General features: G+C 49.9%; 1 protein-coding gene and 1 non-coding gene across 2 annotated transcripts; one reads left to right on the top strand and one right to left on the bottom strand.

Annotated features, from left to right (window-relative positions):
- Positions 1 to 12,940: 12,940 nt before the first annotated feature.
- On the bottom strand, positions 12,941 to 54,945 carry LOC116204231. The gene is made up of 4 exons (XM_031536313.1): positions 54,635 to 54,945; positions 14,629 to 18,251; positions 13,147 to 13,323; positions 12,941 to 13,083 (listed from the first exon to the last, which is right to left on the bottom strand). The coding sequence occupies exons 1-4, from the start codon at positions 54,943 to 54,945 to the stop codon at positions 12,941 to 12,943; spliced, it is 4,254 nt and encodes a 1,417-aa protein (XP_031392173.1).
- LOC116206483 lies at positions 17,628 to 17,734 on the top strand. The gene has a single exon (XR_004156713.1). It is a non-coding gene; the product is annotated as a small nucleolar RNA R71 (small nucleolar RNA).
- Positions 54,946 to 71,806: the final 16,861 nt, after the last annotated feature.

The following is a 71,806-nucleotide window of genomic DNA, read 5'->3' as shown; positions in this document are numbered from 1 at the left end:
GCTGGTGAAGGGCGCGGGTGGCGCTGGATGACGAGCACGGGCGTGCGCGGGTGACGGGCACGGAGGTGCTGGTGAAGGGCGCGGGTGGCGCTGGATGACGAGCAGGGCGTGCGCGGGTGACGGGCGGGCGTGCTGGTGATGGGCGCGGGTGGCGCTGGATGACGAGCACGGGCGTGCGCGGGTGACGGGCGCGGGTGTGCTGGTGATGGGCGCGGGTGGCGCTGGATGACGAGCACCGGCGTGCGCGGGTGACGGGCGCGGGTGTGCTGGTGATGGGCGCGGGTGGCGCTGGATGACGAGCACGGGCGTGCGCGGGTGACCGGCGCGGGTGTACTGGTGATGGGCGCGGGTGGCGCTGGATGACGAGCACAGGGATGCGCGGGTGACGGGCGCGGGTGGCGCTGGATGATGAGCACGGGAGTGCGCGGGTGACGGGCACGGGTGTGCTGGTGAAGGGCGCGGGTGGCGCTGGATGAGGAGCACGGGAGTGCGCGGGTGGCGGGCACGGTTGTGCTGGTGAAGGGCGCGGGTGGCGCTGGATGACGAGCACGGGCGTGCTCGGGTGACGGGCGCGGGTGTGCTGGAAATGGCTGAAGCTTGCTGCGGTTTGCTATGGAGTTTGAGAGCTTTTGAAGAGTGAGAAATGCTAGAGAGAGAGTGTTTTTAAGGTGTCCCCTTAAGTTAATGACATTTGGACAATATATAGAAAAGCTTAAATGCAAGATTAGTGAAGAAAAGTGCAATTAGGGCCATGGATTAGTGGAATCCGAATTTCTTAAGGAAATATCAAGCTCAATCCTCATCCATTGCATTAATGGAGAAGAGATAAGAGCATTGATGGCTTGGATGGGAAGTTGGAGTGTTGAATTGAAACACTTAGATATTTTGCAAAAGGAAGACAAATGCAAGTTGTCTTCTTGGCTTGAAGAAGAAGATGACAAGAGACATGGAGGGCAATGGGCATGGGTGAGGCGGCAATGAGTTGGCCGTGGGTCCCACGGTTCGCGAGGTAAGTTCGGGCCAAAGTTCGGGTCTCGATTGGTCGCGCATTCGAAGTTCGTGGTTCGAATTGAACGTCGAATTGTCGATATACGCGAGAAAACGGAGTTAATGAGCCCGAGATTGACATTTTTTATGGAGAAATGTCCCGGATGTGTGCGAGGCTCGGAATCCGGTTTTGCTCATTGCAAGTGACCAGGGCGAAGTTGTCCGCTTCTGACAGCATATCCCGTGTCTGCATCTCATGTTGGTCATTTTGGCATAAGTTGTCAAACCACGTGAACAATCATCCCTTAAGCCGGTAATGCTAACGTGGGGCCGGAGACGTCCTAGGAGGCCGAGACTGGTTTTCTGAAGATGACTTCTGAGTTGCTTGGGCACTCCGGAGATTACTGTAATCTCTGTTTGTCAAGATTAGACCTCCAAGGACTTGAAGAGTGTATCTGAGACCTCTAAAGCACTGTTTGAGAGATCTAGATGAGTTATGTGAATTATTCCGACGACTCCACATTGAGCCTTGAGAAGGCTAGCATTGTGTAACGTAAGCATTCGGCGTCAAATTTCCCCAAAGAGGACCTCCGGATATGGATTTCCACTGAAAATGGTCATTTCCGCTCTTCGGAGGTTACTCGGGAAATCGCGAAGGGTTTTGCTGTCTGTTTTGCCCAATTGTGAATGTCTGCTAGAGTTTTCTGGGCAATGCGGTATGAACTTCATTTGCCGTAATTCCATCAGACCATTCTCCGGCTATGCTCTTCTGAAGAGGGGTATGCTTGTTTTGCCGTTCGGAAGTCATTTGAAGTATCTGTGTGACTTCCAAGAGACAATCTGAAGCATTGTTCATGCTCTGTGTGCTGATGGGGCATGGCCGCGTCTGATATTTGGAATTAACTTTTCTCCAGGAAACCGGCATTTTTGGACTTCCACTGAAAAGTTGTCTGTATACAGAAAGTTGTTCTGTATAGAACAGATGATTTGCAAAATGCCTTTGGGGACACTTTTCATCTATTTGGCACTGGTGTGGATTTTTGGAGTCTAATATTCACTATCTTCCGATGACCGAGCGAACTATCGGAAAATAGTGCCGTCCGTGTAATACACTGAAAACGCCGGTTTTGGACATTGTTGAGTTCTTTGGTCGCTCTGCTCCCCTTTGGTGACCCCTAGAGTCCTTCTGTCATGTCCATGGGCCATTTGCTCAATTTTGCCAACTTGAGGATGAACAGTGATTTCTTGCTCTGCCGAGCCGTTTTCTGTATTCTGCTCAAGTCGTGGCTTGGGTCATTGCTAATATCATTGTTTGGAATGGTGAGCCAAAATGGGGTGCTGACAGCTTGCCCCTCTTTGACTGCTTGCTCGAGTAGAGGATGCAATCAAAGATTTCAAAAGCACCCCAGTTTGATAGCAATGATCAAAATGGAATTTCCTATATGGCCCTCTCCTTTTTGTTTTGGATATGTAGGATGTTGTACCTAATAAGAGGGAATATGGTGAGATGTGCACAATAAACATGTAGAGTTCGGAACAAAGCTGAAACAGGCAATTAAAGTCGGGACTGACCCGACGGGGACTGACCCCAATGCAAGAAAAGTAATCGGGACTGACCCGAAGGGGACTGACCCCCAATGCAGGAAAAGTAATCGGGACTGACCCGAAGGGGACTGACCCCAATGCAGGAAAAGTAATCGGGACTGACCCGAAGGGGACTGACCCCAATGCAGGAAAAGTAATCGGGACTGACCCGAAGGGGACTGACCCCAATGTAGGAAAAGTAATCGGGACTGACCCCAATGCAGGAAAAGTAATCGGGATTGACCCGAAGGGGACTGACCCCAATGCAAGAAAGGTAGTCGGGACTGACCCGAAGGGGTTTGCAATATGCACGGGGCGCATACCGAATGAACTGCATGGTTCAAAGGCGCCTACCCGGTGGACTTGCGATGTGCACGAGCGCTTGCTCGGCTGGTTTGCAATATGCACGGGGCGCATACCGAATGAACTGCATAGTTCAAAGGCGCCTACCCGGTGGACTTGCGATGTGCACTGCAATCCTGAGAGGGTGCACGCTAATGAAAGTGCATTGCAGAAATAAATGTGCACTGCGGTCCTGAGAGGGTGCACGCTAATGAAAATGCATTGCGGAAATAAATGTGCACTGCGGTCCTGAGAGGGTGCACGCTAATGAAAGTGCATTGCAGAAATAAATGTGCACTGCGGTCTTGAGAGGGTGCACGCTAATGAAAGTGCATTGCGGAAATAAATGTGCACTGCGGTCCTGAGAGGGTGCACGCTAATGAAAGTGCATTGCAGAAATAAATGTGCACTGCGGTCCTGAGAGGGTGCACGCTAATGAAAGTGCATTGCAGAAATAAATGTGTGAGAAGTAAATGCAAACACTGGGGAGTGGTGTGAGGTGTGGAAGGAATCATTGTGTTCCTTCCCTCGTTGATTTCGTCCATGTTGCAATCGATGTGGTGGCAAAATGCTTCGTTATTTGCCAACTGATTGCGATGCAACTGAGTGCCTGGAGTGCTGCTCTGAAGATTCTCCTCTTGGGTTGAGATTGTCATCCGTCACATGAAGTAGAGATGAATCGATCTTGGGGAGATATCTTCCAAGGAGCGTTGATTTGTCGGAGGCAAGCGTTGATGCTGGGACGAAGTCATTTCACTGAAGCCTTACCTCTGTGGCAGTGATGTGTTTGATCTGCCGAAAGCCGGGCTCGCCGCTAGGCGGTTACCTATTGGGCTGCCGGAAACCGACTTTGCTGCTGAGGAATGATTGTGCTTTGTCGGAGGCCAGCTCTGCTGCTTGGGCGGTCATGCTTTGACCTGCAAGAAGTTCGCCAAAAGTCGGCGTCTTGTATTGCGAGACTCGAGCTCTAAGACAGAGCGCCTACGTATCCCGTGGAACTAGGAATCAGAGTCTGTCGTAGTTCATGCTGTTTGCAGTACCTGTGATCCTGACATTACTAATAAATTATGTTAGAAATACTAACAAGTAATGGACACAGGTAAGCATGAAAATGTTGTTGCGACACGCAGATCTTCAGTTTTGGGTCACCTAAACAACCCATGAAGATTTTTGCTTTGACAGTATAAGTAGGTCCCGTTCTCGGAGGCCTAGATGCGAGGCCTCCAGGGGCTCCCGTTAGCTATGTATTGGGCATATCGAGACTTCCCCGACGATGCCCTAGCAATTCTATCTTTTGTTCGACGCGCCCGTCGGCTTTGAACCCTTCTCAATAGGGTACAGTAGGGCGCTGCATTTGCAACCCGCTTGGGGATTTCTATTCAGATTTGGTCAGACTCGGTCTGACCATTTCCAAAGCGTTGTGACTAGACTCTTGGAGAGGAATGTCTGGGATTTTGGCTCTGTGATAGCCTGTTGAAGGGTGGCTGTGACCCATTCGGAGTTATGCAAAGACAAAGTGAAAAGAGAAAGCTTGGGAAGCATGTTGCCCGCAGGCTAAAAGGATACACGGGTTCACGCCTGCAATGAGATGTACCCCCATTTTTCTTCGTCCTTCTGTTGTGTAGGTTGTACTGAACTGCTTGGACGGCATATTCAGTTACCCACTGTGCTTGAGGAAGGTTCCCTCTTGGACGGTTGAGTGGTATTGGAGAGCCGATCGGGGATTGTTGGAATAGATAAACTGGCCACTTCCCTTGGGGATCTCTTGTCCACACGATGTGTGAGAGACTAGGGGCAATTTTATTTATCTCTCGTTTTGCTCTCCTTTTGCTACGATCACCCACCTCGGGGCCGCACCTCTCAACCTAAAGGGGAAGAGCTCTCCTTTTGCCACGACCGCCCCAAAGGGTTTTCGGTCGTGCCTCTCTTTTACCCTAGCTTTTGCCTAGGTCGCCCCAAAAAGGGGTTTTCGACCTAGCGGGCTCGATTCTTTTATCTCTCGAGTTTGCAAGGGCGAAGGGTTCGAAGGATTCAACCTCCAAATGCATTGTTTTCTGTCTCCGTCGAGGAGTTGTGTCTGCTGCTCCCCTTTTGTCGGGGTTTGTTGATTTCTTAGAATTGGCGGCGTCGGAGTTTTAAATCTCGGCGGTGCCTTGTTTTGTTCATTGGCAGGTTTTTCCTGCATCTTTTCTCTCTCTCTTCATTGGCGGGTTTTTCCCGCTTCTTTTCGCTCTGTTTTTTTTTTTTTTCTTGCAGCTGGGGTTTGTTTTGTGCCCCGTGTCTTTGTTTGAAACTCCTCGACTTTGTATCGCCGAGGCCACTTTGGTGTGCTTCGCCTCGTGGAGACTTGTTGTGTGTTGCTAGCCCTATTTTGTGAGGACCGGCTTTCTTGGAAGTTTGACTCCCGTGCACTCGAAAGTTGAACTTCGTGTCATTTTCCCTTGCAATCTCTTCAGGTGAATTCCCCTATTGTCTAGAAGGAAAATACAAATTTGCCCTAGGGAACCAGTGGTCGGAGTTGTCTTGATGCTTGTTGCGAAGGAGGCCTGGACTTAACGCAAATGACCAGGAGCGTTCCAACGTCACTTGCTGGAGTGACCCACGATGGCGACCTCGGGGCGAACTTCAACCAGGGAGGCCCAGTGTACGTCGCTTGCCGAGGTTGTGTTGGCGCGAACTTCAACCGGGGATGCCCCAGTGTACGTCGCTTGGAAAAGTTGTGCTAGTGCGAACTTCAACCGGGGATGCCCCAGTGTACGTCACTTGGAAATGCTTTTCGTGGGTGGATGATGTCCGAGGTGGTCTCGGTGCAAGCGTTGAACGCGAATGCCCCGGTCTTTTGTCATCGATGTGACTCGTGGTGGGCGGTTTCTGCAACTGTCGCCCCTGGCCGTCTCATGTCGTCAATGTCAACTGAAATCGTTGCGTTGATGGCATAAGGCTCGCTCAGTTGTTTTTGTCTTTAGCTTTGTAGGGGGTATCTCCGTGCCGAGCCCCTTCCCTGTCAAAGTATAAGGGAGAAGGCTCGAGAGGAGTTCTCAGAAAGGCGTGAGCCTGTGCATCATTCTTCGCCTGTGACCGACGTGTCCCTGTAAAAGATGACAAAGAAGATAGTGTGTTAGGCGATTGTGCGGTGGAGTATGCGGTAAGAAATATGGGGTGGACCCATGGGAAAATCCCTTTTGTCTCGCACACGACCCATGGGGTGTCGCGTGTGGATGACATTTGTTTCCGGGAATGTAGTCATCATCACTCTGGAGTGGTTAGACCATGACTGAAGTCACATAAGCATGTTTTCCCTAATTGCGAGTAGGCATGCGCAGCCGTCCTAGGGAAGGCTCGAGAAGCCGAGTCCCACGAGGACAGGTAAGTCGAACAGGTCCAACAGAACCGATAGGGCGTCTTCGAGACTGTCCTAATGCTCCATTGAAGGATTTGTTCATGTCGGGAGCCTATTTGTGGGAATGCATTTGAATGAAAGCAACAGAGAGTTTAAAGAAAACTGCGCGTGTTGCCCCAGTGTTTAGTCGGTGATCACAACGGAGGTGGATGAGATCCATTCTTTGATCGGAGGCATGACCGTGCTAGTCTGCGATGGAGAGTTTGGTCATGCTCTGTTTGTGGAGCTGTCACTTTCTGTCTTTGTAGTGGAAAGATTAGACTTGCTCCTTGAAGTATCGCTTGGATGAATTTGTATCCAAGTCGATTTTGGATTTCAGATGAGCCTGAAAGCAGTAAATGCGAGGCGTCAAAACCTGAAAGCAGTAAATGCGGGGCCGAAGCCCAAAAGCAGTAAATGCTGGGCCGAGGCCCGAAAGCAGTAAATGCAGAACTGAGGTCCGATGCAGTAAATGCATGCTCGATAGGAAAATGCAAGAGATGTAAGAGCAAAGGTCAATGCTGAGGAATAGCGCAAGGCGCTGCAATGCAGTGACGCCGATTTGCTTGCGGTATTGCTCTATGGAGCAGGGATGGGGACTTAGTGTTGAAATCCCAAGGAGCTGGATGGATGGGAGACGTTTGTTGTCTCAATTGTGGTCGCTTAGTATTCAGGCTGTCTTCTTGTTGAGAATTTCCTGCAATGGGAAAAGAAAACAATGAAGGAGCATGAACCGTTCAGCATTTCAATGCAAGAGTGTAGGGAAGCGAACTGGCCTGGTAGGTCTCGTGCAAGCACATCGAGAGACATGCATTGATACGTTGAGCAGGCATGTATGAGTTGGTGTGAACATGCTTGGACATGTGTAAGGCGCGCTCGATCGCTGGTAGATGCGCTGGGTCACGCGGAGGGACGTGCGTCCGATCACGCAGTGACACTCTCTGTTAGGAAGAAGTTAGTGTTGGTTAACTTCGCCTAGGAAGGTTGATCGGCCCTCGGGCCACAGTTCGTCTTGCTGTGGAGGAAGGGTGAAGGCCGCGAGTGGCCTGCCGCTAAAGTGGGCACGACTCGCCTATCGTGCGGGGTGGGTGGTCGGGCTGGACGGCCTCTGGTCATAGCACGTCTCGCCATGGAGAGGTGAAGACCGCAAGTGGTCTACCCGCGAAGGTCAGCACAACTTGTCTATCGTGCGGAAATGCGTTGTAGCCGCAAGAGAATAAATATATCAAATGTATTCAATGCATGGGTTTTGAAAGCTAATGCTGTCGTTCGCATTGATTCAAAGAGTTTAAAATACAATGCAGTTTGGAAAATAAATCCTTAAGTCGATCTTCCATCCCGCTCGGGGCACAAGTGAACATTGCCACGGAAAACACCAATTCCAGGCGAAAGCCTAGTGGAGATATTTATCCTAAGATGGGTGGGGACCTCCATGGGTCCTCTTCTTGGACCTCTCCAAGGTAGCGTTCGCACGTGCCAACTCCTGATCACGTCTCTGTAACTCGGTGCGTGCTTGGACGAGCTCCCTTTGAAGCTGGCGCTGATCGATGAGTTGCTCATCTTTCTCAGCGACCTCCCAACGAAGGCGGTCCCTCTCAGACCTGAGGCTAGTGAGTTCCGCTTGGACGGCGATGCTCGAAGTTGAGGGTGCCCCATATGGTGTGCTATCCTCAAGTTGTGGAGAGTCGGTGGAATCTTCGTGTACTAACGAACTCCGTCGGTAGAAACGGAGGATGTACTCTTCCGTAGCCCGAAAATCCCGTTCATCCTGAGTAGGGTGTTCGGGAAAGTAAGGTAGCTCTGTGACCGCAGTGCGCCATGCGGATAGGACCTGTTGGATATCACTTTGGCAATCTACGGACGTCTGATCCTCCCGCCAAGTGTGTTCGAACCTAGTCCGTGCCATGTCCTCGGGGACTGTCTGTAGGCTACCAAACTGCCTCATTACTCGCAACGGGAAGTAAGTGGTGGACCCCGCATGGCTCAAAAGTGGGATTCCGTTAAAATCATGGCATCTAAGGGCCATGGGTCCGGGTGGCATCCACGCGGCACGCCACTTAAAGCCCTTGGGTGATATTTCACGAAAAATTTTGATCCACTCGGAAACCTTGCGTTCTTCCACGTGCACTAAAGGTAGTAACCGGAAAATGATCGACTCCGAGTGGTTGAAAAACAGAACTGGGGGCACGAGGCCAAAGGGGCTTGCGTGGCTCTGTAGCCAAATTTGCAAAAGGATTGGGGACCCCCTCAACCTTCGATCAGCTGTTCGCGTAACGCGGTCGAGCGACCGAATGGTCTCAGCCACTAGGGCTACCTCGTACCCGCGACCTCCGACCACTTGGAGGATGACGCTAGCCAAAGCTGCATTGATGCGATCGACTGCGCTAGGGAATAAAAGGGTTCCAAAAATAAGGAGCAAAACTGCATGACATAAGTTTGCTTGAAAAATGTCCCCTCGAACCTCGCGTGCTTGTGATTTGATAAAGCAGAGAAGTTTCGTGGTTACTATCTCAGTGCCTCCGGAGTATGCAAGTTCGGCATGCAGTTGAGATCTGTGCACCCTGAATAGGCGCGAGACTAAGACCAATCGAGTAGTACGGAGGTTAGGCTCCACAATGCCGTGGGAAATAGCAGTCCTACCAATGAGGGTCCGATACTCCTCAATGATAGGCGTAAGCTCTGTACCCTGAATGTTGAAGACCGCATGGGTTGGATCCCAGAACGTCACAGCTGCTCCTAGGAAATTCCAATCTACTCGGCGTGTGGAGAGCATGGGCACATCTCCGACGAAGGAAGTGATATAGTTTCGGTCAATTTGACGCAGGCTGGTCCATATGTGACTGATCTGCTCAAGCGGTGGCGTTATTCTGTCGAGGCGTAGAAAGGAAGCCGAATGCGACATCCCTTACCAAGATGTAAAGAAGATCAGCTTAGGACTCATCAATGCGAATGACACCCTAATTTTGAAAACTGTATGATGCGTGAGTGCGAAAAATAAATGCCCACGGCTTAATAAAATTACAAGGTACATGTACACCGCTCTTGAAATGGAAAAGACTCAAGTGGCTCACAGGCCGACTCGATAGACTGTTGCCGGAGTCGGGTAGAAGGCTTGCATGGAAGCATAGCATGATGCATGGTTCAGTGCTACAGGGACCGTGCTACCTAGGGATGGGGGCCCCCGACTCAAGGGTGTCAATTCCTTGAAATCGGGCGGGATTCTTTTCAAGGCCTAAGCGACAGTCGAACCGCGCGCCGTACCCCTACTTCGAACCCCTATCTAACCTAGCTTCCTAGATTGCCGCTCGTGGGATTTCAAGCGTGGTACCTAAATCCACTAGAATGATGCAATGCAAGTGCAGAAAAGTAAATATGCGTAAAATAGATAAGCGAGAAAGTTGCAGAAAGCGGTAAATGAACATGCAAGCAAGCAAACGGGATCGAGCCTAAACCCACTAAGTATGTCCCCAGCGGAGTCGCCAAGCTGTACGGACCCGAATGTTGACTCTCGTCGGGGCCCGCATTGCGCGCTTTTGGATCGCGCGGCTTGGTCGGAACGTCCACCTTCCCGCGGGGGCGCGCGTCGGACACGCGTGAGAGAAGGAGTCGCCACTTATCATTTTACGACCCGGAGGTCGAGGGCGGATAAGTTACCCAGGTCTAGGGGTATGGAACACCTAGTTTGTTGTTAAGGCATTGGTATGTGTGATCCCTTTGCAAATATATATAAAAATAAGCTCAAATTCTACCAGCAAGTGTACTGGGTCAGATCAAGTAATATAGTGATGAATAGAGTGTCGATCCCACAAGGATTAATTAAGTACTAAACCTATATTAGATTCTATTATTATCTAAGCAATCAAATTAAGAGAATTAACTAATTAACTACTAATCAACCTAAATCGTCACAAAGAGCAGAAAGAGAATTGTACGAAAATATATCAATTGAAAGTGGGAAAAACAGAATCCACCCTAGTTTCACTAATCAGATTGCCATCATGTTATATAGACTGATAGCTATGTGATTATTCAAGTGAGTTTATCAAGCCTTTAAAATTAAAGTCTTAAACCTCTAATTAATCAATCAGCTCCCGCATCTCTAATTAATAGTGGACTCTAAATTATAATCATACACCTTCCAGTGCTATGATTGTCTAATGCCCTAAATTAATTATCCCTAATGTCTTAGCGAATAACTAACTAGAAACATTGCATTAATCCCTGGATAATCTCTAATTAAACTAATTAACGCAGCTATCGCATTTAACTAATTAGTCTAATCAAGAATTCCTAACAAACACTATATCAACTCCCGTATCAATAGTGTTTCTAACAATTATAACCAATTAAGAATTAAAATTGAAATTATAGGAATTGCAATCATGAATCATCAACACATCTATTAATCCTATAACATGGCGACAATCATCATATTAGCTACCTAGGGTTTCATCATATTCCCACAAAAGAAGCTTAGAATATCATGGAATTGAAAACACAATTATAATTCCAAGGAGTCATTGCAATAGAATTCATATTCAGCAGTAAACTCAAGATATTGAATCCTAAAACAAAAACCCAACAATTCCTTTAAGGAATTATCTCTTCCACAATTCTTCGCTTCAAATCAATTGATCCAGGTGACGGCTCCAGACAAGACCCTCTCCAAAAACTCTCTAGGTTAAAAGAATGGTGAAAGATGGCTCCCCCCCTAGGGTTTCCTAATCTTGTTATGAGGAGTATTTATATCCACAACAAAAAAAAGATTTCCGAAAGATATATGCTGGCTCCAAATTGCGCAAAACTCCTCAATATTGCTCGTAATTCCATCTAAGTCCTCAAAGACCTACAATATCAAATTACACATAATTAAGCACCGACTTCTTATAATTTCTATAAAATTAATAATAATTTAACATGAATTGCACAATAAAATATGAGTATAATATGCCCTTATCAACTTCCCCACACTTGAACTTTTGCTTGTCCTCAAGCAAAATAAATAAGACCAAGGAAAGAAATCTATCAGAGAGAGTACAAATTTTCATATTCACTGATTTAAGCATTTGATATCTCATAATTTATTACTCGTTATTTTGTGGTGCCCACTGCTCAAACCAAACTGGAAACATGTGATCAGAGTACTACAGTTGAAATTAACCAGCTAATCTAGAGAAAGCAAATTTTAATCCAAGCGTTTAGCCTAAGATTTCTATTTCAAAAGTAAATACTCAGTCCTATAAGGAAAAATACACATTTAAACTTCATAGCTGTTAGCAGGCATATAATCCCTCTAATTTTCCCTCTAAGCAAGTCAACAAGGTAGTGAAAGCATATGGTATCTGCTTCGTCCCTAGGTTTTCTTCCTTTTTATTACAAGTCTTAATTTATTTTTTTGTTTTTGCATTCAATTTTTCCTTTCTGTTTAAGAAGCAAATTTTTTTTTTTTTTCAAGTCCAATTTTTGTTTGAACTTGTGCCTTTCCGCTCTTCTCGTTATAGTGAGTTCATTGAGTCGGCACATCCCGGGCTCATCACCCAAGTGACCGGGTTTTAAAGGGACCCCTACGAACTCTTCCTCACTCTAACATTCAAGTTAGGATACTCATAACTCAATTCTTGAGTCATTGGAGTAAAGGCTATGCTTGCTTTTTTTTTTTTGAATGCTCACTAACACTTTTCAGACTTCTTTTATAGGAATCACTAAGTACAAAGCTTCTTCTACCTCTTTCACTAAATGTTAAAGTGCTATTAGAATAATTAAAAAGAGGATATACTAACTAACTTTGCTTAGAAGTAGACCTGTTTATTTTTCACTTAAGGACTTGACCGACTCTTAAACTTCAAACTCTAGGGCTAAAAACTAGGTAAATTTGATTTCTAAAGATTTGACTAATTAATTTTAACTAAGTACAAAAATCACAACAGTGGTGAGTAGGGCGCCTAAGTGAGTCAATTTTTTTCAAACAATTCCTGAACAAATGCTATCAACAGTATTCTTCGTACAATCTCTAGATTTCAATAATTAAAAAAAATTAAAAAAAAAAAAAAGAATTTGGCCTAACAATTGCCAGATAACTTAAGGACAATTATAATTCAAGGTGACAGGGAAGTATAACTATTTATCAACAAAGACAGGCATCAGATGTCATGAGTAACAAATTAAATCACAGAATTCAGACATCAACACTATACTCAATTTTATACTCCATCTGTTTAGTATCTCCCTTCCCCACACTTAGATTAAACAGTGTCCTCACTGTTCCTAATGTAGCTCTAGTAAAACGAAAATAAAAATAAAGAACATAAGAGAAAAAGAGATACTAGTACTTCCCCGGTTTCGAAAAATTAAGTTGAAGCAATTGGAGTTCCAACTGGTATAGCAATAGAGAGAGTCAGCAGTTGTTATCCACCCTGGCTTCAAAAACAAAAAGAAAACAACAAAAAGAACAAAAATAGCAGATAATCCATCTTAACTAAAACAATCAAATAGCAAATATCCCAAGTCTACCCAATGAGTGGGTGCTTGATAAAGTACAAACCAACAGCAAATCAAAATAAAACAAATGAAGCAAAAGAATTGAGAGCCAACAGGGACTTTAGCTCTCAGACATGGGCTGCCTCCCATGAAGCACTTAGTTTATAGTCGCTAGTTCGACTTTTCCAATTCTTCAACCGAATTTGCTAGATCCACCGTAGTGGCATCACCATCAATATTTTCCCCTTCAAAGTAATGCTTGAGAAGATGATCGTTTACTTTAAAAGTGCGGTCTTCTTCTGACTTCAGCTCAACTGCACCATAGGGAAAAACATTAGAAATAACAAATGGTCCAGACCATCGAGATTTTAACTTACCTGGGAACAACTTCAAGCGAGAGTTGTATAATAGGACTTTCTGACCAGGCAAAAACTCTCGCTTTAGGATGTTCCTATCATGCCATCGCTTGGCTCGCTCCTTGTATATCCTAGCATTTTCATATGCTTCCTCTCTCATCTCAGCCATCTGATTCAATTGGAGCAATCTCTTTTCACCTGCAGCTTGTAAATCAAAGTTAAGGTATTTTATGGCCCAATATGCTTTGTGCTCAAGCTCTACTGGTAGGTGACATGATTTACCATAAACAATCTTGTATGGGGACATTCCTATGGGGGTTTTGAAAGCTGTCCTGTAAGCCCACAATGCATCATCAAGTTTTAAAGACCAATCTTTCCTAGATGCATTGACTGTTTTCTCTAAGATACGCTTTATTTCCCTATTGGACACCTCAACCTGTCCACAAGTCTGTGGATGATAAGGGGTGGCAATTTTATGAGTAACTCCATATTTTGATAATAATTTTTCAAATTGCCGATTGCAAAAATGTGATCCCCCATCACTTATAATGGCTCTAGGTACCCCAAATCTTGAAAAGATGTTCTTTTTCAAAAATCTGATTACAACTCTGGCATCATTACTTTGTAGAGCAACTGCTTCTACCCATTTTGAAACATAATCAACAGCCACAAGAATATATTTATTTGAAAAAGAAGAGGGAAAAGGACCCATAAAGTCTATTCCCCACACATCAAAAAGCTCAATTACAAGAATGCTATTTTGTGGTACTTCATGTCTCCTAGAAATATTGCCAGTTCTTTGGCATGGAGCACAAGACATAATGTAATTCCTGCAATCATGAAATACTCTAGGCCAATAAAATCCACAAGATAAGATCTTAGTTGCAGTTCTTTCCACACCAAAGTGGCCTCCTGCTTCCTTAGAATGACAGTGTTGTATTATGCTAAGTTGTTCAGTTTCAGGCACACAGCGTCTAATTACTTGGTCAGCACAATATTTAAACAGATATGGTTCATCCCAAAAATAGTATTTCACATCATGCAAAAATTTCTTTTTCTGTTGAGATGACAAACCATATGGTGTGATGTTGCTAACCATGTAATTGACTATATCAGCATACCAAGGTAATCCTTGGATTTCTGCTACATGCAATTGTTCATCAGGGAACTTTTCATTAATGGGTGAATCTAAACAATCAGATTCCAAACGGGATAAGTGATCAGCCACTACATTTTCAGTTCCCTTTGTGTCTCTAATTTCCAGGTCAAATTCTTGTAGCAGTAGAATCCAACGAATTAGCCTAGGTTTAGCATCAGCTTTGGCAAACAAATATTTCAGGGCAGCATGGTCTGTGTATACTATGATCTTAGAACCTATCAGATAAGGCCGAAACTTGTCACATGCAAATATGACTGCTAAAAGCTCCTTTTCAGTTGTGGCATAGTTCTTTTGGGCCTCATTTAAAGTTCTACTAGCATAGTATATTGCATGAAATACCTTACCTCTCCTTTGCCCAAGTACTGCTCCTACAGCATAGTCGCTGGCATCACACATCAGCTCAAACGGAAGCTCCCAATTAGGTGCAACGATCACTGGTGCAGAAGTGAGTTTCTCCTTCAATAAATTGAATGCCTGCAAACAATTGTCATTAAAAACAAAAGCAGAATCTTTTTCAAGTAAATTACAAAGAGGTCTAGAGATTTTAGAAAAGTCCTTGATAAATCTCCTGTAGAAGCCAGCATGTCCTAAGAAGCTCCTTACTCCTTTTGTTGAAGTGGGTGGTGGCAACTTCTCTATTATCTCCACTTTTGCTCGATCAACTTCAATCCCTTTCTTTGACACCTTGTGACCTAAGACTATACCCTCTCTTACCATAAAATGACATTTCTCCCAGTTCAGAAGCAGATTAGTCTCCTTACATCTTTTAAGCACACAGCCTAAATTTGTCAGACAAGATTCAAATGACTTCCCAAAAACAGAGAAATCATCCATAAATATTTCAATAAAATTCTCTAACATGTCAGAAAATATAGACATCATGCACCTCTGGAAAGTGGCAGGTGCATTACAGAGACCGAAAGGCATTCTCCTAAAGGCAAAAGTGCCATAAGGACAAGTAAATGTGGTTTTCTCCTGGTCCTCGGGTGCTATATGAATCTGATTGTAACCAGAATAACCATCTAGAAAACAATAATAATCATGCCCTGCAAGTTTTTCTAGCATCTGATCAATGAAGGGGAGGGGGAAATGGTCTTTACGGGTAGCATCATTTAGTTTCCTGTAATCTATACAAACTCTCCACCCAGTCACAGTACGAGTCGGGATTAATTTATTGACCTCATTTTTAACCACAGTCATACCACCCTTTTTGGGCACTACTTGAACAGGACTAACCCATTTACTATCTGAGATAGGATAGATAATACCTGCATCCAACAGTTTAAGCACTTCTTTCTTCACTACCTCTTTGAGAGTTGGGTTAAGTCGCCTCTGTGGTTGCACTATGGGTTTGCACTCAGCTTCCAACATTATCCTGTGAGTGCAAATCAAAGGGCTGATCCCTTTGATATCTGCAATAGTCCATCCTATTGCCTCCTTGTGCTCTCTCAGCACGCTTAGGAGCTGTTGCTCCTGATCACCTGTCAAGGAAGAAGAGATAATTATTGGCAAAGTGTCATCTATTCCAAGATAGGCATATTTTAAATGGCTAGGCAATGGTTTAAGTTCTAGCACCGGGGACTGTGTCAAAGATGATACTGGTTTTGTCGCACTAGTGCCCAGCTCCTCATAGTAGCGAGCCTTGATTTCTGATACCTTCTCCACAGATTCTTCCTCATGCTCATCATCATCACTCCAATCGTCCAGATCCCTAAGGACTGATTCCATTGTATCCACACCTGCTTTTTCCTCCACAGACTCAGAGATAAGCTCATCAATAATATCAATGGTGTAACATGATTTGCCATCATCAAATTTCTTTATGGCGTCATAAACATTAAAAGTTATTTGTTCATTCATAACTCTTAAAGTGAGCTTACCTTGTTCCACATCTATTAATGCTTTACCTGTCGCAAGGAACGGTCTGCCAAGGATCATGGGCACCTCTCTGTCCTCCTCCATCTCCAAGACTATGAAGTCGACTGGAAATATGAATTTGTCTACCTTCACCAGGACATTCTCAACAATACCCTTTGGATATTTGATACTCCTGTCAGCAAGTTGCAAGGTAATATGAGTTTTCTTGCATTCTCCAAGTCCAAGTTTCCTGAAAATAGACAGAGGCATTAAATTTATACTTGCACCTGAATCGATAAGAACGTTCTCAAAATGAAAATTCCCTATAGTACAAGGAACAGTGAAACTCCCCTGATCTCTTTGTTTGCGTGGTAAGTTAGGCAAGTCCTTTTGGAGAATCATAGAACACTCTCCTGTAAGCATCACAGGCTCACTCCCATCAAACTTCCTCTTTTTAGTGAGCAGATCCTTCATGAATCTAGCATATGAAGGCATCTGCTGGAGTGCTTCTGCAAATGGAATGTTGATTTGCAGCTTTTTAAAAACATCTAGGAATTTAGCAAATTGGGCGTCCAACTGTTGTTGCTTCAATCTTCCTGGAAAAGGGACAGGAGGAACATACGGTTTCACCCCTAGTGACTTCCGCCTTGGTTCCTCCACCTTTTGCTTACCTTTGTCTTTCTCCGGACTCTCCTCCTGAGTTTGAGCTTTTCTATTGACTATTTCCAATTCCTTGCCACTCCTCAGCATTATAGCATTGACACCCTTGGGGTTCTCTTCAGTATTGCTGGGTAAAGACCCTGATGGTCTATTACTCAATTGCTGAGAAATCTGACTAATCTGACCCTCTAGGTTTCGAATAGTGGCTTGTTGATTCTGTAGCATGGTGTCAGTCTTTTGCATATAGCTCAACATGAGCTCTTCCATTCTCGACTGACTTTGCTGAGGTGGAGCATTCTGAGCAGGGCCTTGCTTTTGGAATCCAGGTGGCGGTTTAAGTGCATTATTCTCATTCCTCCATGAGAAATTAGGATGATTACGCCACCCGGGATTGTAAGTGTTCGAATAAGGCCCTTGATTACTCCGTTGGAAGTTGTTGACAAAGTTCACTTGCTCTCCATTGGGTGAAGCCGAGGGATTTCCAGACATGCATTCAAGAGTCGAATGTGGTCCTGAACACAACTCACAAAAAGCAACCTGATTAGTATTAAAAGAATGTGCTGAGGTGAGTTTACTTACCTGGGTAGTGAGAGCTGAAATCTGGGTTGTCAAATTAGCAATAGTGTCCATGTCATTGACTGATGCCACTCTTGATTTACTTCTTTCATTCTGCCAATTATGTGCACTGGAGGCCATCTCTTCTATCAAAGCACTTGCTTCATCATAATTCTTACCCATCAGTGCGCCTCCTGCTGCAGCATCTACTAGAGACCTCAATGTATCATCCAGGCTAAGATAGAAGACCTCAATTAGGAGATTATCTGGCAATCCGTGATGTGGGCACTTTCTGATTGCCTCCTTGAATCTCTCCCATGCCTCATAAAGTGATTCACCATTGAACTTGGTGAAGTTAGTGATTTCGTTCCTCAATCTTGCAGTCCTAGCTGGTGGGAAAAATCTCCTAAGAAACTTAGATGAAAGGTCGGCCCAGGTGGTGATGGACTCTTGTGGCAGTGAATTGAACCAGGCTCTCGCTTTATCCCTAAGCGAGAAAGGAAAAAGCTGTAATCTAATAACATCATCAGTGACATTATTCATCTTTACCGTGTTACAGTATTGGAGGAATCCTGCAATATGCTCATCAGGACTCTCGTTGGGATATCCTCCAAACTGATTTGATTGAACCATCTGGATGAGTGCTGGCTTCAGTTCAAAGTTATTAGCTGGAATAGTGGGCCTTCTGATCGCAGAACCCATAATAGTAGGTACTGCATAGTCTCGAAGTGCTCTGGCAGCACCCTGTATTTGGCGGTTGATGTCATCATCTGCCATCTCAACTACCTGCAATTCTTCCCTTCTTCTGTTCTCTCTTCTCAACCGATGCAAGGTGCGCTCTATCTCAGGATCTAATGGTAGAAGTTCAGCACTTCTACTCCTGCGCATAGAATACCTGCAAAGAGAACAAGAAATAAACACACAGTAAAGTGCGCCTAAATTAACAATAGAACTAAAGGTGGTCTAATATTAAGTTAATCCCCGGCAACGGCGCCAAAAACTTGATCCCTTTGCAAATATATATAAAAATAAGCTCAAATTCTACCAGCAAGTGTACTGGGTCAGATCAAGTAATATAGTGATGAATAGAGTGTCGATCCCACAAGGATTAATTAAGTACTAAACCTATATTAGATTCTATTATTATCTAAGCAATCAAATTAAGAGAATTAACTAATTAACTACTAATCAACCTAAATCGTCACAAAGAGCAGAAAGAGAATTGTACGAAAATATATCAATTGAAAGTGGGAAAAACAGAATCCACCCTAGTTTCACTAATCAGATTGCCATCATGTTATATAGACTGATAGCTATGTGATTATTCAAGTGAGTTTATCAAGCCTTTAAAATTAAAGTCTTAAACCTCTAATTAATCAATCAGCTCCCGCATCTCTAATTAATAGTGGACTCTAAATTATAATCATACACCTTCCAGTGCTATGATTGTCTAATGCCCTAAATTAATTATCCCTAATGTCTTAGCGAATAACTAACTAGAAACATTGCATTAATCCCTGGATAATCTCTAATTAAACTAATTAACGCAGCTATCGCATTTAACTAATTAGTCTAATCAAGAATTCCTAACAAACACTATATCAACTCCCGTATCAATAGTGTTTCTAACAATTATAACCAATTAAGAATTAAAATTGAAATTATAGGAATTGCAATCATGACTCATCAACACATCTATTAATCCTATAACATGGCGACAATCATCATATTAGCTACCTAGGGTTTCATCATATTCCCACAAAAGAAGCTTAGAATATCATGGAATTGAAAACACAATTATAATTCCAAGGAGTCATTGCAATAGAATTCATATTCAGCAGTAAACTCAAGATATTGAATCCTAAAACAAAAACCCAACAATTCCTTTAAGGAATTATCTCTTCCACAATTCTTCGCTTCAAATCAATTGATCCAGGTGACGGCTCCAGACAAGACCCTCTCCAAAAACTCTCTAGGTTAAAAGAATGGTGAAAGATGGCTCCCCCCCTAGGGTTTCCTAATCTTGTTATGAGGAGTATTTATATCCACAACAAAAAAAAGATTTCCGAAAGATATATGCTGGCTCCAAATTGCGCAAAACTCCTCAATATTGCTCGTAATTCCATCTAAGTCCTCAAAGACCTACAATATCAAATTACACATAATTAAGCACCGACTTCTTATAATTTCTATAAAATTAATAATAATTTAACATGAATTGCAGAATAAAATATGAGTATAATATGCCCTTATCAATGTGCGGAACCGGAAAGTCCGTGTTCGGGGGTTCATGTTACGTGCGGGCCTATATCCCGCACGCCCTTTCGGTACTCTGGTTTGCTAGGCTTGCATGTTTTATTATTTACCGCGTGAATTAAGCTGCACTTGGCTCGCACGTTTTAACACCGGAGATTCGATGAACCAAACAATGTCGGTTGAGAAGCCGGGAGAGAAGTAAATCTATATGTCAGGGAATTGGTTCACAATCTTGCGTTACAGTTCATCGAACCATGGAGGTTGAATCCCTGCGTGAACCAGAACCGCGAGATCTTGGATTTACTTGTGTCTGGGCAAGCATTAGACCGATTCGATTAATTCGACTCTCGGACCGTTCGCTCACCGACGGGAATTCTTACAGAATAAATGCACCAAATAGAATCCTTACAATGCTCTCAAAACAATAAATACAAATTACAAAAGGGTCGAATTCCAGTCGTTTTGCGTTCGGTTATTATTCCACTCTAACTCACCGTGAGTTTAGGGAAAAGACCGAAGAACTGAAATTCAATGGACGCTCTCACTGAATAGGGCGTTGGACCCTGTGACTGTTGATTAGGGTGTTGGACCCTGTGCTCGATGATTAGGGCGTTGAACCCTAATATTATTCGGCCTAGGGATCAGGCTCGACCCGCATGGCAAACAGGTGCGGAAAGATAACACGCAACATGTTAATAACAAACAAAGTGTTTGTTATTGTCGTGTTTACGTGAATTAACAGATTATTAACCCAGGGGTGTTTTTGCAAGCAAATGCCATATGCTAAACAATCAAACATGTGCCAACGTTTTAGCATTCGGCTTTGTTTTGAGAACTTGACAAAGAGAGTCAAATCTCAAGTGTGTGGATCGCTTTTACAGTTGTTCTGTATTGTGACACTGAATTACCACTGAATTAACCAAACTTGTGTTTTGACTCTAGATTTGGAATCTAGAATTCCTCCTAACCATTATCTAGTGTTTGGTTAGGTCGAGTGAAAGGTTAATCAGCATTTCACAGGTTTTTTGACAAGGATCAACTGTTCTAGTTACCCGAGTCTATGTTAGGATAGCAGAAACTCATCAGTTAGATAAGAAAAGGCTATGCAGATGAACCTGCACCTGAACAGGTAGCCCGTTCTTATCCCGTACTGTAGTGTTTCTGTTATGCTAACCCTAAGGATGTCGCTGGATTGTGAAAAGACAATTTTGCCCTCTATTTGAAAATTGTTTTTAGAAAAGGGGAAAGATCGCAGTGCGGGCCACCTCGGCCTGTAGCCGGTGTCGACCGATTCCCTGGATCATCCAGGGTTGTGCAAGAACCCCAAAAAAGCCAAAGAACCGGTCGATCTGCCCGGAAGTGATCTAGAAAGATCTTCTGTATCTTGACCTGAGTTACCTAGAATCAGGTAAAAACTCAAGTTGAGACACAGAAAGCCCTTTCCAGACGTCCATGCTACATCGGACCGCGCGTTTCGGGTTTTGAAATTGATAAGTTTGAAAAGGGCACCAACGTCCTTTGACGACTCGTCGACGCGAGTTATCAATTAATGTCCAATTCGGGTAAACTTTATCAGTGTGAAGTGAGTTTAATCGTGTGAGCGTCCCGATTAACCAGTTTGTGGCATTAATGCTTAAGGGTTGTGCCGAATGCATTAATTGTGAAAACGATTCGCGACTCGACGACCAAGACGATTCCATAAGGATCGAGGATAATTTGGTCTAATGACCGAAACTATCCTCATAACCAAATGGACCCGAATGAGTCATCGATACTCGAATCCATGCATGCTTCGTTTGAAAAAGTCTTTACATGATATTTTAATGGGAATCGTAAAGACATTGAAGTAAAACTTCACATCATCCGATCAACAAATTAAACTTGAGATAAGGAACTCATTCTTGACCCAAGGAAGGCCAAGAAGCCCTCGGCTTCATCTTGTGAAGGGTGGCCGAAGGTTCTCATGGCTCTATCCGAGTCACGAATGATTTCCTAATCGTGGTTTAATTATTTCTCTCATGCTCAAACATCAACCGTGATAAATAGCACTCCTTTTTAACAAAAGCCGGCGTTATCACGATTTGTTTAGCTCATTTAAACATACAAACATTCACAAACGTGTTAACTAAGGAAAAGGATAAAATAACACCGGCTTCATGCATGCAATAATGATAAAACAAACTCGGAAATTAACTTGAATAGGCTAAGGAGACCGATCTTAACCCGAAAAGAGCAATTTAAGTCTCAACCCTCTCCTTTAGAGAGTTGGCCGAGAATTAATGTGCCATAATCGGGTTGGGATAGTCTTCTTTATGATGATCCAAGCTCTTTTCCGACATGGTAGCAAGTCATAAGGTAGTGTACATGCATAATATAACATAAAATTGCATAAAAATTAAATCTTGCAAATGAAACATGCATGAAACACCATAATACTCCATAGCCATGCAAAAATATAAAAAGTCCTAACTCCTCTAAGTCAGAAGTGTTTTACCTAGCCTCGGAATACGAGGAAAGAGTCGGGGAAGTGTTTGAGAGTCGGGTGACTCGGTGGAACCCTTAAAAGGGTATTCGGGCGCAAGGGTGGACGTGCACGGGAGTTGGTGGGCACTGACAAGCGCTGGTGTTGGGCAAGGACGTGCGCGGGTGACGGGCGCGGGCGTGCGCGGATGGCGGGCATGGACGGGAGCGGGTGACGGGCGCGGGCGTGCGCGGATGACGGGCGCGGGTGGCGTTGGATGATGAGCCCGGGAGTGCGCGGGTGACGGGCACGGGTGTGCTGGTGATGGGCGCGGGTGGCGCTGGATGACGAGCACAGGGGTGCGCGGGTGACGGGCACGGGTGTGCTGGTGAAGGGCGCGGGTGGCGCTGGATGACGAGCACGGGCGTGCGCGGGTGACGGGCGCGGGTGTGCTGGGGATGGGCGCGGGTGGCGCTGGATGACGAGCACAGGGATGCGCGGGTGACAGGCGCGGGTGGCGCTGGATGATGAGCACGGGAGTGCGCGGGTGACGGGCACGGGTGTGCTGGTGAAGGGCGCGGGTGGCGCTGGATGAGGAGCACGGGAGTGCGCGGGTGGCGGGCACGGTTGTGCTGGTGAAGGGCGCGGGTGGCGCTGGATGACGAGCACGGGCGTGCGCGGGTGACGGGCGCGGGTGTGCTGGTGATGGGCGCGGGTGGCGCTGGATGACGAGCACGGGCGTGCGCGGGTGACGGGCGCGGGTGTGCTGGTGATGGGCGCCGGTGGCGCTGGATGACGAGCACGGGCGTGCGCGGGTGACGGGCGCGGGTGTGCTGGTGATGGGCGCGGGTGGCGCTGGATGACGAGCACGGGCGTGCGCGGGTGACGGGCGCGGGTGTGCTGGTGATGGGCGCGGTGGCGCTGGATGACGAGCACGGGCGTGCGCGGGTGACGGGCGCGGGTGTGCTGGTGATGGGCGCGGGTGGCGCTGGATGACGAGCACGGGCGTGCGCGGGTGACGGGCGCGGGTGTGCTGGTGATGGGCGCGGGTGGCGCTGGATGACGAGCACGGGCGTGCGAGGGTGACGGGCGCGGGTGTGCTGGTGATGGGCGCGGGTGGCGCTGGATGACGAGCACGGGCGTGCGCGGGTGACGGGCGCGGGTGTGCTGGTGATGGGCGCGGGTGGCGCTGGATGACGAGCACGGGCGTGCGAGGGTGACGGGCGCGGGTGTGCTGGTGATGGGCGCGGGTGGCGCTGGATGACGAGCACGGGCGTGCGCGGGTGACGGGCGCGGGTGTGCTGGTGATGGGCGCGGGTGGCGCTGGATGACGAGCACGGGCGTGCGCGGGTGACGGGCCCGGGTGTGCTGGTGATGGGCGCGGGTGGCGCTGGTGACGCTCGGTGACGGACGGTGGTGACGCCCGAGGGTTGCGCTCGGTGACGCTCGGTGAGGGACGCTGGTGACGCCCGAGGGTTGCACTCGGTGACGCTCGGTGACGGACGCTGGTGACGCCCGAGGGTTGCGCTCGGTGACGCTCGGTGACGGACGCTGGTGACGCTCGAGGGTTGCGCTCGGTGACGGATGCTGGTCACCCGAGAGCTCCAACTAGTCCCGAGATGCGGGATGGGACCTTCAAGAGTCGGGTTGGACCGTTGATGGGTCGGTTTTGAGCTGTTTTCCGTTGAACAGACCCGAATGGCATCAAACAGACCCGGCTGAAATATTGGACAGACCCGACTGGCACAAGTCGGGTCGGACATCGCCACGGAGGCTCCCGATGGAATTTTGAGGCAAGGTCAGTGGCTCCGGACTCCTAACTGACCCCCGGAGGTGACTGTGGTGGTCGTTTGGTCCCAGAGTTATCGGGTCGACCCGTACAGCCCTGCAAAGAGCACGGAAAACAGAGTACGTCTGGAAATTCGGACCCGTCTGGCACCAGTCGGGTCGGACGTCGCCACGGAGGCTCCCGATGGAATTTTGAGGTAAGGTCAGTGGCTCCCGACTCCTAACTGACCCCCGGAGGGGACTGTGGTGGTCGTTTGGTCCCAGAGTTATCGGGTCGACCCGTACAGCCCTGCAAAGTTCACGGAAAACAGAGTACGTCTGGAAATTCGGACCCGTCTGGCACCAGTCGGGTCGGACGTTGCTACGGAGGTTCCCGATGGAATTGTTGAGCAAGGCCAACGGCTCCCGACTGCTAACTCACCTCTGGAGGTGGCTGTGTTGGTCGTTTTCCGAAAAGAGTCTCGGATCGACCCGATCGGCAAGAAAACCGCACAAACAGTCAGAAATTTCGACCCGACTGGGCAGTCGGGCTGTTTCTTCTTCCTGGGGTTAAACCGACGGGTTTTTCTTGGATTTCTTGACTTCTTGACACCCTAGGGTTGTGTGGGGAGGTGTGTGATGAGTTTTGGTAGCTCAAACCGACTTGCAAAGGCTTGAAACCCGGTTTGACATTTTTTACCCGAGAAGGACCAAATCTGTCCAGATTTTGTTCAAGGCTGGTTCTATGGCTTAGAGGCTTCAAACATAAAATCTAAGTTCAGAAATGGATAGAGGGGCTCGAAAACATGTGGGATATGAAGTTTGGTAAAGTTTGGATTCAAGCCGGGATGGATTCCGACTTAAGACTTTGCCCGGTTTTGCTTGGTTTTGCTTGCTGGAAATGGCTGAAGCTTGCTGCGGTTTGCTATGGAGTTTGAGAGCTTTTGAAGAGTGAGAAATGCTAGAGAGAGAGTGTTTTTAAGGTGTCCCCTTAAGTTAATGACATTTGGACAATATATAGAAAAGCTTAAATGCAAGATTAGTGAAGAAAAGTGCAATTAGGGCCATGGATTAGTGGAATCCGAATTTCTTAAGGAAATATCAAGCTCAATCCTCATCCATTGCATTAATGGAGAAGAGATAAGAGCATTGATGGCTTGGATGGGAAGTTGGAGTGTTGAATTGAAACACTTAGATATTTTGCAAAAGGAAGACAAATGCAAGTTGTCTTCTTGGCTTGAAGAAGAAGATGACAAGAGACATGGAGGGCAATGGGCATGGGTGAGGCGGCAATGAGTTGGCCGTGGGTCCCACGGGTCGCGAGGTAAGTTCGGGCCAAAGTTCGGGTCTCGATTGGTCGCGCATTCGAAGTTCGTGGTTCGAATTGAACGTCGAATTGTCGATATACGCGAGAAAACGGAGTTAATGAGCCCGAGATTGACATTTTTCATGGAGAAATGTCCCGGATGTGTGCGAGGCTCGGAATCCGGTTTTGCTCATTGCAAGTGACCAGGGCGAAGTTGTCCGCTTCTGACAGCATATCCCGTGTCTGCATCTCATGTTGGTCATTTTGGCATAAGTTGTCAAACCACGTGAACAATCATCCCTTAAGCCGGTAATGCTAACGTGGGGCCGGAGACGTCCTAGGAGGCCGAGACTGGTTTTCTCAAGATGACTTCTGAGTTGCTTGGGCACTCCGGAGATTACTGTAATCTCTGTTTGTCAAGATTAGACCTCCAAGGACTTGAAGAGTGTATCTGAGACCTCTAAAGCACTGTTTGAGAGATCTAGATGAGTTATGTGAATTATTCCGACGACTCCACATTGAGCCTTGAGAAGGCTAGCATTGTGTAACGTAAGCATTCGGCGTCAAATTTCCCCAAAGAGGACCTCCAGATATGGATTTCCACTGAAAATGGTCATTTCCGCTCTTCGGAGGTTACTCGGGAAACCGCGAAGGGTTTTGTTGTCTGTTTTGCCCAATTGTGAATGTCTGCTAGAGTTTTCTGGGCAATGCGGTATGAACTTCATTTGCCGTAATTCCATCAGACCATTCTCCGGCTATGCTCTTCTGAAGAGGGGTATGCTTGTTTTGCCGTTCGGAAGTCATTTGAAGTATCTGTGTGACTTCCAAGAGACAATCTGAAGCATTGTTCATGCTCTGTGTGCTGATGGGGCATGGCCGCGTCTGATATTTGGAATTAACTTTTCTCCAGGAAACCGGCATTTTTGGACTTCCACTGAAAAGTTGTCTGTATACAGAAAGTTGTTCTGTATAGAACAAATGATTTGCAAAATGCCTTTGGGGACACTTTTCATCTATTTGGCACTGGTGTGGATTTTTGGAGTCCAATATTCACTATCTTCCGATGGCCGAGCGAACTATCGGAAAATAGTGTCGTCCGTGTAATACACTGAAAACGCCGGTTTTGGACATTGTTGAGTTCTTTGGTCGCTCTGTTCCCCTTTGGTGACCCCTAGAGTCCTTCTGTCATGTCCATGGGCCATTTGCTCAATTTTGCCAACTTGAGGATGAACAGTGATTTCTTGCTCTGCCGAGCCGTTTTCTGTATTCTGCTCAAGTCGTGGCTTGGGTCATTGCTAATATCATTGTTTGGAATGGTGAGCCAAAATGGGGTGCTGACAACACTTAACTGAATAAGAGTCATAAAACAAACACACACATGTAATCGGCTTAGAACCTTATCCTAGCCCGCCCTCTATGTTTGCCTAGGTTAGATGCATTGTTTGCCAATCAACCACGGGTAATAACTGATTAAATCGCGTACATTCGACTTAATACACCACTTGTCTGTATTCACCGACAATTGTCAGTTGCTTTCTGTATCGTGTCAGTTACATCAGTTTTCTTCCGTTTTATTCTTGCTTTTGATGATTTATTGCGGTTCGGGCCCGAACCCATAAGTCACGTGTTGCATGGGGTCCAACGCCCCAAATCACCGAACACGAGGTCCAACGCCTCTTAACTCACCGAGCGCGTGCAACCCAAGTGCGGAATGGGATCTAGCCTCGATTCACCGTCACACTCCGAATACGGCCTATGTGGAAGGCGGATTTGGATTGAGCGCGTGAAACGTGTTTAGATATCACCCGGGAGCTCGATCGATCCAACGGTTACAGTGGAAACAAGTCGTTTTTCTGCAAACCGACGGTTTGATCGGACCCGACCCCCGGCTCTTTGAGCCCGCGTTGCCTTAATTTATTTATCGGTTATTCAAAATACACGGTGAGCAGGAGCGGAATAGTGGCCCAATGCAAATCGATCGGGATCCATTTACTTATTCGGTTATACTTTGTAATTGTTCGAGAGAACATTGTGAGGATTCTATTTGTATGTTCATTCATCTCCTTGTAAGGATCCCCGATCGGTGAGCGAGAGGTCCGAGTGCTGGATCGGTTAAGTTGGTCTATCGCCACCAAAGGGTGAGTAAGCTTGGATGCTCGTGGTTTCGGTTCACGCAGGGAATCAACCATCACGGTTCGATGAACTGTAACGCTAAGACAGTGAACCGACTCCTCGATGCACAAGCCTACTCATCTTTCGGACTCTTGGTCCAACTTGATCAATTCATCGAATTTACGGTGTCAAAACGGGCGAGTCGAGCGCAACTCTAAATCACGCGGTAAATAAACAAAATGGCAAGCCTAGCAAACTAGAGTACCGAGAGGGCGTGCGGGATATAGGCCCGCACGTAATAGAACCCCCGAATTCGGAATTTTCGGTTCCGTACGACCATTGCCTTAGCATTAAGGTGTACCCCGTACCCCTAGACCCGGGTAACTTGCCGGCCCTCGACCCTCGGGTCGTAAAATGGCAAGTGGCGACTCCTTCTCACGTGCGTCCGTCGCGCGTCCCCGGGAAGGTGGACACTCCCAAGCCGCGTTTGCTTAGGCGTGCGCATGCGTGCCCCGACGAGATGAAATTCGGGTGCGCACAGCTTGGCGACTCCACTGGGGACATCTAGAGGGTTCGGGCTCAATCCCGTTCGCTTGCTTGCTTGTTTATTTACTGCTTTCCGTCGTTTACGGCTTATCTACTTACGCACATTTATTTCACGCATGCATTGCATATCATGCTAGCTTTAGGTGCCTTGTCCGAAATCCCACGGGCGCCAAAATAGGAAGCTAGGTTAGTCAGAGGTTCCGAGTAAGGGAACGGATCGAGTCGGCTATGCCACCGAACCGGCCCCCAAAGATCCTCGCTCGATTTCAAGGAATTCACACCTTTGAGTCGGGAGCCCCCATCCATAGATAGCACGGTCCTTGTAGCACCGAACCATGCATCGTGCTATGCCTCCATGCAAGCCTTCAACCCGACGCCGACAACAGTCCATCGAGTCGGCCTGCGTGCCACTTGAGTCTTTTCCATTTCAAGAGCGATGTACATGTAATTTCTATTAAGCCGTGGGCATTTACTCTCTTCGCACACATGCATCATGCAATTTTCAAAAAATAGGACGTTATTCATGTTGACGAGTCATAGGCGGATTTTCCTGTCGTCTTGGTAAGGGACGCCTTGCTCGGCCTCCTGCCCGCGCCTCGGCAGAGTCCACCAGAACACAAGAACCTCACCGACCCGCCACGAAATGCAGATGGCGTATACTCTGGGACAGCATGATCGACCTCATCAACACTAGGTTCGATCACCGAGAGGTCGCTGAGAAACGAAGAACTCGCCGGCCAACCACCTCAGAGGGAGCTCTCCCAAACTCGTGCCAAGATGCAGAGATGCGGTCAGGAGCTCGCTTGAGCGAACGCCGCCCTGGAGAGGTCTAGGAAAGGGCCTCATGAAGACCCACACATGCACTCTAGGATAGATATCTCCGCAAGGCCCTCGCCTAGACCCGGTGCTTTCCAAGGCGGCGCTCGCTCAAACCCCGAGTGTGGTGGCAAATCAGCTTAAGGCTCTATTTTACAAAATTTGCATTGTACTTTGAACCTTTCGAGTCAATGTGAACGACAACATTAGCTTCTGAAAACTCACGCATTGCACGCATCCTATTTATTTACTATTTTACACGAGAATTAACACTACCACACGGTAGACAAAGTTGTGACCGCCTTTGCAGGTGGATCTCTCGTGGTCTTCACCCTTCCTCCACGGCGAGACGATCAGTAGCTCAAGGGCCAACCGTCCAAGCAACACTAACTTCCCATTAATCCCGCGCAATCGATTACATCATTGCATGGTTGAGCACATGTCCCTCGATGCTACAAGTGCTTCCACCAGCACAACAGTGTGCCCTTTCCGCGTCGTGCGAGCACACCCCTACCTTGCCCATGCACGCATCCTCGACACACCTTGTGCATGTCCCTCAGCGCGCTCGCACGACGCCTACCAGGCTAGTTCAATCCCCTAAGCCCTTACGCTGAAATCGCGAATATAGTTTGCTCCTTCATTGTTTTCTTTCCCATTGTAGAAAATTCTACACAAGAAGACAGCATGAATACTGATCGACCACAACTGAGACAACAAACGTCTTACATCCATCCAGCTCCTTGGGATTTCAACACTAAGTCCTCATCCCTGCTCCACAAAGCAAGACCGCAAGCAAATCAGCGTCACCGCATTGCAGCGCTTCACGCTACTCCTCAGCATTGACCTTTGCTTCCGCATTTCTTACACTTTCCTATCAACCCCGCATTTACTGCATCGGGCTTCGGCCCTGCATCGGGCTCCGGCCCTGCATCGGGCTCCGGCCTCGCATTTACTGCATCGGGCCTCGGCCCCGCATCGGGCTCCGGCCCCGCATTTATTGCATCGGGCTTCGGCCCCGCATCGGGCCTCGGCCCCGCATCGGGCTCCGGCCCCGCATTTACTGCATCGGGCTTCGGCCCCGCATCGGGCTCCAGCCTTGCATCGGGCTCCGGCCTCGCATTTACTGCATCGGGCCTCGGCCCCGCATCGGGCTCCGGCCCCGCATTTATTGCATCGGGCTTCGGCCCCGCATCGGGCTCCGGCCCCGCATTTACTGCATCGGGCTCCGGCCCAGCATCGGGCTCCGGCCCCGCATTTACTGCATCGGGCTCCGGCCCCGCATTTACTGCATCGGGCCTCGGCCCGCATCGGGCTCCGACCCTGCATCGGGCTCCGGCCCCGCATTTACTGCATCGGGCCTCGGCCCCGCATCGGGCTCCGGCCCTGCATCGGGCTCCGGCCCCGCATTTACTGCATCGGGCCTCGGCCCCGCATCGGGCTCCGGCCCTGCATCGGGCTCCGGCCCCGCATTTACTGCATCGGGCTTCGGCCCCGCATCGGGCTCCGGCCCTGCATTTACTGCATTGGGCTTCCGCCCCGCATCGGGCTCCGGCCTCGCATTTATTGCACTGGGCTTCGGCCTCGCATCGGGCTCCGACCCTGCATCGGGCTCCGGCCCCGCATCTATCGCATTGGGCTCCGGCCCCGCATTTACCGCATCGGGCTTCGACCTCACATCGAGCTCCGGCCTTGCATTTACTGCATTGGGTTTTGGCTCCGCATCGGGATCCGGCCCTGCATCGGGCTCCGGTCCTACGTTTGGGCTTCGGCCCTGCATCGGGCCTCGGTCCTACATTTACTGCTTTTGGGTTTCGGCCCCGCATTTACTACTTTCAGGTTTTGACACCTCGCATTTACTGCTTTCAGGCTCATCTGAAATCCAAAATCGACTTGGATTCAAATTCATCCAAGCGATACTTCGAGGAGCAAGTCTAATCCTTCAACTGCAAAAGATCACAAGCAACAGCTCCGGCGAACAGAGCATGGCCCTGCCCACCCGCCGCGAAAGTCACTAGCACGGTCACATCTCTGACCGGAGAATGATCCCTGCCCACCTTCCGCTGTGGCCATCAACCAGCCACTGGGGCAACATGCACTCTTCCCTAAACTCTCTTTTACATTTATTTATATGCATTCCAAAACGAGCTCCCGGCATGAACGAACCCTTCATGGGCGCACTAGGACAACCCCGAAGACGCCCTGTTGGTTCTGTCGGAATTGTTCGATTCGTTTGTCCTCATGGGATCCGGCTCCTCGAGCCTCCCCTAGGACGGCTGCGCATGCCAACCCGTAATCGGGGAAAGTACACCTATGTGGCCCCTAGCCACGGTCTGCCCACTCCAGGGTGGCGATGACTAGATCTCGGAATTGAGTGTCCTCCACGCACGGCACCCCATGGGTCGTACGTTGGACAAGGGGATTTTCCTATGGGTCCACTCCACATTTCTTACCACATATTCCACCGATCAATCACCTAATACATCGTCTTCTTTGTCATCTCTCACAGGGACATGCCGGTCACAGGCAAAGAACGATACACGGGTTCACATCTCCTTGAGAATTCCTCTCGGACCCTTCCCTCATACTTCGACGAGGGAGGTTTCCGACGAATATGTACCCCCCACGAAGCCGAAGACAGAGACAATCGAACAAACCGTTCAACCTCGACGAGTGCATCTCCACCGAGATCGAGCGACACCCCGGGGCAAATTGGGCCTTCCCCACTGCACACTTATCACCGACAACATGCAACGACAAGTCCCGGGGTAGGACACATTCGGCTTCAAGAGTGCCTATCATCCAAAGGGCACCCTCCACGGGAGCGACAATGCACAATCGGGAGCGGCAATCGCACAAGACACCCGACACAAATCACAAAGACCGGGGCATCCCCGTCCAACATTCACGTAGAGGCAACCTTGGTCACCCATACTCCTGGGGCAATTTTGTTTTCGTTTTAGACAATAGGGGAAAGGACTTGTAAAGTTTGCAAGGAAAAAGACACGAAGTTCGACTTTCGAGTGCATAAGAATCAGACTTCTGAGAAAACCAGCCATCACAAAATTGGGCTAGGACAACGAAGTACATCAAGTCTCCACGGGGCTAAGCAAACGAAAGTGGCCTTGGCGATGCAAAGTCGAGGAGTTTCAAACAAATACAAGGGGCACAATACAGACCCCAGCTGCGAAAAAAAGAGCGAAAAGACGCGGGAAAAACCCGCCAACAAAGAAGAGAAGAGAGAGAGAAAAGAAGCGGAAAAACCCGCCAACAAAAAAAATGGGGCAATGCCGAGGTTCACCAAAAGCACCGGCACCCCCAATCCAAAAGAAATGAAATCCCGACAAAAAGGGAAGCAGCAGTCGCAACTCCTCGACGGAGACAGAACGTAATGCACTCGAAGGTCGAATCATTCGAACCCTCCGCCCTTGCAAACTCGAGAGGCAAAAGAATCGGGCCCGCTAGGTCGAAAACCCCTCGAGGCGACCTAGGCAAAAACTAGGGCAGGAGAGAGGCACGACTGAAAATCCCGAGGCGGGCGGTCGTGGCAAAAGGAGAGCTCATCCCCTTTAGGTTGAGAGGTACGGCCCCGAGGCGGGTGACCGTAGCCAAAGGAGAGTACAATGAGAGATAAACAAAACAGTCACCCTGGGCCTTCGCACACTGCGCGGACCAGGGATCCCCAAGGGAAATGACCAGGTTATCTACTCCAACACGATCCCCGATCGGCTCTCCTACCGAACTCAACCGTCTAAGGCAGATTCTTCTTCAAGCACAGCGGGCGACCAGGCACGCAATCCAAACAGTTTAAAACAGCCAACACCAACCGAAGGACGGAAGAGAAGGGGGGGTACATCTCACGGCAAGCGTGAACTCGTGTATCCTTTCAGCCTTGGGCAACGTGCTCCCCAAGCTTTCTCTTTTCTCTTTGTCAATTGCACAACTCCAAAACGGGTCATAGCCACCCTTCAATCGGCTACCACAAAGCCAAATCCTAGACATTTCTTTCCGGGAGTCTAGTCATAACACTCTGAAAATGATTAAACCGAGGTCTGACCAAATTTGAATAAAAAATTCCCCATGCGGGTTACAAATGCAGCCGCCCTACGGTACCCTGATGAGAAGGGTCCTAAGTTCACGGGCACATCAAACAACCGATAGAGCCGCTTGGGCACCTTTGAGGACATCTCGATATGCCCATGTAAGGCCAACAGGAGCCCCGGAGGCCTTGCATCGAGGCCTCTGAAAGCGGGATCCCATTCACATCGCTAAAACAAAAACTCTTTGCGGGTCGCTCAGGCGACCCGAAACTGAAGAGCATGCGTCTCAAAGACATCTTTTTATCCGCGCTTACACGTTGTTAGTAACCCCCATGACTTACTAATGATGTCAGGATCACAAGTACAACAAACGCGGGAACTACGGCAGACTTTGATTCCCGACTCCTCAAGATACGTAGGCACTCTACCCCAGAGTTCGAGTCCCTCATCGCACGACCGGGGCATCCCCAACAAGCAATCGCCCTAGCAGCAAAGCTGACTTCCGGCAGATCAAACACATCGCCACCCTAGGGGCAGAGCACCGACGAAGCAACTTCATCGCGATGCACATGGAACCCCAAGCGGCATCTCCTCCTTAACGGACTCATATCTGTCTCACGCGACAGGTCGTGCTCTCGAGGCACCGGAAGTCGTTGAGGGATGCACCACACCGTCCAAACCGCCGATGTTTAAAAAAGGACAAGTGTTAAGAGGTCATCATTAGTCGTCACGCACAGAGCAATCCGAATCCAACCGCCAAGCAAGCCGTATCACACAGCGCTCTACATGAATTCCAAATTTCAAATCCCTGTCTCGGGTCCATCCCGACTTTTAAATTCCAGTTCAGGTCTATCCTGGCCCCTCGGGTCCATCCCGGCTTTTAAATCCCAGTTCAGGTCTATCCTGGCCCCTCGGGTCCATCCCGGCTTTTAAATCCCAGTTCAGGTCTATCCTGGCCCCTCGGGTCCATCCCGGCTTTTAAATTTCTGTTCAGGTCTATCCTGGCCCCTCAGGTCCATCCCGGCTTTTAAATTTCTGTTCAGGTCTATCCTGGCCCCTCGGGTCCATCCCGGCTTTTAAATCCCAGTTCAGGTCTATCCTGGCCCCTCGGGTCCATCCCGGCTTTTAAATTCCTGTTCAGGTCTATCCTGGCCCCTCGGGTCCATCCCGGCTTTTAAATCCCAGTTCAGGTCTATCCTGGCCCCTCGGGTCCATCCCGGCTTTTAAATTTCTGTTCAGGTCTATCCTGGCCCCTCGGGTCCATCCCGGCTTTTAAATCCCAGTTCAGGTCTATCCTGGCCCCTCGGGTCCATCCCGGCTTTTAAATTCCTGTTCAGGTCTATCCTGGCCCCTCGGGTCCATCCCGGCTTTTAAATTTCTGTTCAGGTCTATCCTGGCCCCTCGGGTCCATCCCGGCTTTTAAATCCCAGTTCAGGTCTATCCTGGCCCCTCGGGTCCATCCCGGCTTTTAAATTCCAGTTCAGGTCTATCCTGGCCCCTCGGGTCCATCCCGGCTTTTAAATTCCTGTTCAGGTCTATCCTGGCCCCTCGGGTCCATCCCGGCTTTTAAATTGCTATTCAGGTCTATCCTGGCCCCTCGGGTCCATCCCGGCTTTTAAATCCCAGTTCAGGTCTATCCTGGCCCCTCGGGTCCATCCCGGCTTTTAAATTCCTGTTCAGGTCTATCCTGGCCCCTCGGGTCCATCCCGGCTTTTAAATTCCAGTTCAGGTCTATCCTGGCCCCTCGGGTCCATCCCGGCTTTTAAATTCCAATTCAGGTCTATCCTGGCCCCTCGGGTCCATCCCGGCTTTTAAATTCCAGTTCAGGTCTATCCTGGCCCCTCGGGTCCATCCCGGCGTTTAAATTCCATGTTCAGGTTTATCCTGCTTTCTTTCGGATCTATCCCGTTTTTCCTTCGGGTCCGTCCCAATCTCAACTTCCGGCGCAATGTCCCGACACGTCCAAGTAAGGTACGAGCAGCAGCGGGGAGGGAACGGTGTGCGCACCCGAATTTCATCTCGTCGGGGCACGCATGCGCGCGCCTAAGCAAACGCGGATTGGGAGTGTCCACCTTCCCGGGGACGCGCGACGGACGCACGTGAGAAGGAGTCGCCACTTGTCATTTTACGACTCGAAGGTCGAGGGCCGGCAAGTTACCCGGGTCTAGGGGTACGGGGTATACCTAAATGCTAAGGCAATGGTCGTGCGGAACCGAAAGTTCCGAATTCGGGGGTTCTATTACGTGCGGGCCTATATCCCGCACGCCCTTTCGGTACTCTAGCTTGCTAGGTTTGCCATTTTTGTTTATTTACCGCGTGATTTAGGGTTGCACTCGACTCGCCCGTTTTGACACCGTAAATTCGATAAGTTGATTGAGTTGGGCCAAGAACCCGAAAGGTGAGTAGGCCTGTGTGTTCGAGGGATCGGTTCACTATCTTGTCGTTACAGTTCATCGGACCAATACGGTCGATTCCCTGCGCGAACCGATATCACGATTATTCAAGCTTACTCATCCTTCGGTGATGATAGACCAACTTAACCAATTCGATACTCGGACCTCTCGCTTGCCGATCGGGGATCCTTACAAATGAATGAATGAACATACAAATAAAATCCTCACAATGTTCTCTCGAATAATTACAAAGTGTAAATGAATAAGTAAATGGATCCCGATCGGTTTGCATTGGGCCAATATTCCGCTCCGGCTCACCGTGTAGTTTGAATAACCGATAAACAAATTAAGGCAACGCGGGCTCAAGGAGCCGGGGGTCGGGTCCAATCGAACCGACGATTTGTAGGAGAACCGGTTTGTTTCCACTGTAATCGTTGGACCGATCGAGCTCCCGGGTGATATCTAAACACGTTTCACGCGTCCAATCCAAATTGCCTTCCACATAGGCCATATTTGGAGTGTGATGGTGACTCGAGGCTAGATCCCATTCCGCACTCGGGTTGCACGCTCTCAGTGAGTTAAGAGGCATTGGACCTCGTGTTCGGTAGTTTGGGGCGTTGGACCCCGTGCAACACGTGACCTATGGGTTCGGACCCGTACCGCAATAAATCATCATAAGCAAGAACAAAACAGAAGAAAACTGATATAACTGACACGATACAGGAAGCAACTGACAACAACTGATAAGTGTCAGTGAATACAAACGAATTGTGTATTAGGCCGAATGTACGTGATTTAATCAGTTATTACCCGTGGTTGATTGGCAAACAATGCATCTAACCTAGGCAAACATAGAGGGCGGGCTAGGATAAGGTTCTAAGCCGATTACATGTGTGTGTTTGTCTTATGACTCTTATTCAGTTAAGTGTCACTGTGGTTTCACCGAATTAACCAAACTCGTGTTTCGACTCTAGATTGGAATCTAATATTCCGCCTATCCATTATCTAATATTTGAATAAGTCGGGTGCACAATTAGTCCGGTCCTTGGTGTTTTGTAACTGAAATAAAATACTCCCCACCGAATCTATGATAGAAAGAAAGAAACACCGAAAACAAACGAAATGGACCACGCGAATGAAACTCGCACCCGAACGGGTTGTCCTTTCTCGTTCATAGCTCTAGGTGTTTCCAACTCCCTAAAGCCTAGGGTATCGGTGAATCATGGAATGACGGTTATGCCCTTGGATGATAAAATTGTGATGTTCGTGTATAAATTGGAGATTTGCGTCACGCGAAGGAGTCTAAGAAGGACTCTCGTGCCCCGACTCGGGCCGCCTCAAATTGGGCCCGGACTCGAGTCACGGCACGTGAGTATTCCCTAGACGTCAATTCTATTCGTGTTACGCATCTCGGTATTTTGAAATTGTGAATTTTATTGGAAAAGGGCATTCACGCCGTTCCGTAAATCATCGATGCGTTTTACCAATTAAGGATCAATTAACCCGATTATTTAATCCAAGTGGTTTAATTAACCGAATGATTCGTCCTATTTCCCCGTTTGTGAAATTATTCGGTGGTGGTAATTTCATGTGGTTATCTCGGTTTTAATGGGGGATTGTTCAAAATTTATGTATCCATCATCCAATTATCATGTGAATAACGAAAATATGAGACACGGATACAAACAATCCCAAGGGACGATTCCAATCATGCCTTACATGCATAACATGCTTAAACTCAAGAACGAAATCTATTTCAACGAAACAAAAGAAAGTCGACGCCGTCAAGGTCTCTCAAACGCAAACGGACACACAAACACGTACACATGACACATAATATAACGAAATCCACAAAGAATGACGTCGACTCATACGATGGAAAAAATGTGAAACATGGGAACCGACTCATTTCGGGATGGGAGAAACCACCTTAGACCCGTGTGGTCCAAGGGGACTCTCGGCCACACCCATCCAAGAGTGGCCGTGGGTCCTCATGGCTCACGCGAGTCAAGGGGCGCTCTCTAAACCCGATCTAAGCCTATTCCCACCATGCTAATACGTGGTACATGACAAAACAGCGGCAAAAGGGAACGGGGACCGGCTAGCTTCGAGGAAAGAGAAGTACCCTAGCCTCGGAGGAACCATAGAGGCTCACGGGTCACCCCCTCAAGGCTAGACCGTGGGTTCTATGGTTCGGCCGTGACTCGGGACCTCTCCCGCTTTGATCCACGTCGTCTCCCCTCATGAGATATACATTCATGTAGTTTACGAGCATGATAGATAAAGTAAATAGATGCTGGACGTTGTATGGCATGCATGAGACATCCGGATCCGAGAAAAAAATGCAAGCTTTCACCTATCCCGAACCTTTAAAGCATATTAACACCACACGTAAGTAAATATCAAAGATCCTAACTCCTCTAAGTTAAAAGGGGTGTTACCTAGCCTCGATGTACGAGGGAAAGAATCGGGGAAGCGGCCACGAGAGTCGCAAGACTCGGTTTGGGCGGCTACGGGTGAGGGACCCGTAAGTGGGCAGGCGCGGCAGTCTCGGGAGAACGGCTTGGCACGCTCGCTCCGATCACGGAACGGTGCAAGGTCGGGCTCGTTGGACTCCTAAGAGGCAGATCTAGGTGGGCACGGAGAGCTCCGAGCGTGCCGAACCCTGAATAAGTCGGAAATGGTGAGAGAAGTTCCAGTGAAAACACAGAAAAACTGGTTAGCGAAAATGGGCCAAACGGAGGTCGTGCACGGTTGGTCGGCCCTCGGATCGTGACCACCTCTTCACGAGAGAGGGTGAGGGTTGTGAGGAACCCTTTAAACTTGATGGCACGACTCTCCGAAGTCGTGGGAAGAAATGGCACGCGTGGAGGTGTCCGGTGCACGCGGGTAACGCCTAGGAGACCCGATTCTTCATGCGACCAGAACTCAACGTTGGGGGCTTCAAATGGAAAATCTAAGCCCGGAAATGGACTTAGGGGGTGGAAAATATGTAGGCTATGAAGTTTGAGAATTTTTGGGCTAAGTCGGGCCGGGTGGTTACCGGAATACCGGGTGGTTTTCCGGCGGTTTTGGCCGGTTTCGGCCTTGGTAAGGGGGGACGGAAGTGAGGGAGTGGGCTGAGGTTTGAGAGAGTCCTTGAGAGAGATTGGCTTGAGAGAGAGTGAAGTTCAAGAAGTGATTAAAGATAATGATGCAAAGGCTTATAAAGGGAGGCTTAATGAAGCAATTAGGGAAAGTGAAGTGTGCTTAGGAGGCCTAAGTATGGGCTGCCGAAAATGGAGGGAAGATTAGGGAGGGGTTTGTGTCTTGTAGAGTGTAGGGGAAGCAAGAGGGGTGATGGGTGTGATGGATGGGTGATGGGAGTTGATAGATGTGAGAGGAAGTGATGGGTGTAAGAGCCAAAATTTGAATTTGTGGAGGGGAGGGCTTGGAGCCGCCGGCCATGGGGGCTTGAGCCGCGGCTCGGGGCTGTCAATTCGAGCCGAGGGTTGAGCCGTGGCTTGGGGTTGAGCCGCGGCTTGATGGCTTGGCTTGGCTAGGCTGTGGGTCCCATTCGGTTGAGGGAAAAGCCGGGAAACGCTTGAAACTTGATTGAACTCGCGTCCGACCTCCGATGTCCAATTAATTTGAAGATTTGGAATGCTTGGACTACGAGGATTTGAGTGAGTCCAATATCGCCATACGTCGTGTGAATGAGCGTTCGGGCGACATGGCGGCCCGGGAGTCGGTTTTGCCCTGTTTGGATGTTCGGAGTGGAATTTGACACCCCTTGACCTCCGATTGATCTCTGTGCCTTCTTGCATTCGTTTTGGCAATCCTTTTGCCCCGTGGGGGATCGTTGGCCCGTTGTCCTCGGTCGGGGACCGTTGGCCCGGGAAGGCCTAGGGACTTCGACCGGGATTCTCTCAGTGTGCCCTGAATGCTTTGAGGTGCTCGGGGATTATTGTGAGGTGCTCAGAGATCGTCGTGAGGTGGTCGGGGATCGTTGTGATCCCTATCTTCTGTGGACGTGCCCCGAAGGCTTGCCGGGAGACGTTCGTGAACAATGAAACGTCCCTCGGGAAATCGAGTCGAGTTCCGGAAGGTCATCTGAAGCTTGTTCCCCGACCTTGGTGGTCCCTGGGTGCCTGTAGGCCCATCTTGAGAGGCCGTTTGCTTGTCAGTGGAGCGAACCCCGGGAGCTTTGTCAGAAAAGGCGTCCGTGGGGAATCGGGGTGTCCCGGCTTAAGCAGGATGCCCCGGAAATGCGACCGGACGTGCCGTTGGTCACTTTGGCACTGAGAGGGATTTTTGAAGCCCCATATTGGGCACCTTTCGGTGCTTCGGTGACTCGGTGATGAATAGTGCCACAGTGCCAGCTTCGCAGTTTTCGGGGTTCTTTGTCCGTTCATTCTTCTGACCGCTCTCGTCTGCCTTTCTCAGTGGGCTATGCTCTTCTCCTACCGCTCATGACCTCGTGCCCGCGTATTTTGCCTCTGATTGCCGGGCGATGAATAGTATCCCGGGCTTCGGTCGAGAATCCTCGTGTGGGAAGCCGGTGGGCCAAAATGGGGTGCTGACAAACGGTATCAGAACTGTCGCCGGGCCCAAAAAGGGGATGCTTATTATGGTCTTTGGCTACATCCTCTAACCGAGCATGCAACCAAAGAGGGGCAAGCTGTCAGCACCCCATTTTGGTCCACCGGCTTCCCACACGAGGATTCCCGACCGAAGCCCGGGACACTATTCATCGCCCGGCAATCAGAGGCAAATATGCGGGCACGGGGTCATGAGTAACAGGAGAAGAGCTAGGTCACTGAGAAAAGCAAAGGAAAGCTTTCGGAAGGACGAACGAGGAATCCCGAAAACAACGGAGCTGGCACTGTGACACTATTCATCACTGAGTCACCGAAGCACCGAAAGGTGCCCAATATGGGGCTCCAAAAATCCCTCCCAGTGCCAAAATGACCAATGACACGTCCGGGTGCATTTCCGGGACATCCTGCTTAAGCCGGGACACCCCGATCCCCCACGGACTCCTTTTCTGACAGAGCTCCCGGGGTTCGCTCCACTGACAAGCAAACGGCCCCTCAAAACGGGTCTACAGGCGCCCAGGGACCACCAGGGCCGGGGAACAAGTTTCAGACAACCTTCCGGAACTCGGCTCGATCTCCCGAAGTACGCTTCAGTGATCACGAACGCCTCCCGGTGAACCTTCGGGTATTTCCACGGAAAGCAGAGACCACAACGATCTCTGAGTACCTCACGATAACCTCCAAGCACCTCAAGGCATTCGGGGCACATTGAGAGAATCCCGGTCAAAGTCCCTAAGTCTTCCCGGGCCAACGGTCCCCGACCGAGGACGACGAGCCAACAATCACCCGCGGGGCAAAAGGGTCGCCGAAACGAACATTAAGGTGCACAAAGAGCAATCGGGGACCGGGGACGCTCAACTCCACTCCGAATGTCCGAACAGGGCAAAACCGATTCTCGAGGCGCCGAGTCACCCGAACGCTCGCTCACACGACGTATGGCGATATTGGGCTCATTCAAATCCTCTTCGTTCAAGCATTCCAAATCTATAAATTAATCGGACATCAGAGACCGGACGCGCGTTCAATCAAGTCTCAAGCTTTTTCCGGCTTTTCTCTTATTCGAATGGGACCCACAGCTCAGCCAAGCCAAGCCACCAAGCCACGGCTCAATCTCCAAGCCGCGGCTAAAACCCAAAATTCGGTGGCTCCAAGCTTCAAGAAGCTACCCCCTCCACACATTTCAAATCCTTCTTACACCCATCACTTCCTATCACTTCCCCATCACCTCCCATCAACTTTCCCTTCTCTTCCTTTCCCCACACTCAACAAGACAACTTCCCCACCCTAATCTTCCCTCCAAAATTCGGAACCCCTAAGCTCCCCCCTCTAATTGCACTTAAATTCACTAATTTGGCTCATTAAGGCATCCTATAAGTGCCTAATTGCAAGACACTTTAATCACAACTCCTCTTGCACTCTCTCTCTAGCTTTCTCACTCAAAAACTCTCTCAAATTCCTCTCAAACTCCAACAATTCGTCCAGCTTTCCCTCAGCCCGAAACCAAGGCAAAATTGCCGGAAAACTCAACCGTTTTCCGGCGACCGCCACTCAACCCGAACCAAACTCAACCAAACTTCATATCCCACATGTTTCCGACCTCCCGAGTCCATTTCCGGTGTTAGTTTTGCGATTTGAAGCTCCCAGCAGCCCGAACCAGCTCTGTCCAGAAACGGGTTCCGTAGGTGTTTCACGGCTTCCCGGGCTTCCCCGACATTTCCACTACCTCACGACTATGGCGAGTCGTGCCATCATTTCCTAGGGGTTCCTCATGACCCTCACTCTCCCCCGTGACAAGGTGGTCGCGTGCCGAGAGCCGCTCAACCGCACACCACCGCCATTTCTCTCCTTTCTCCCTTCACAGATTTTTTCCAGTTTTTACCGGTTTTCTTTGCATCTCTCAGGACAATCGACATGTCTAATCTTCATGAAACTACTGTAGGCATGATCCTCAGTCAGTTAGGAGTCCAATGCCACCGACCTTGCACCAAAAGACCACCGGGAGCCTCCCGTAGAGTCGTTTCTTCATCGGGTGCCAGTCGGGTCTGCTCCTCAGGTCGTCTTTTCTAACCCGAACTTTGCAGGAACGTACAGGTCAGCTCGGGTTGAATCTCGCTACGAACCACCTATCACCGTGATCCTCAGCCAGTTAGGAGTCCAATGCCACCGACCTTGCATCCAAAGACCACCGGGAGCCTCCTGTGGAGCCGTTTCTTCATTGGGTGCCAGTCGGGTCTGTTTTGACCCGACTGGGTCTGTCCTTTTTTACTGACCCGACTTTGTTTTTGATTTCCAGAAAATCTACGCATGCTCTCCTCCCGTAACCACCACAGGCGCGATCCTTTGTCTTTTGGGAATCCAACGCAACTGGCCCCGCGCGAAAATTCCATCCCGATCAACAAATACGGCCCCGACAAGCCAGACTGCCAGTCGGGTCTGCCAGTCGACCCGACTGCTCCGATTCTGGTCTGTTTGTTCCAGCCGAGTCTCCCGACTCCCTTTGCCACTTCTCCGACTCTTTCCTCGTGTTCCGAGGCTAGGTAACACTCCTCTACGACTTAGAGAAGTTAGGATCTCCGATATTCTTTTGATATGAGGTGTTAAGGCGTTTAATAAGTTGAAATGCATGCAAGTTTACGTTCTTACCTACTCCCATGTAAATGTACGTCGTTTATCATGCTATACGTCGTATGAACACATGCATCATGACGGGAAAGAACTTAAATCGGGGTTGAAGAGGTCGCCTTGACCCGCGTGAGCCACGGAAAGTCACGGCCATTCCTCATGGGAGGTGGCCGAGAGTTTCTTTGGACCACACGGGTCCAAGGAATCCTCTTTCGCCTCGAAATAAGTCGGTTCCCGTATTTTCCATTTCGTCGTTGTATGAGTCGATGCCGTTTTATTGATTCCTTTAAATATTTTGTTTGTGCATGTTTGTATGCCCGTTTGCGTAATTATGATCATGGCGGCATCGATTTGGTTAAAACGTGCGCTACTATCGTGCTTGACGTATTATGCATGCAAGATACGATCCGAATCGATCTAGGAGGCCCTCCATAACCCAAGTTGGGTCATGGAGAGCTCTCGGCTCAACCTTTGGAGGAGGGGCCGAGTGCTCTTTGACCCATCCCGGGCTTAGGACGGTCTCTTTCGTTGTTTCGGAATCGTCCCTTGGAATTGAGTGTACCCATATTTTGTGTTTCTATCGTCGATCATGTGCTAGCCGTCTCCTAGGAGAGTTAGTTTTGGAAGATTATCCGTCAAGTCCACAATTCCTCGATATAAGATCACTACCACCGAATAATTTCACAAATGGGAGAAACGAGACGTATCATTCGGTTAATTAAATCACTTGGATTAAATAATTGGACAAATTGAATATTAATTCGTAAACGTATCGATGGTTCATGAAACGGCGGAAATGCCCTTTTCCTTAAAAGCTCATAATTTCAAAACATCGAGACGTGTAACACGAATAGAATTGTGTCTGGCAAGTACTCGCGTACTATGACTCGAGTCCGGGCCCAATTTGAGGCGGCTCGAGTCGAGATGCGCGAGTCCTCTTTAGACCTCTTCGTGTCACACGATCTTTAATTTATATATGAACATCACATGTTTTACCACTCAAGGGCATAGTCGTCATTCCGTGATTCATCGATATCCTAGGCTTTAGGGAGTCGGAAACACCTCGATCTATGGACGGAAAGGGACGGCCCGTTCGGGTGCGAGTTTCATTCGTACGGCCCATTCCGTTCACTTTCGGTGTTTCTATCTTCCTATCGTAGATTCGGTGGTGAACCTTTTTATTTCAGTTGAAAAAGACGAAGAACCGGATTAATCATGTACTTGACTTAAATAAACATTAGATAATGGATAGTGGAATATTAGATTCCAATCTAGAGTCAAAACACGAGTTTGGCTAATTCAGTGAAACCGCGGTGACACTTAACTGAATAAGAGTCATAAAACAAACACACACATGTAATCGGCTTAGAACCTTATCCTAGCCCGCCCTCTATGTTTGCCTAGGTTAGATGCATTGTTTGCCAATCAACCACGGGTAATAACTGATTAAATCACGTACATTCGACTTAATACACCACTTGTCTGTATTCACCGACAATTGTCAGTTGCTTTCTGTATCGTGTCAGTTACATCAGTTTTCTTCCGTTTTATTCTTGCTTTTGATGATTTATTGCGGTTCGGGCCCGAACCCATAAGTCACGTGTTGCATGGGGTCCAACGCCCCAAATCACCGAACACGAGGTCCAACGCCTTTTAACTCACCGAGCGCGTGCAACCCAAGTGCGGAATGGGATCTAGCCTCGATTCACCGTCACACTCCGAATACGGCCTATGTGGAAGGCGGATTTGGATTGAGCGCGTGAAACGTGTTTAGATATCACCCGGGAGCTCGATCGATCCAACGGTTACAGTGGAAACAAGTCGTTTTTCTGCAAACCGACGGTTCGATCGGACCCGACCCCCGGCTCTTTGAGCCCGCGTTGCCTTAATTTATTTATCGGTTATTCAAAATACACGGTGAGCAGGAGCGGAATAGTGGCCCAATGCAAATCGATCGGGATCCATTTACTTATTCGGTTATACTTTGTAATTGTTCGAGAGAACATTGTGAGGATTCTATTTGTATGTTCATTCATCTCCTTGTAAGGATCCCCGATCGGTGAGCGAGAGGTCCGAGTGCTGGATCGGTTAAGTTGGTCTATCGCCACCAAAGGGTAAGTAAGCTTGGATGCTCGTGGTTTCGGTTCACGCAGGGAATCAACCATCACGGTTCGATGAACTGTAACGCTAAGACAGTGAACCGACTCCTCGATGCACAAGCCTACTCATCTTTCGGACTCTTGGTCCAACTTGATCAATTCATCGAATTTACGGTGTCAAAACGGGCGAGTCGAGCGCAACTCTAAATCACGCGGTAAATAAACAAAATGGCAAGCCTAGCAAACTAGAGTACCGAGAGGACGTGCGGGATATAGGCCCGCACGTAATAGAACCCCCGAATTCGGAATTTTCGGTTCCGTACGACCATTGCCTTAGCATTAAGGTGTACCCCGTACCCCTAGACCCGGGTAACTTGCCAGCCCTCGACCCTCGGGTCGTAAAATGGCAAGTGGCGACTCCTTCTCACGTGCGTCCGTCGCGCGTCCCCGGGAAGGTGGACACTCCCAAGCCGCGTTTGCTTAGGCGTGCGCATGCGTGCCCCGACGAGATGAAATTCGGGTGCGCACAGGAACCAACTCTTTTCGGGAAAGGAGAGAACACCCTAGCCCCGGGCAAGCCAAGGGGCTCACGGGTCTCTCCCTAGAGACTAAACCGTGAGTCTCGTGGCTCGACCGTGGCAAAGGGGACCTCACCCGTCCGGAACCGAGCCCCTTTCCACCATGGCACGCAAGCTTACACCTCATATGGACACGGCACGATCATACAAGTATACATAAGGCACACACGTTGCATGAAAATGCATGGGAGGCGTGGATCCGAAAAATAAAAAAAGAACTTTCATGCTTTTCGACCACTTTAAGTTATATTAACGTTACATGTAAACAAGTATCTAAAATCCAAGCTCCTCTAAGTCGTTAAAAGATGTTACCTAGCCTCGGTGCGCGAGGAGAAGAGTCGAGGACGTGGCCGTGGGAGTCGCTAGACTCGGTTTGAAGTCACGGGTGGGTGACCCGGGTGGAAGACAGCCGCGGCCAGTCGGGGAAAAACAAGTCGGCACGCTTGCTCCGAGCACGGCACGGTGAGAGGTCGGGCTCGTTGGACTCCTAAGAGGTGGATCTACACGACCATGGGCAGACCCGAGTGTGCCAAGGCCTGAACAAACCCGAAAACGTGAGAGAAAACCCGGTAAAAATGAGGAAAACCCGGTTAGAGAGAAACGGGTGAATGGCGGTTGTGCACGGATGATCGGCCCTCAGACCGTGGCCACCTCTTCACGGGGGAGAGTGAGGGTTGTGAGGAACCCTTTGAACGTGATGGCACGACTCGCCGAAGTCGTGGGAAGAAATGGCACGTGGCTTGCTCGGTGTGAGCGGCTAGGGAAGTCTCGGGACCCGAAAGTTCTTACGGCTGGAACGGGGTGTTGGAGGCCTCAAATTGAAAATCTAAGCCCGGAAATGGACTTAGGGGGTGGGAAATATGTAGACTAGGAAGTTTGATGATTTTTGGCTTAAGTCGGGTCGGGTGGTTACCGGAATACCGGGTGGTTTTCCGGCGGTTTTAGCCGGTTTCGGCCTTGGCACGGGCTGAACGAAAGTGAGGGAAAGGGCTGGAGCTTGAGAGGTTTTTGGAGAGAGATTGGCTTGAGAGAGAAGGAGAATGGAGTAGTGATTAGGCTTAATGGTGAAAGGGCTTATAAAGGGAAGCTTAATGATGCAATTGAGCAAAGTTAAGTGGGGTTAGGGCATGCTTAGGGGGCTGCTGAAAATCCCAAGGGGATTAGGGAGGGGTAGATGTCATGTTGAGTGTGGGGAAAGGCAAAGGAGAGTGATGGGTGGGATGGATGTGTAAGAAGAAGTGAAAGAAGTGAGGGAAATTTGAATTGTGTGGTGGAGGGAGTGTCTTGGGAGGTGGAGCCACCGGCCATGGAGGGGGAAGCCGCGGCTTGGGGCTGTCCAATCGGAGCCGAGGGTTGAGCCGTGGCTTGGGGTTGAGCCGCGGCTTGATGGCTTGGCTTGGCTGAGCTGTGGGTCCCATTCGGTTGAGAGAAAAGCCGGAAAATACTTGAGACTTAATTGAGCGCGCGTCCGATCTCCGATGTCCAATTAATTTATGGATTTGGAATGCTTGAATGACGAGGATTTGAATGAGCCTAATATTGCCATGCGTCGTGTGGACGGACGTTCGGGCGACTCGGCGCCTCGGGAGTCGGTTTTGCCCTGTTCGGACGTTCGTAGTGGAGTTTAGCGTCCCTCGATCCCCGATTGTTCTTTGTGCATGCCTGCATTCGTTTTGGCGATCCTTTTGCCCCGTGGGGGATCGTTGGCCCGTCGTCCTCGAACGGGGACCGTTGGCCCAGGAGGACCTAGGGACTTTGACCGGGATTCTCTCAGTGTGCCCTGAATGCCTTGAGGTGCTTGGGGATGATTGTGAGGTACTCAGAGATCGTTGTGGTCTCTGCTTTCCGTGGAAATACCCGAAGGCTCGCCGGGAGGCGTTCGCGACCACTGAAACGTACTTTGGGAGACCGAGCCGAGGTCCAGAAGGTTGTCTGAAGCTTGTTCCCCGGCCCTGGTGGTCCCTGGGTGCCTGTAGGCCCGTTTTGAGGGGCCGTTTGCTTGTCAGTGGAGCGAACCCCGGGAGCTCTGTTAGAAAAGGCGTCCGTGGGGGATCGGGGTGTCCCGGCTTAAGCAGGATGCCCCGGAAATGCGCCCGGACGTCTCATTGTTCACTTTGGCACTGAGGGGGATTTTTGAAGCCCCATATTGGGCACCTTTCGGTGCTTCGGTGGCTCGGTGATGAATAGTGTCACAGTGCCAGCTCCGTCGTTTTCGGGATTCCTCGTTCGTCTGTTCTTCTGACTGCTCTCTTCCGCCTTTCTCAGTGGATCGTGCTCTTCTCCCATTGTTCATGACCCCGTGCCCGCCTATTTGCCTCTGGTTGTCGGGTGATGAATAGTGTCCCGGGCTTCGGTCGAGAATCCCCGTGTGGGAAGCCGGTGGGCCAAAATGGGGTGCTGACAGCTTGCCCCTCTTTGGTTGCATGCTCGTTTAGAGGATGTAGCCAAAGATCATGAGAGGCACCCTTTTTGGTCCCGGCGACCGCTTCTGTTGTCATTCTCTGTGGTGGCTCGCCCCCCCCCCCCCCCCCCCCCCCTGTCATGAGATAGTAGCGTGAGTGGGATTTGGGGATGTGAAGTGGTAGGTGATGGGCCGAAACCCGCGGAAAGCATGTAAAGTGGACGCGAAGTCCGGAAAACGGTAAAGCGGACGCGAAGTCCGGAAAGCAGAAAAGTTACTAGGCCGAATCCCGCGGAAAGCAGTAAAGTGGACGCGAAGTCTGTGGACGCGAAGTCCGGAAAGCAATAAAGTTACTAGGCCGAAGCCCGTAGAAAGTAGTAAAGTGGACGCGAAGTCCGTGGAAGCTAAGTCCGTGGACGCGAAGTCCGGAAAGCAATAAAGTTATTAGGCCGAAGCCCGTGGAAAGCGGTAAAGTGGACGCGAAGTCCGTGGACACGAAGTCCGGAAAGCAATAAAGTTACTAGGCCGAAGCCCGTGGAAAGCAGTATAGTGGACGCGAAGTCCGGAAAGCAATAAAGTTCCTAGGCCGAAGCCCGTGGAAAGCAGTAAAGTTACTATGCCGAAGCCCGTGGAAAGCAGTAAAGTGGACGCGAAGTCCGTGGACGCGAAGTCCGGAAAGCAGTAAAGTTACTAGGCCGAAACCCGTGGAAAGCAGTAAAGTGGACGCGAAGTCCGTGGACGCGAAGTCCGGAAAGCAATAAAGTTACTAGGCTGAAGCCCGTGGAAAGCGGTCAAGTGGACGCGAAGTCCGGAAAGCAATAAAGTTACTAGGCCGAAGCCCGTGGAAAGCAGTAAAGTGGACGCGAAGTCCGAAAAGCAATAAAGTTACTAGGCCGAAGCTCGTGGAAAGCGGTAAAGTGGACGCGAAGTCCGTGGACACGAAGTCCGGAAAGCGATAAAGTTACTAGGCCGAAGCCCGTGGAAAGCAGTAGAGTGGACACGAAGTCCGTGGACGCGAAGTCCGGAAAGCAATAAAGTTACTAGGCCGAAGCCCGTGGAAAGCAGTAAAGTTACTAGGCCGAAGCCCGTGGAAAGCAGTAAAGTGGACGCGAAGTCCGGAAAGCAATAAAGTTACTAGGCCGAAGCCCGTGGAAAGCGGTAAAGTGGACGCGAAGTCCGTGGATGCGAAGTCCGGAAAGCAATAAAGTTACTAGGCCGAAGCCCGTGGAAAGCAGTAGAGTGGACGCGAAGTCCGCGAACGCGAAGTCCGGAAAGCAATAAAGTTACTAGGCCGAAGCCCGTGGAAAGCAGTAGAGTTACTAGGCCGAAAACCGTGGAAAGCAGAAAAGTGGACGATGTGCAAGGGGAGTAGAGGTGGAGATCCGCGTTAGGTGGTATGCTGGAGGTGTTGGCAGAGGCAAATTGTCCTGCCTCGAGTCGGGCTTGTCATTTGTCGTTCCCTCAAGCTAAAAGTCAAGAGGATTCTCTATGATGTCTTCCGTTCGGTTTGAAGCCGTGATCCGTCGCGTGAGTCAATCGTGTGTTCGTCAAGAAGGAGATGCCCCTTGGGATTCCCGATTGCACCTGTGCATGGATACAGAGGAACCTACAAAGGGTGTCAGTTGCACTTAATCGGCGAGATAGATATACGTAAGAGGAATCTATGCAAAGATGTGTCGGGGATTTGGTATCGGTGACCGTTGTAGGGTGGCCGTGTCCCTATCGAAGAATGGCTCTTTTAGAAACGGTTAGCCCGTGGAATATGTGCGTAAAGGTAAGAGGAGGGATCTTATGGGATCCTCCAAGTCAAGGATACGTTGATTCGACCCCCATTTCGAAGTGGGTCTCGAGCTTGGAGAGTCGAAGAGAGTTTGCTTGCGTCAGAGAGTGCCGAACCACTACTCGGTGTAGCTTCACAGGGAGAGTGTCGCTTTTCTTTCGTGGTAGAGCCGACATTTTTCCCCTAACTTTTTGCCTAGGCCGCGGGATGTGCAACAGCCTAGCGGGGTATTTTATTTGATTTTTCTCACGTGAATGCTCACCTTTTGCTACGATTCCCCACGTTTGGGTGGGATCGCACCCCTCGGGTCCTCTGACTTTTGCCTAGGCCGCCTCAAAGAGGTGTTCGACCTAGCGAGGAAGTGACTTGTGCTCTCCTTCTGCCGCGACCCCCCCCCCTTTGCGGGATTTTAAGTTGTGCCACTCGTTCCCTAGCTTTTGCCTAGGCCGCCTCAAAGAGGTTTTCGACCTAGCGGGAAAATTTATTTTTTTTTCTCTCAAGAAAGCTTAGTATCGGATAGATCGTGGGAATTGAAGCTCGTCCACGCAAATGGAAATGTCTTACGATGAAAGGGGCACGGAGCCCGGAGAATAAAGAATATACAAGTGCTCACGGATAATACTTCTTAATGGCATCAGCATTGACGGGAAGGGCATTTTTAGTGCCGTCCATGTCGCTCAAGACGACCGCTCCTCCGGAGAAAACCTCTTTGACAACGAAAGGGCCGTCGTATTTGTACGAGAACTTCCCTCGAGAGTCCGGCGTGACGTGAAGGACTTTCCTCAAAACGAGGTCGCCGGGGTTGAAATCGCGGTGACGGACTCTTGCGTTGAAGGCCCGAGCCATTCTTTGTTGATAGCATTGTCCGTGGCATAGCGCTTTCAGCCTCTTCTCATCAATGAAATTCAACTATTCGTACCGCTGTTTTGCCCATTCTGCTTCTTCGAGTTCGGCCTCAGCAAGAATCCTCATGGAAGGGATTTCTACTTCGATCGGGAGGACGGCCTCCATGCCATAGACTAGCGAGTACGGGGTTGCCCCGGTTGAGGTCCGTATGGATGTACGGTACGCCAAAAGTGCATAGGGGAGCATCTCGTGCCAATCCTTGTAGTTCACCGTCATTTTTTCGATGATCTTTTTGATGTTTTTATTCGCCGCTTCCACCGCACCGTTCATTTGGGGACGGTACGAGGTGGAGTTGCGATGTCGGATTTTGAATTGTGCACAGAGCTCATCGATGACCTTGTTGTTCAGGTTCTTGGCATTGTCTGTGATGATTGTCGCAGGGACCCCGTACCGGGCGATGACATCGCGCCTGAGAAAACGAGCCATGGCTTTTGCGGTGACTGACGCGAGAGTGACGGCTTTGATCCACTTGGTGAAGTAGTCGATCGCCACCAAAATGAACATATGTCCGTTAGATGCTTTGGGGTTGATTGGGCCAATCACATCCATCCCCCACATCGAAAAAGGCCATGGTGCCGTCATGGGGCGCAATTCGTTGGGCGGCGCTTTGATTTGATCGGCGTAAACCAGACATCGGTGGCAATGTCTAACATGCTTCACACAATCAGTCTCCATGGTGGACCAATAATAGCCCAGGCGCATGATCTTCTTAGTAAGCATGAGACCGTTCATATGAGGTCCACAGTTTCCCCCATGCACTTCCTCCATGAGACGTCACGATTCATGTTCGTCGATGCACCGGAGGAGTGTGGAGTCGAAGGAGCGGCGGTAGAGTATCTCGCCGCTCAAAAAGTAGTGTATCGCGAGGCGTCTGAGAGTCTTCCGATCACGGCGGTCGGCGAATGGGGGGTATTGGCCGGTTTGTAGAAGGTTCTTGATGTCTTCGTACCATGGCTTTGCCTCGGAAGCTTCGATTGAGTTGCAGTGTGCCGGTCCTCCGGCTATCTCAATCCCGAGGGGCTCGATAAGGTTCTCCCTCGTGATGCTCACCATGGAGGCGAGCGTCGCAAGTGCGTCCGCGAATTGATTTGTCATGCGCGGAGTATAGGTGAACGAGATGTCCTCGAAGTTCTCGGTTAACTTCTCGAGGTACTCGTGGTACGGCACCAGCTTTGCGTCCTTTGTCTTCCACTGCCCCAATGTCTGGAAGATAGTGAGCATGGAGTCACCGAATACTTCGAGCTCTTTTACCTTGAAATCAATCGCCACTTGTAGGCCGAGAATACATGCCTCGTACTCAGCCACATTATTGGTGCACGGAAAGTCGATCTTTGCCGCTACCGGGTAATAGCGCCCGTCCGGGGATATTAGTACCGCGCCGATGCCTGATCCCATGGAATTGACAGCACCGTCGAAATACATCTTCCATCCCGGCTCCTCTCCCTCGTCGTCTACTCGGAGGATCCCCTCATCCGGGAAGTCGGGATTAATCGGTGTGTGGTCTTCAATTGGGAATTCTGCCAAATGATTCGTAATCGCTTGCCCCTTGACCGAAGTGCGGGACACGTACTCGATATCGTATTCCGTCAATTGACAACGCCATTTGGCGAGGTTCCGCGTGGAGGAGGGACTGTCGAGTAAGTACTTCAAGGGGTCTGCCTTCGACAGCAAGCGGACCGTGTGATAAAGCGTGTATTGTCGGAGCCTTTGCATGACCCACACCAATGCGCAGCACATCTTCTCGATTTCCGGATAATTGGACTCTCCATCGGTGAACTTTTTGCTCAGATAATAGATCGCGCGCTCCGTGTGCGTGGACTCCTCCTCCTGTCCTAGCATGCATCCTAATGATTGGCGGCGTACCGTTAGGTAAAGTACGAGGGGACGACCCGGTGTAGGCGGGACCAATACCGGTGGCTGGACCAAATACTCCTTGATGGTGTCAAAAGCCTTATGACATTCTTCGTCCCATTCGATCGCCGCGTTCTTGCGGAGCAAGCGAAAGAGTGGTTGGCATTTGTCTGTCAAGTTGGCAATGAATCGTGCAATGTAATTCAATCGCCCTAGGAAGCCTCGTACTTCGCGGACCGAAGACGGCGGAGGAAGCTCCTTGATCGCCTTAACTTTATCGGGATCTACTTCTATGCCACGCTCGCTGACCACGAATCCTAGTAGCTTTCCCGATCGAGCGCCGAACGTGCATTTTGCCGGATTAAGCCGAAGCTTGTACTCCTTTAAACGATCGAAGAGACGCTTCAGATTAACGAGGTGGTCCTCTCCTTCTTTGGACTTGGCAATCATGTCGTCGACGTAGACCTCGACTTCCTTGTGCATCATGTCGTGGAATAACGTGACCATGGCCCTCTGATAAGTTGCTCCGGCATTCTTGAGGCCGAAAGGCATGACGCGGTAACAAAAGGTTCCCCACATGGTAGTGAACGTCGTCTTGATCTTGTCTTCCTCGGCCATCCGAATTTGGTTGTACCCGGAGAAGCCGTCCATGAAAGAAAACTGGGCGTGGCGCGCCGTGTTATCGGCTAGTATGTCGATGTGGGGCAAGGGAAAATTGTCCTTGGGGCTGGCCTTATTGAGGTCTCGATAGTCGACGCAGACTCGAACCCTTCCATCTTTCTTCTCCACCGACACGATATTTGCCACCCATTCGGAATAGTTGCAGACCTCGAGAAAGCCTGCGTTGATCTGCTTGACAACCTCTTCCTTGATGCGGAGAAGGAGGCCTGCCCGTTGTCGTCGCAGTTGTTGCCGCTTGGGCGGGAATTTTTCCGTGTCTAGAGGAAGGAAGTGCTTTACTATCGACGGGTCTAGCCCCGGCATGTCGGCGTAGGACCAGGCGAAGACTTCTTGATACCTTGTCAGGAAGTCGATCATTCGGACCCGTTGTGTTGGGTCGAGGCTCGTAACGATCTTAAGGACGCGGGGTTCCTCTTTAGTACCCACGTTGATCTCTTCTGTTGGCTCGAGCGAGGTGAGCTGGCGATCCTCGAGGCGGCGCAAACTCTCTTCTATCTCAGGCACAAGACTGTCTTCGTCGAGCCCTTCCTCGAAGTATATGGGTCCAAGCTCTTCGAGACATTCTTCGGATGTGTTCGAATCGACGCGTCGAAGATTTGGATTCGAGTGGAGCCTGGAGAATTTGAAGGAATCGTCTTAGAAAGAAAAATTTAGAATGACATGAATAAAAGAGCAAGGAAGGGAGAGTGGAATAGACAAGGATTCAAAAAATGCATATAGGGAATTCATTAATAGTATGGATCATGAAGCTATAACAGAGTTCCCCCTTCCGTCGTGTGGCCTACGGCTACGCCGACACGCGGGACACATCTCATACATAGATAAGTCTTACACATCGGCGATCATAGTCGAATAGCGCAGGACTGAGGTCCAGTTGTTAAACTCCTCGTTTTCCTGCGCCGGGCGGATGTGAACCCCTGAAGGAATCTCCTCGGTGACGGCGTACACGGTTGGCAAGGCGTCGGTCGTGTCATCGAAGTCCGAGGAAGGGCCGTCAGAGGTGCTCCCGATGATGAGTGGAGGTCCCGGGAAAAAGTGCGATAGCAGGGGGACTGGGATGCCCCTGTTGAGCCTACCATAGTGCGTGGCGAGGCGGTGGAGATGGTTGCCCCGGCGGGCCTCAACGATTTCATGGCAGGAGGGGCGAAAGCCAAGTCCCCTCCTGTGCTTGTACACTTCAACTTCAATGGGGCGCTTGATTCCTTGTCCTCGCGCCCCAAGGCCGGTGCCGGGAATGTAATTGTAGCGCAAAAGGACCTTCCCTATCATGCGGTCGGTGCGGGACGGCCCGACCTCTCCATAATCCCGAATAACGGAGATGGTCCCGAAGGAGTGGAAGGGTAAGTTTTCATCGTCCCCGACGCTGATGTAGGGAACCGCCGTCTCCTTGTAGATGGCGTAATCCTCCTCCCCCTCGACCGTGATGATCTTTTCCTCGACGATGAATTTCACCTTCTGATGTAGCGAGGACGGAATGGCGCCGGCCGAGTGAATCCAAGGCCTTCCAAGGAGTAGACTGAAAGCGTTCGGGATATCCAACACTTGGAATGTGACGCTGAAGGAGCATGGGCCGATATCTATGAGGAGGTCGATCTCCCCGTTCACCTCTCTCCTCGAACCATCAAAGGCTCGGACCGCTGTTTTGCTAGGGCGGATGCGGTTGAGATCCACATTCATCTGCTTCAAAGTGGTCACCGGGCATACGTTGAGCGCGGAACCGTTGTCGATCATGACCCGGCCCACGTTATGGTTGTTGCACTTGCAAACGATGTGCAGTGCCCGGAAATGCGCGCATCCTTCAGAGGGGAGCTCATCGTCCGAAAACGAGATGGTGTTGGAGAAAATAGAGTTGATGGTTTCCTCTATCCGGTCCGGGGGCGTCCCTCTGGGGACTTGCGCAGCCGTCAGGACCCGCATGAGGGCCTCCCTGTGAGGTTCTGAGTTGAGTAGGAGGGCGAGCAACGAGATGTGGGCCGGAGATTTGGCCATCTACTCTACCACCTTATACTCACTCGCTTTGATGACTTTCATGAAGGCTTCGGCTTCCTCTTCTGTCACCTTCTTGGACGGAGTAAGTAGGGTCCTAGACCTCATCTCCTCTTCAGTAGCGAGCGCCTTCCCTTTGTCGGTGGTCGCCGGGTTCTCGTATAGCCGTCCCGAGCGGGTTATGCCCATGACGCCGAATTGTTGCTCGAGACTCCCGACACCCCCTTCATAGGTCCAGGGGACCTTGTCGTCCGAGTATGGTTCTCGGGCGGGAATATCTATGACGAGCGGGGCAGGCGGTGCGTCAATCCCGGCGAACCCAACTGCGGCTTCTGCGGGTATGTACTCGATCACGAAGGGGGAGGAACAACCTTGCTCGCCTTCGTCCTCCCCTGATGTGCATATGGTGATCATGTTGATGGAGGGCCCCGGAGCCGGTCCATGGTCGGGGAGAGGATTAGCCTGTACGTTCGGGGGTTTTACAGCATTGAATACGAGCCCCTTCGCGTCGATCATCTCTTGGATCCTCTCCCTCAATCTCCAACAAGTGTCTAGGGTGTGTCCTGGTGCCCCCCGGTGGTATTCGCACTTCTAGCTTTGATCTTGGATGGTTGGATCGAAGCTTGGGCCGGGCGCTATTGTTCCGATCTTATCGCGAATTTGCCGGTAGATGTGGGAGAGCGGAACCGGCAGGGCCGGGTATTGTCGGCGGGGTCGCGGTTGTGCTGTGCCGCCCTGTTGAGCTTGCGGGGGGAGGGCCCGCTGTGTCGGCTGAGAAGTCCTAGGACCCGGAGGTTGGTATTGAGGAGCTGGAGATGGAGCAGGAGTATAGTGGTGGACAACGGGCGACGACACCGCAGGTAGGGGTGGAGGCGGTAGTGCGGAATAGTAGATTGGTTGGGTAGAGGCTTGGGGCCGATATTGAGGTGCTTGCGGGGCATAGGAGGGAGCCGTGGGAGGCACCGCCGCGTAGTTCATCGAATATTGCTGAGGGGCCTGTTGGGCCGTGTTGACGGTATTCACCGTAACTTCCTTTCCCCTTCTCCCGCTCGAAGATGATGATGTCGTGGGGACCTTCTTCGACGACTCATCTCCTTTGCTGGTGGGGTCTTCCATCCTTCCGAGCTTGATGCCCAAATCCAGCTTTTTACCGGCCTCGATGAGGTCGGAGAACGACGAAATGTGCGCTAACAGGTGTGAATAGTACACTCCTCTCAGCGTGGAGTGGAACAATTGGATCTGTTGCGCCTCGCTGATTGGAGGGATGTGCTTTGCTGCTTGGGCCCGCCACTTGGCAGCATACTCCTCAAACTTTTGACCCCTCGCCATTTCTTTCGTGCTTAACTCCAACAGGGTGGGAGGCGTTTCTGCGCAATACCGGTACTGGTCGGTGAACTTCCGAGAGAGGTCCTCCCACGTTGGGATGTCTTCGGCCTTCAGCGACATGATCCAATCGAGGGCCGATCCTGACAGGCTATCCTGAAAGGAGTGGATGACAAATTCCTCGTATTCCCAATACTGCAGCATTTTCCCTCGGTAATGGCGGAGGTGGTGGCGCGGATCCGTCGTGCCTTCGTAGGTCTTGAACTCTGGAACTTTGAACTTCGGGGGCAGACGCATGCCCAGGAATAGGCTACAGTCACCATAGCGGGCGTCGGGACGAACATCGTTCGCTTGCAGGGCCCGTATCGTTTCCTCCATTCGCTTCAGCCTACGCTCCTGTTCGGCGTCGGCCTCGGGGAAAAAGTGCGTCGGTGAGGCAAATTGGGCCGCATTGGTCGGTGTGCCCGATTCGTGGAAGGTGGTGTTTATGGGAGGCGGTGCCTGGTAGGAGAGGCCAACGTGATGCTGTAGAGACGGAAAGGGAGGGAGCTCCGTGGCTTGAGGATGAGTTGGAGCAGGTGCGGTGGTTGCCGGGAAAACCGTCGGCGGAGGCGCCGTGTAGATCATAGCCGGAGCCGGTATGGAAACAGGAGGAGGTGCAGACAGGATGTGCTCCGCGGGTAGGAAGGTAGCCGGTGGAAGAGGAACTACCGAAGGGGCCGGTGGTGGCGGAAGTTGACTAGTGAAGGGGTGGACCGTGGACGTATACAGCGTTGGCGGTGCGGGAGCCTCAACGTTCTCCGGGGCTTGGGTCGGTGGAGCCCACGGGGTTGGATCGACTGTTGGTCCCGGTCCCGGGGGAGGAGTAGAACTCGAGGAGGCCCGGTTAGGTCCTCTGAGCAAGGCGAGCAGCTCCGCCATATTAGTGGCCATTTGGTTGACCGTGCCCTCGAGGGCCGCAATGCGGGCTTGGTCATTGGTGGCGGCGGATGTTGGTGAGGCCGGTGGGAGAGGTGCCCCTGAAGGTGCCGGGGGCGGGAGATGCGTCGGAAGGGCGCCGGGGTATGCCGGGAGTACGCCTGCAGGAGTAAGAGGTGGCAGAGTGTGTGTCTGCGGTGGTTGAGAGAGGGTCGGGACCGAAGGGTTGACTTCTTCGGAAATATCGACGTGATCTCCTTCCGCCATTCTGAGACGTTGACGAGTCGGGTAGCGGTGTGACGCCAGTTGTGATCACCTGCATTCCAAGGGTGCATAAGGACAGACACCGATAACTCGAGTGATAAGTGCGGAATTAAGTAAAATGACAAAATGTATGAGATGCATGAGCTTTCAAAACACTAATGTCATTACATTGATTAGCTCCAAGTTCCATGGTTTTACAAAATAGAACATTCGGGAGAAAAGAAAGGAACATAAACGTAAAGCCGACATCCCTTTGCACTCGGTGGCCGCTCGAAAGTGGCGTGGGTCCGAGCGAGGGCAAAAAATGAGTGCGCCTACTAATCCTAAGGATGGGCGAGGTTGCGCGCCCTCTTGTGCACTCGATCCAACTCCGCGTCCAAGCGGGCCATCTCCCGGTCTAAGTGTGCGACCCGGGCGCGTGCTCGAGTCAGCTGTGTCTGAACCTCCCTGGAGTCCGCGACCTCTGCGCAGGAGTCAACAAGCTCGCAACGGAGCCTATCCCGTTCCTCTCTGACGGCCTGTAGCTCTGTGTGCATGGCCGCTTGGATAGAACTTTCGGCTTCGGGGGCGAGGGTGGATGTAGCGCGGGGAGTCGGGGCGGCCTGAGGCCGTTGTGGTGGTGTTGATCCTTGCGGGTAGAACCGGGCCACGTATGCTGAGGTGGCAGAGAATGTTCGCTGTATGGTGCTAGCATCCCGCTGATGGCGGATCTCCCGAATCTGTAGGAATCTATTAGGGGCCGTGGACGTGGAGTTTCCAATTGGATGTTGAAAGGTAGGCGGTCCGCCTCGACGGGAATGTCCTGTAGGCCGCCGAGTTGTCTGATTACTCGACTGGGAAATACGAGGGTGCTCCCCAAATGGCTGAGGAGGGGAACTCCCACGATTCCGGGACATCCTTTGATCATGGGGCCGCCGGGGTTCCATCGGGCGACCCAAAGGAACCGTGAGGGCGTCAGCTCGCGCCAAAAGCGCCTCCATTCCGAGAAGCTGTGCTCGGGAGGTGGGATGACCGGCGCCAAGCGTTCAATCAGCGAGCGCTCGTCGGCGATGTAGGAGAACGGATGTGACGAGCAGAACAGGCGGATATGTGCTAGAAGCCAAATCTGTAGCAAGGGCGGAGATCCTCTCATCCTTCCCCGTCGAACCTCCCTAACATATCAAGAGACCGAACGGTCTCGGCTAGCAAAGCCTCCACATAACTATGGCCTCCTACCGCTTGGAGGATGACTTGGGCTATAGCCCCGTCGATGAGGTTCGGTGAGTACGGGAACAGGAGGGTGCCAAAGACCAAGAGCAGGAATCCATGGCAAGCATCGCGCTGATAGGAAGCCGTAGTAGGCGTCATTGCGCGGAGGAGTGTCCAATTAAAGAGCCACGCAATCCTAATGCCTTGATCCCACCTCTGATGAAGCTCCTCGTGGATATCTTGAGCGGGTATGTGGAGAAGAGTGGAGAGCTGACCCTGGATGGTTGTGAACGGGTTGGGTCTGAATATGCCTTGGGTCGTTGTGTGCACCCGAATTTAATCTCGTCGGGGCACGCATGCGCGCGCCTAAGCAAACGCGGCTTGGGAGTGTCCACCTTCCCGGGGATGCGCGACGGACGCACGTGAGAAGGAGTCGCCACTTGCCATTTTACGACCCGAAGGTCGAGGGCCGGCAAGTTACCCGGGTCTAGGGGTACGGGGTACTCCTAAATGCTAAGGCAATGGTCATACGGAACCGAAAATTCCGAATTCGGGGATTCTATTACGTGCGGGCCTATATCCCGCACGCCCTTTCGGTACTCTAGCTTGCTAGGCTTGCCATTTTGTTTATTTACCGCGTGATTTAGGGTCGCACTTGACTCGCCCGTTTTGACACCGTAAAATCGATGAATCGATTGAGTTGGGCCAAGAATCCGAAAGATGAGTAGGCTTGTGAGTCAAGGAATCGGTTCGCTATCTTAGCGTTACAGTTCTTCGGACCGTGACGGTCGATTCCCTGCGCGAACCAAGACCATGATTATTCGAGCTTACTCATCCCTTGGTGACGATAGACCGACTTAACCGACTCGATACTCGGACCTCTTGCTCACCGATCGGGGGATCCTTACAAGTATATGAATAAATGTACAAATAAGATCCTCACAACGTACACTCGAATGATTACAGAATACAACTGAATGAAATAAATGGATCCCGATCGGCTTACATTGGGCCAATATTCCACTCCAGCTCACCGTGTGTTTCGAATAACCGATAAACAAATTAAGGCAACGCGGGCTCAAGGAGCCAGGGGTCGGGTCCAATCGAACCGACGGTTTGCAGGAGAACCGATTAATTTCCACTGTAACCGTTGGACCGATCGAGCTCCCGGGTGATATCTAAACACGTTTCACGCGCTCAATCCGAATCTGCCTTCCACATAGGCCGTATTCGGAGTGTGACGGTGAATCGAGGCTAGATCCCATTCCGCACTCGGGTTGCACGCGCTCGGTGAGTTAAGAGGCGTTGGACCTCGTGTTCGGTGATTTGGGGCGTTGGACCCCGTGCAATACGTGACCTATGGGTTCGGGCCCGAACCGCAATAAATCATCAAAAGCAAGAATAAAACAGAAGAAAACTGATATAACTGACATAATACAGAAAGCAACTGACAATTACTAATAAGTGTCGATGAATACAAACGAATTATGTATTAGGCCGAATATACGTAATTTAATCAGTTATTATCCGTGGTTGATTGGCAAACAATGCATCTAACCTAGGCAAACATAGAGGGCGGGCTAGGATAAGGTTCTAAGCCAATTACATGTGTGTGTTTGTTTTATGACTCTCATTCAGTTAAGTGTCACTGTGGTTTCACCAAATTAGCCAAACTCGTGTTTTGACTGTAGATTGGGATCTATATTCCCACCTATCCATTATCTAGGATTCGATTAGGCCGAATGTACGATTAATCCGGTTGTTCGTGTTTTGCAACTGAAATAAAATGTTTCCCACCGAATCTACGATAGAAAGAAAGAAACACCGAAAACGAACGAAATGGACCACGCGAATGAAACTCGCACCCGAACGGGTTGTCCTTTCTCGTTCATAGCTCTAGATGTTTCCAACTCCCTAAAGCCTAGGGTATCGGTGAATCACGGAATGACGACTATGCCCTTGGATAATAAAATTGTAATGTTCGTGTATAAATTGGAGGTCGTATTACGCGAAGGAGTCTAAGAAGGATTCTCGTGCCGCGACTCGGGCCGCCTCAAATCGGGCCCAGACTCGAGTCATGGCACGTGAGTACTCCCTAGACAACAATTCTATTCGCGTTACGCGACTCGGTATTTTAAAATTGTGGATTTTTTAATGGAAAAGGGCATTCACGCCGTTCCGTAAATCATCGATGCGTTTACAAGTTAATGACCAATTTACCCAATTATTTATTCCGAATGATTTAATTAACCAAATAACACGTTCCGTTTCCCCGTTTGTGAAATTATTCGATGAGGGTGACCTTATATCGTGGGTATTATAGATTTAATGGATAATGATCTGAAATCGTCGCGTCTATCATGCGATCCTCACATAGCCAACGATAAAAATATCAATGCACTCAATTCCAAGAAACGACCCCGAAACGGCTAAGGAGGTCACCCTAGACTCGGGAATGGTTCGGGGGCATTCGGCCAATCCCGAAGGGGACAAACCGAATGGTCTCCCCAACCCAACTCGAGTTATGGGCGATCTCCCACGCCGATTCTAATTATTTCTTACATGCATAATACATCGACTACGGTAATATTGCAAATTTCAACCGAATCAAAATAGTCACAATCGTGAATGCGCAAACGAACACGTCAACATGCACAAACGAGGCATTTATAGGAACAACCAAGAATAACGTTGACCCATGCGGTAGTGAAACGGAGGAACACGGGAACTAACCCCCTCGGAAAGAGAGAAGCCTCCATGGACTCGTGTAGTCAAAGGGGGCTCTCGGTCACCTTTCTTCAAAAGTGACCGTGAGCCCTCATGGCTCACACGAGTCCAATGGGAGGTTCTCCAATCCCGAATCGAGCTTTTTCCCGTCATGTTAGTACATTATACATGGTACATGACAAAATAACGACAAAAGGGAACGGGGACCGGTTAGTTTCGAGAAAGAAGAGGCGCCCTAGCCTCGGAAAAATCATGGAGGCTCACGGGTCGCCCCCTCAAGGCTTGACCGTGGGTTCCATGGTTCGGCCGTGACCCGGGTCTCTTCCGTCTCGACCCACATCGTCTCCCCTCATGAGATACACGTTCATCAACTTATAGGCATGATATAAAAAAAGAAATAAACATGGAACGTTGTATGGCATGCATGGGAAGTTCGGATCTAAAGGAAAAATGACATCTTGCATGCATTCCGGTTATTTCAAGACTTCATTCGCACTTCATACATACAAACATCGAAGATTCTAACCCTCCTAAGTTGTAGTAAGATGTTACCTAGCCTCGGTGTATGAGGGAAAGAGTCGGGGAAGCGGCCACGAGAGTCGCAAGACTCGGTTTGGGGTCGCGGGTGGAGTGACCCGAGAGGAGGACAGCCGCGGCAGTCTCGGGAGAATGGCTTGGCACGCGAGCTCCGGGCACGGCACGGTGTAAGGTCGGGCTCGTTGGACTCCTAAGAGGCGGATCTAGAGGAGCACGGGCAGACCCGAGCGTGCCAAGGCCTGAATAAACCCGAAAACGTGAGAGAAAACTCGGTAAAAATGGGGAAAACCCGGTTTGAGAGAAACGGGTGAATGGCGGTTGTGCACGGTTGATCGGCCCTCGGATCGTGACCACCTCTTCACGGGGGAGGGTGAGGGTTGTGAGGAACCCTTTGAACGTGATGGCACGACTCTCCGAAGTCGTGGGAAGAAATGGCACGTCGAGGAGCTCGGTTGCACGCGATTGACGTTATCGGGACCCGACTCTCTTCACGGCTGGAACGTGGTGTTGGGGGCTTCAAATCGAAAATCTAAGCCCGGAAATGGACTTAGGGGGTGGAAAATATGTAGGCTAGGAAGTTTGATGATTTTTGGCTTAAGTCGGGTCGGGTGGTTACCGGAATACCGGGTGGTTTTCCGGTGATTTTAGCCGGTTTCGGCCTTAGCACGGGCTGAACGAAAGTGAGGGGAGGGGCTGGAGTTTGAGAGGATTTTAGAGGGAGATTGGCTTGAGAGAGAAGGAGAATGAAGAAGTGTTTAAGTTAATGACCAAATGGACTTATAAATGCAAGCTTAATGACAAGATTGAGTGAAGTTAAATGCAATTAAATGGTGCTTAGGGCATCCGAATTTCTTAAGAGGGATTAGGGAGGGGAAGTTGTCTTAAAAAGGTTGATGGGAAGTGATGGATGGAAGAGTGGAGTTGATGGATGGAAGAGTGGAAGTGATAGGAAGTGATAGATGTGAGGGAAATTTGAATTGTGTGGTGGGGGGTGCTTGGAGCCGACGGTGGGAGGGAGGAAGCCGCGGCTTGAGGCTGTCCAATCGGAGCCGAGGGTTGAGCCGTGGCTTGGGGTTGAGCCGCGGCTTGATGGCTTGGCTTGGTTGAGCTGTGGGTCCCGTCTGATTGAGAGAAAAGCCGGAAAATGCTTGAAACCCGACTGAGCTTGCATCCGACCTCTGATGTCCAATTAATTTGAAGATTTAGAATGCTTGAACGACGAGGATTTGAATGAGCCTAATATCGCCATGCGTAGTGTGGACCAGCGTTCGAGCGGCTCGGCGCCTCGAAAGTCGGTTTTGCCCTGTTTGGACGTTCGGAGTGGAATTTAGCGCCCCTCGACCCCCGATTGTTCTTTGTGCATCCTTGCATTTGTTTTGGCGATCCTTTTGCCCCGTGAGTGATTGTTGGCTCGTCGTCCTCGGTCTGGGACCGTTGGCCCGGGAGGACCTAGGGACCTTGACCGGGATTTTCTCAGTGTGCCGTGCTCTTCTCTTACTGTTCATGACCCCGTGCCCGCCTATTTGCCTCCGATTGTCGGATGATGAATAGTGTCCCGGGCTTCGGTCGAGAATCCTCGGTTGGGAAGCCGGTGGGCCAAAATGGGGTGCTGACAGTCGTGGGTGTGGGCCTCTGGATGAGTGCCGTGTATTCCTCGATCGTAGGGGCTAACTCCGTCCCTTGGAAATTGAATACCGCGTGCTCGGGATCCCAAAGTTCGGCGGCGGTCCTCAGAAAGATCCAGTCTACCGGAGTCTCGGTGAGCATGACCACGTCTCCGATGATGTCCTGGATGAATGCGTGGTCCACCAGCCGGAGAGTCCTCTAGATGCGCATGATGTCTTGCCTTGGCGGCGTGATTGCTTCGAGCCTAAGACTGGGAGTCGGGCGGTCCATCCTTACCTAGATGGAGGAGATGCCGGCTTAACGTTTTTAGAATCAAATCAATGTAGTGTCCTAAGTCTTTTTTTTCGAAAGAATGTATGCAGTGCGGAAAGATAAACTATAGTTGTGTTTTTTACAGTATACATCGCTCTTTCTTACAAAAACAACAAAAATGCCCGTCCTAAAAAAACTACGGGCCGACTCAAGGACTCGACTTTGGGTCGGTTGACGGCATGGAGGTAAAATTGGTCCAGCATGACGGTCCCTGTGTATGCATGGTTTTCGGTGCTACTGAGAGAACCGCTAACTAGAGATGGGGGCTCCCGACTCAAGGGTGTGAATTCCTTGAAATCGAGCGAGGATCTTTGGGGGCCGGTTCGGTGGCATAGCCGACTCAATCCGTTCCCTTACTCGGAACCTCTGACTAGCCTAGCTTCCTATATTGGTGTCCGTGGGATGTCGAACAAGGTACCTAAGAAACTAGTATGATGTGCAATGCATGTGCGGGAAATAATGGTGCGTAAAGTAGGTAAGCGGAAAATGCGAAAAGCGATAAATAAACAAGCAAGCAAGGCAAGCGGGAACGAGCCTGAACCCTCTAGATGTCCCCAGTGGAGTCGCCAAGCTGTGCGCACCCGAATTTAATCTCGTCGGGGCACGCATGCGCGCGCCTAAGCAAACGCGGCTTGGGAGTGTCCACCTTCTCGGGGACGCGCGACGGACGCATGTGAGAAGGAGTCGCCACTTGCCATTTTACTACCCGAAGGTCGAGGGCCGGCAAGTTACCCGGGTCTAGGGGTACGAGGTACACCTAAATTCTAAGGCAATGGTCGTACGGAACCGGAAATTCCGAATTCGGGGGTTCTATTACGTGCGGGCCTATATCCCGCACGCCCTTTCGGTACTCTAGCTTGCTAGGCTTGCCATTTTGTTTATTTACCGCGTGATTTAGAGTTGCGCTCGACTCGCCCGTTTTGACACCGTAAATTCGTTGAAGTGATCAAGTTGGGCCAAGAGTCTGAAAGATGAGTAGGCTTGTGCATCGAGGAATCGGTTCACTATCTTAGCGTTACAGTTCATCGAACCGTGATGGTCGATTCCCTGCGTGAACCGAGGCCGCGAGTATTCGAGCTTACTCATCTCTTGGTGATAATAGACCAACTCGACCGATTCAATACTCGGACCTCTCGCCCACCGATCGTGGATCCTTACAAGTGAATGATTATACAAATAAAATCCTCGCGATATTCTCTCGAATAATTACAAAGTACAACTGAATAAGTAAATGGATCCCGATCGGTTGGCATTGGGCCAATATTCCGCTCCGGCTCACCGTGTGTTTTGAATGACCGGTAAACGAATTAAGGCAACGCGGGCTCGAAGAGCCGGGGGTCGGGTCCGATCGAACCGATGGTTTGCAGAAAAACGACTTGTTTCCACTGTAACCGTTGGGTCGATCGAGCTCCCGGGTGATATCTAGACATGTTTCACGCGCTCAATCCAAATCCGCCTTCCACATAGGCCGTATTCGGAGTGTGACGGTGAATCGAGGCTAGATCCCATTCCGCACTCGGGTTGCACGCGCTCGGTGAGTTAAGAGGCGTTGGACCTCGTGTTCGGTGATTTGGGGCGTTGGACCCCATGTAACACGTGACCTATGGGTTCGGGCCCGAACCGCAATAAATCATCAAAAGCAAGAATAAAACAGAAGAAGACCGATAAAACTGACATGATACAGACAATAACTGACAACTATCAGTGAATATAGACAAGTGGTGTATTAAGTCAAGTGTACGTGATTTAATCAGTTATTAGCCGTGGTTGATTGGCAAACAATACATCTAACCTAGGCAAACATAGACAGTGGGTTAGAATGGGGTTCTAAGCCGATTACATGTGTGTGTTCGTTTTATGACTCTCATTCAGTTAAGTGTCATTGCGGTTTCACCGAATTAGCCAAACTCATGTTTTGACTCTAGATTGGAATCTATCATTCCGCTTATCCATTATCTTGTGTTTGATTAGGCCGAATGTATGATTAGTCCGGTTCTTTGTATTTTGTAACTGAAACAAAATGCTCCCCACCGAATCTACGATAGGAAGATAGAAACACCGAAAGTGGACGGAATGGGCCGTGTGAATGAAACTCATACCCGAACGGGTAGCCCTTTTCCGTCCATAGATCGAGGCGTATCCGGCTCCCTAGCGCCTAGGGTATCGGTGAATCAAGGAATGACGGTTATGCCCTTGGATGATAAAATTGTGATGTTCGTATATAAATTGGAGATTTGCGTCACACGAAGGAGTCTAAGAAGGATTCTCATGCCCCGACTCGGGCCACCTCAAATTGGGCCCGGACTCGAGTCAAGGCACGTGAGTACTCGCTAGACGTCAATTCTATTCGTGTTACGCGTCTCGGTATTTCGAAATTGTGAATTTTAGTGAAAAAAGGGCATTCTCGCCGTTCCGTAAACCATCGATGCATTTACGAATTAAGGATCGATTAACCCAATTATTTGGTCCAAGTAGTTTAATTAATCAAGTGGCACATCCCGTTTCCCGTTCGTGGAGATTTTTCGATATTTATTATTTCGTGTCGCGGTTGCGGTTTTGAGGGATGAGGTTCGGGTCTAACATATCCAATAAGTAATAAATGCGTGGGCAACGATTAAAAAGGAATGTAATTGTCAGCACCTCATTTTGGCCCACCGGCTTCCCACACGAGGGTTCCCGATCGAAGCCCGGGACATTATTCATCACCCGGCAATTAGAGGCAAATAGGCGGGCACGGGGTCACGAGCAATAGGAGAAAGAGCTAGGCCACTGAGAAAAGCGGAGGAAAGCCATCAAAATGAACAAACAGACAAAGAACCCCGAAAACGACGGGGCTGGCACTATGGCACTATTCATCATCGAGTCACCGAAGCACCGAAAGGTACCCAATATGGGACTCCAAAAATCCCTCTCAATGCCAAAGTGACCAATGACACGTCCGGACGTATTAACGGGGCAAACCACATGAGCCGGGATACCCCGATCTTTCACGGACGCCTTTTCTGACAGAGCTCCCGAGAGGCTCGATTCACGAACAGATAAACGGCACCCGGAAACAAGCCTGCACACACCCAAGGACCACCAGGATCATGGAACACGATTCAGACCGCGTTTCGGGGTTCATCTTGGTCTCCCGAGTGGATCCCGACCCGAGAAAAAGGGGTTATTTTCTACAGAAAAACATAGCCGGAAACCCTTTTAACAAATCTCCAGTGCACGAAATTTGCGCCAATCAATCCCAGGGACCTCAAGGGCTTGGGAGATAAGTCCCGATCGCATTGCATATTCCATCCAGGTTTCCCGAGTACCATTCCAGTAACAAAAGGGCCCCTTTCACGGGGAATCTTGTGCTCAGAGCTCATTTGGGAAAATGTTGACGTCCGAGCTTTGCACCACCCACTCCCAATAACCCCCAGGGGCTAGGAAATCATTTCGGTTCGGACCAAGCAAATCATACCGATCTCCCGAGTGACGTTTCAATGGTCACGAACGCTTCCCGACAAGCCTTCGGGACTCATTTTTGACAAACGGAGATCACAGTGGTCTCTGAACACATCAGAACACTCGGGAAACACTGAGAAAGCCCCATTCGCGGATTCCTAGGTCATCTCCGGTTATCGATCCCCAACCGGGGTCGGCGAGTAAACTGTTTCGCTCAATGCGAAAAATACACCGGTGCGAGCCTTACAACACGCAAAAGTGCAAATAGGCGTCAGAAGCGGACAACTTCGCTCTGATCATCCAAACGGAGCAAAACCGGCTTTCGAGTCCCCGAGTCACCACGAAAATCGAACGCGCAACCAATCGAGCCTCGAGCTTCTTCCGGCTTTTCTCCTAGTTAAGTGGGACCCTTGAGCTAGCCAAGCCAAGCCGAGCCAAGCCAAGCCAAGCCACAAGCCATGGCTCCTCTCTAGAAGCAAGCCAAATGAGCCTCCACCACACATTTTCAAAATATCTTCTTACACCCATCACTTCCCTTCTCCCATCCATCACCTCCCATCAACTTTTCAAGACAACTTCCCCTCCTTAATCCCTCTTAAGAAATTCGGATGCCCTAAGCACCATTTAATTACACTTAACTTCACTCAATCTTGTCATTAAGCTTGCATTTATAAGTCCATTGGGTCATTAAGTTAATCACAACTCAACTTCCATCATCTCTCTAGCTTTCTCACTCTAGGAAACCCTCTCCAAGCCCTCTCAACTTCAGCACATTTCAGCAATTCGTCCGGCCTCCCCTCAGCCCGAAACCAAGGCATAATTGTCGGAAACTCAACCGTTTTCCAGCGACCGCCACCCAACCCGAACCAAACTTGACCAAACTTCATATCCCACATGTATTCGACCTCCCGAGTCCATTTCCGGTGTTAGTTTCAGCATTTGAAGCTCCCAGCATGCAGATCTAGAACATTTCAGAATCGGGCCTCTAGGTACTTTCCCGGTTCCTAGGCGAGTCCCGCCCCCCAACTTTGTTCGAGCCTTGACCAAACTTCTTACCCCACATGTTTTCGACCTTCTAAATCCATTTCCGAACCTAGTTTTAGCATTTGAAGCCTCCAACACACCGTTTCAGCAGGTAGCAGAAACAGTGCAGAAACGGGTTTCCACAACCACCCCGGGATCCTTGGCACGCCATTTCTTCCCACGACCATGGCGAGTCTTGCCATCACTTCATAGGGGTTCCTCACAACCCTCACTCTTCCTCGTGACAAGGTGGTCGCGTGCCGAGAGCCGTTCAACCGTGCACCACCGCCTTTCTCTCCTTTCTCCCTTCACAGTTTTTTCCAGTTTTTTACCGGTTTTCTTTGCATCTTTCAGGAAAATAGACATGTCTAATCCTCATGAAACCACTGCAGGGACGCACAAGTCAGCTCGGGTTGAATCTCGCTATGACCCACCTATCACCGTGATCCTCAGTCAGTTAGGAGTCCAATGCCACAAACCTTGCAGCAAAATACCACCGGGAGTCTCCGGGACAGCCATTTCTTTCCGATCTGCCCAGTCGGGTCAGTTCCGCCCAGTTGGTTCTGTTTTCTGCTAGCTAACCCGACTTTGTTTTTTATTTCCAGAAAATCTACATGTCCAATCCTCATGAAACCACCGCCGGCATGATCCTCATTCAGTTAGGAGTCCAATGCCACCGACCTCGCATCAAAAGACCACCGGGAGCCTCCTATGGACCCATTTCTTCATCGCGTGCCAGTCGGGTCTGTTTTGACCCGACTGGGTCTGTCTTTTTGTTACTGACCCTACTTCGTTTTTGATTTCCGGAAAATCTACGCATGCTCTCCTCCCGAAACCACCGCAGACGCGATCCTTGGTCTCTTGGGAATCCAATGCAACTGGCCCCGCACGCAAATTCCATCCCGATCAACCGGTACAGCCCCGACAAGCCGGACTGCCAGTCGGGTCTGCCGCCGACCCGACTTCACTGATTCGGGTCTGTTCGTTCCAGCCGAGTCTCCCGACTCCCTTTGCCACTTCTCCGACTCTTTCCCGCATCCCGGGGCTAGGTATAATCACTCCCGACTCAGAGAAGTTAGGACTTTTACGTTTTCTTTGTATTTGTGGGGCGATAAGGCGGTCCATGACCGATTCACATGCAAGTTTATGTTTTTATGTGTTTTTACATCGTATTATGCATGTCTTCATCGTTTGTAGTGCTAGCATGTCGGGAAATAGCTTGAATCGGAGTCGAGGAGACGTCGTTGGCTCGGGCGAACCAAGGGAGCCTCTCGGCCTCGCCCCAAGGGAGGTGGCCGAGAGCCCCTCTTGGCTTCCTCGGGCCATGGATGGCCTCCTTTTCCCGACTCAAGTCATTTCCCGAGTGTACGGACCCGAATGTGGACTCTCGTCGGGGCCCGCATCGCGCGCTTTTGGATCGCGCGGCTTGGTCGGAACGTCCACCTTCCCGCGGGGACGCGCGTCGGACACGCGTGAGAGAAGGAGTCGCCACTTATCATTTTACGACCCGAAGGTCGAGGGCGGATAAGTTACCCTGGGTCTAGGGGTATGGAACACCTAGTTTGTTGTTAAGGCATTGATCTGTGCGGAACCGGAAAATCCGTGTTCGGGGGTTCATGTTACGTGCGGGCCTATATCCCGCACGCCCTTTCGGTACTCTGGTTTGCTAGGCTTGCATGTTTTATTATTTACCGCGTGAATTAAGTTGCACTCGGCTCGCACGTTTTGACACCGGATATTCGATGAACCAAACGATGTCGGTTGAGAAGCCGGGAGAGAAGTAAATCTATATGTCGGGGAATTGGTTCACAATCTTGCATTACAGTTCATCGAACCATGGAGGTTGAATCCCTGCGTGAACCAGAACCGCGATATGTTGGATTCACTTGTGTCTGGGCAAGCATTAGACCGATTCGATTAATTCGACTCTCGGACCGTTCGCTCACCGACTGGAATTCTTACAGAATAAATGCACCAAATAGAATCCTTACAATGCTCTCAAAAACAATAAATACAAATTGCAAAAGGGTCGAATTCCAGTCGTTTCGCGTTCGGTTATTATTCCACTCTAACTCACCGTGAGTTTAGGGAAAAGACCGAAGAACTGAAATTCAATGAACGCTCTCACTGGATAGGGCGTTGGACCCTGTGAGTGTTGATTAGGGTGTTGGACCCTGTGCTCGATGATTAGGGCGTTGAACCCTAATATTATTCGGCCTAGGGGTCAGGCCCGACCCGCATGGCAAACAGGTGCAGAAAGATAACAAGCAACAGGTTAATAACAGACAAAGTGTTTGTTATTGTCTTGTTTACGTGAATTAACAGATTATTAACCCAGGGGTGTTTTTGCAAGCAAATGCCATATGCTAAACAATCAAACATATGCCAATGTTTCAGCATTCGGCTTTGTTTTGAGAACTTGACAAAGAGAGTCAAATCTCAGGTGTGTGAATCGCTTTTACAGTTGTTCTGTATTGTGACACTGAATTACCACTGAATTAACCAAACTCGTGTTTTGACTCTAGATTTGGAATCTAGAATTCCTCCTAACCATTATCTAGTGTTTGGTTAGGTCGAGTGAAAGGTTAATCAGCATTTCACAGGTTTTCTGACAAGGATCAACTGTTCTAGTTACCCGAGTCTATGTTAGGATAGCAGAAACTCATCAGTTAGATAAGAAAAGGCTATGCAGATGAACCTGCACCTGAACAGGTAGCCCGTTCTTATCCCGTACTGTAGTGTTTCTATTATGCTAACCCTAAAGATGTCGCGGGGTTGTGAAAAGATGATTTTGCCCTTTATTTGAAAATGGTTTTTCAGAAAAAAGGGGAAACATCACAGTGCGGGCCACCTCGGCCTGTAGCCGGTGTCGACCGATTCCCTGGATCATCCAGGGTTGTGCAAGAACCCTGAAAAAGCCAAAGAATCGGTTGATCTGTCCGGAAGTGATCCAGAAAGATCTTCCGTATCTTGACATGAGTTACCTAGCCTCGGAATACGAGGAAAGAGTCGGGGAAGTGTTTGAGAGTCGGGTGACTCGGTGGAACCCTTAAAAGGGTATTCGGGTGCAAGGATGGACGTGCACGGGCACGGTCGAGCACGGTGACGGGAGCTAGTGGGCACGGACAGGCGCTGGTGGTGGGCGCGGGTGTGCGCGGTGACAGGCGCGGGCGTGCGCGGATGACAGGCACGGGCGTGCGCGGGTGACGGGCGCGGGCGTGCGCTGATGACGGGCGCGGCGTGCGCTGGTGACGGGCGCGGGCGTGCGCTGGTGACGGGCGCGGGCGTGCGCGGGTGACGGGCGCGGGCGTGCGCGGGTGACGGGCGCGGCGTGCGCTGGTGACGGGCGCTGGCTGCGCTCGGTGACGCCTGGCTGCGCTCGGTGACGCCTGGTGACGGGCACTGTTCACCCGAGAGCTCCAACTTCACCCGAAATGATCCAAAATGATAAGCAAACGACTCCAAACTAAAAAACTGGGTTCAGAAATGGAATCCTTGGGTCCGAAACATGTCGTCTATGAAGTTTGAAGAATTTTGGATATAAGTCGGAATAGTGCCCGCTATGGATCCCGACCTAAACTCCAAAGCTATTTGGCTTGATTCTTGATTTTCATGAAGTTCTTTGCTTGCTGCTGGTTCCTAAGGAGTTGAGAGCATTTTCTAGAGGGAGAAACTAGCAAGATGAGGTGTGCTTCATGAATGATTAGCTTAATCACAAATAGGCAATATATATGTGAAGCTAATGAGCAATTAAGCAAAACAAAGCACCATTAAAAGCCTCATTAATGAAGGTCGGTTGCCCTAATGGAGATGAGGATGAATGTCATCCAAGTATCTTGATGAGGAAGAGCCAAGAAGCATTAATGGAGGTGGAGCTAATGGCTTGAGTGTTGACTTGGAAGACCAAAGATATTTT

The sequence above is a fragment of the Punica granatum genome, chromosome 4 (genome assembly GCF_007655135.1).
Source record: "Punica granatum isolate Tunisia-2019 chromosome 4, ASM765513v2, whole genome shotgun sequence".
NCBI lineage: Eukaryota > Viridiplantae > Streptophyta > Magnoliopsida > Myrtales > Lythraceae > Punica > Punica granatum.
Note: the sequence above shows the minus strand (reverse complement) of the source record. Positions and strands in the feature narration are given on the sequence as shown.

What these genes read in the sequence shown, in the direction of transcription:
- LOC116204231 (XM_031536313.1), bottom strand. Translation starts at nt 54,945, where the DNA reads ATGATCACCATATGCACATCAGGGGAGGACGAAGGCGAGCAAGGTTGT. An exon ending in AGTACTTGGGCAAAGGAGAG is followed by an intron (nt 13,324 to 14,628) that starts GTAAGGTATTTC and finishes TACAAGCTGCAG; the next exon opens with GTGAAAAGAGATTGCTCCAA. An exon ending in TCGCTTGAAGTTGTTCCCAG is followed by an intron (nt 13,084 to 13,146) that starts GTAAGTTAAAAT and finishes CCTATGGTGCAG; the next exon opens with TTGAGCTGAAGTCAGAAGAA.